Source organism: Cervus elaphus, chromosome 1, assembly GCF_910594005.1.
Source record: "Cervus elaphus chromosome 1, mCerEla1.1, whole genome shotgun sequence".
Taxonomy (NCBI): domain Eukaryota; kingdom Metazoa; phylum Chordata; class Mammalia; order Artiodactyla; family Cervidae; genus Cervus; species Cervus elaphus.
The window spans coordinates 93,660,595-93,729,617 of record NC_057815.1 but is presented as its reverse complement, the minus strand read 5'-3'; the positions used below and the strand labels follow the sequence as shown (position 1 = coordinate 93,729,617).

At 37.8% G+C, this 69,023-nt stretch overlaps 4 protein-coding genes and 2 pseudogenes across 4 annotated transcripts; all 6 read left to right on the top strand.

Moving 5' to 3' along the window:
- Nucleotides 1–2,593: 2,593 nt before the first annotated feature.
- On the top strand, nucleotides 2,594–3,524 carry LOC122700393 (annotated as a pseudogene).
- A 4,753-nt stretch (nucleotides 3,525–8,277) lies between these two features.
- Nucleotides 8,278–9,034, top strand: LOC122700498 (annotated as a pseudogene).
- Nucleotides 9,035–26,305: 17,271 nt separating this feature from the next.
- On the top strand, nucleotides 26,306–27,235 carry LOC122700356 (olfactory receptor 4A47-like). Its single transcript, XM_043913195.1, has one exon. The coding sequence runs from the start codon at nucleotides 26,306–26,308 to the stop codon at nucleotides 27,233–27,235; it is 930 nt and encodes a 309-aa protein (XP_043769130.1).
- An 8,262-nt stretch (nucleotides 27,236–35,497) lies between these two features.
- On the top strand, nucleotides 35,498–36,424 carry LOC122700399 (olfactory receptor 4A47-like). The gene has a single exon (XM_043913278.1). The coding sequence runs from the start codon at nucleotides 35,498–35,500 to the stop codon at nucleotides 36,422–36,424; it is 927 nt and encodes a 308-aa protein (XP_043769213.1).
- A 16,896-nt stretch (nucleotides 36,425–53,320) lies between these two features.
- Nucleotides 53,321–54,250, top strand: LOC122700341 (olfactory receptor 4A47-like). The gene has a single exon (XM_043913157.1). The coding sequence runs from the start codon at nucleotides 53,321–53,323 to the stop codon at nucleotides 54,248–54,250; it is 930 nt and encodes a 309-aa protein (XP_043769092.1).
- Nucleotides 54,251–65,678: 11,428 nt separating this feature from the next.
- Nucleotides 65,679–66,608, top strand: LOC122700363 (olfactory receptor 4A47-like). The gene has a single exon (XM_043913206.1). The coding sequence runs from the start codon at nucleotides 65,679–65,681 to the stop codon at nucleotides 66,606–66,608; it is 930 nt and encodes a 309-aa protein (XP_043769141.1).
- The last annotated feature ends 2,415 nt before the right edge of the window (nucleotides 66,609–69,023 follow it).

Sequence of the window (69,023 nt, the reverse complement as noted above, 5' to 3'; positions counted from 1 at the left end):
ACTGCAACTTCTTTCTTAAAATTGTCTCCTTCTTTTTTGTATGATTCTATTATAACAAAATAAGATCCACACAGGGGAAAGTTTTACATGATTTCCCCCTGATTTTATTAATTCTTGTATCCTCACTTATAGCATGCTTGCTGGTCAAATGCGGGTATCATCAACTTTTTGAAAAATTAATTGGGTTATTTACTATATATAAAATTTTAATACATTTAATTGTGTTTTTGGATATTTTATATACATATATAAAAGCAAATTTAAGATAATTAAATCTTGTCATGGCTGGTAGGGAAACACATAACAAATAATTTCACTAAAGCTAAATGACTGAGTTGATATTTCATTCTTGATTTGTAGTCATTTCATGATTCTGGAGCTCTTTGTCCACGTTGCACCTTTCTGACATTAATTTTGTGATTTGGCCTATTAATAACTTTACATATAGACTTCCTTTAAAACTTTGGGGAAAATCACAGTGAATTAATTAAGCAAGAATTAGTCCTGGACACATGCCAATTCCAAGACTCAATGATAATTGCAGCTGGAAGGGATGAAATATCTTGTGATCTTCACCCCTAACGGGAAGAAGATGCTACCCACTTAGTGACTGACAGAAATTTTTCAGAAGGTCCTTTCTTAGACTTAAGGCATGGCTTAAAAAAGGTTAGGAAATTTTTTCAAAATCTCAGTCAACTATTCTGTCCATGCTAACATGACAGTGAAAAGGGATAAAAAGTCAAATTCATTTTTTTTTTTTTGACATTAGCAGGAATAAGTTACTTGTGAAAAATTTCCCTGCGAAATGACTAATTGATATCTTCTATGTATATATAGAATTTCCTGGTCATTTCCCAGCGTAACAAACTTCTCTTTTCTCTGTGCACCATGGAATTCCATTAAAGTAATATGTACTGCACATAAAAATAACCTTCTGAATAATCAGAAGACTCCATGAAGTTAATGAACAGACAGTCAAACAAAATAAACTATATCCTCAACTAATAAGGCAGCTTTTTGCCCTCTGTTGCCAAACTGGATGAAAAATAATTTCGGTGTTTATGAGTAATTTAAGGTCATCCTTCAGATTCTGAACAAGCCTCCACAAGGTAAAACTAACAGTAAATAGTGGGAACCAGTCTCCCAATTGTGAGACATTATTATGTAGAAATTAAATTACTTTGAAATCAAACTTAGACTCAACTCTAGGTATATCACTTAAAAATGTGACTTGGGAAACTGAATTAGTTGTTCTGAACCTTAGCTTCTTCAGTTATGAAATGAGGATTGTGGTTCTTGTTACAGTAAATATTAAATGTGTTACATTAAGATATGAGTATATGTTTGAAATATATTTAGGAGCTTTGAGCAAAAGAGAGATGCTGTCAGAATAAGATTAAAAAGGACAATTTGGGCAGCTTCAGGAGAGCCAATTTTTTGGAGGCCAGAATAATTTTTTCTCCAATTATTTGGAGAGACTTGGTAGAAAGCTATTTCTAAGAAATTAAGAAGTTGGTATGACCATATTTGTAATATATTTTGAAAGTAGAGTTGATAGGATTTATTAAGATTTTATGAAATTGATAAATGAGAACAGTACTGAAAGTTTTTTGTCTGAAAAATAACGTGGAAAATGATAGCATTTAATGAGATAAATACAGAACACCTCTTTAAATTTTATATGTTTAGTGTTATGTTTAGTGTGGACAATTTGAAACCATTATGTATAGTGTGGCCAATTTAAAAGTTTAATAAGTACTAAATTGTCAATCAATCGAATGTCCAAAATTAGAAATGTTGCATATAGGCAGCTTGGTGGTAAAGTATCCGCCTGCCAGTGGAGGAGAGGCAGAAGATAAGGGTTAGATCCCTGGATTGGGAAGATCCTTCTGAGGTGGAAATGTCAACCACTCCGGTATTCTTGCCTGGGAAATTCCATGCATGGCACATATCTAAGTTTGAGAATTAGAAGAGAGTTAGGGACTGGGGACACAGTTTAGATTGTTGCCGTGTTTATTGGTCAGGAAAAGGGAAGTATCCACCTAAAGACCTAAGAAGTGTCAGTGCAGTTTGAGACACTTCAGGACAGGGAACTTTTATTTATTGTTTGATCTACTCATATTGATCATGTAAATTACCTTAAGCGGGTCTCAAGTCTTGCACTTTTTTGACCTTATAAATGGTGCACCTCTTCATGAACTTCTCTTCCCATCTTTTTTATTCTTGCATTTTTAAAAACTCAGCTTCAGCATTGCTTCTACTGGGAAGCCTTCCTCTGATTCTAGTTTGAGAAAATCCTACTGTGACTCTTAGCCCTGTATTGATACTCATTTAATGGCATCTATTATGTGGGTCTGGAATTGCCTGATTCCTCATTATGTGTCTAGCACTAGAGTGAAGGGAACTATACCTTATTCAACTTGGTAATAAAAATGTCCATGACGTATTGGACACAAATAGATGCTCCATGCATATCTTCTAATGAATGGATAAATAAAAAACAAACATTGAAGTTTTTTCTGTCTTTAAGTGTTTTTCCCTTCATTTTGGAGGTAAACTACTCAGATGTGAAGTCAGCTTCTGTACAGACGAAATGGAAGCAAGGAGCAATGTGACTTACTTTGTCCTCCTGGGCCTCATACAGAATCCAAAGTAGCAGAAAATCCTTTCTGTTATGTTCTTGCTCTTCTATATTTTGACTGTGGTGGGAAACCTGCTCATTGTTGTGACTATAACCGTTAGTAAGACCCTGAACTCACCGATGTACTTTTTTCTTGCTAGCTTATCATTTATGGATATCACTTATTCCTCTTCTGTTACTCCCAGGTTGATTTCAGAGTTGTTCTTTGGGGAAAAAATCATAACCTTTGAATCTTGCAAGACACAGCTGTTTACAGAGCACTTTTTTTGCTGGATCCGGGGTCTTCCTTCTGCTGGTTATGGCCTATGACCGCTATGTGGTCATCTGTAAGTCCTTGCATTATTTGGTGATCATGAGGCAAAGGGTGTGTGTTTTACTGCTGGTGATGTCCTGGGTTGGAGGTTTTCTACACTCAGTAATTCAACTTGGCACTGTTTATGGGCTCCCATTCTGTGGCCCCAATGTCATTGATCACTATATGTGTGACATGTTCCCATTATTAAAACTCGTCTGCACTGACACCTATGTCATTGGCGTCTTAGTTGTGGTCAATGGAGGACTGATCTGCAGTCTTGGGTTTCTGCTCTTACTCGTCTCCTATGGAGTCATCCTGCACTCTCTGAAGAACCTGAGTCAGGAAGGGAGGCGGAAAGCCCTCCAGACCTGTGGTTCCCACATCACCGTGGTTGTCTGCTTTTTTGTTCCCTGTATTTTCATAAACACAAGACCTGCTAAGACCTTCCCCATTGACAAATTATTGAGTGTGTTCTATACAGTCATAACCCCCATGCTGAACCCATTAATCTACAGTCTAAGAAATTCTGAGTTGACTAATGCTATGAAGAAGCTCTGGAGAAGAAACGTCATATCTCATATTAAATAAGTACATCATCCACCATGAAGGGAGTCATTCGACATCAGGGTCCATTTCCTTAGAATGCAGAAGTCATTTTAAAATTTGATTCTTATTTCTCTTTTTTGCAAAACCTTTACTATAATTATAATTAAAGATAGTTATACAACTGTGCTGTTAAAACAGTTTTCCTCTCTACTAGAGTATAAAGCCTATAAATTCCTATTTATCACTGTAGCTAGCAAGATTTAATGGCTATGCAGCAAGATAATAATATATAATAATTTGCAAGGTTACGATTATATAGTTACACTGATTTTTGATCATTTATGCTTTTATCTTTTTTACTCTTGTTCAGACATAGAGTAATTTTTATTTAGATTCTTGTCATTTAAGTAAGCTCATTTATTTATAGAACTTAAAATTTTTATTTTATATAGATTGTCTTCTTTGCTATGTTTCCATCACATTATGCCCCCAAATTTTAACTTAAATATTTTGCTGTTTACAAGAAAATTTGAAGTAAAATAGGGATTAATTAACAGCCTATATGAGAACCAAACAATATAGGATTGAAAGAAAGTGAAATTTGCTTAGTCGTGACCGACTCATTGCAACACCATGGACTGTATAGTCCATGGAATTCTCCAGGCCAAAATATTGGAGTGGGTAGCTTTTCCCTTCTCCAGGGGATCTTCCCAACAAGGAAATGAACCCACGTCTCCTGCATTGCAGGCAGATTCTTTACCAGCTGAGACACAAGTGTAGCCAAAGAATACTGGAGTGGGTATCCTATCCCTTCTACAGCGGATCTTCCCACCCCAGGAGTTGAACCGAGGTCTCCTGCATTGCAGGTGGATTCTTTAACAACTGACCTATTAGGGAAGCCCAAACAATATAGGATTAAGTCTCAAATAAATTTCCAAATTTCCTATTTTTTTCTCAGCATTTTCTGGTCTTCATAAATGTAACCCCTAATTTTGTTTCTTAATTTTCATTTGACAATAATCTTTGCAAATGCAAATGTGTTTAACAAAAGGATATTTGTTACTATCTCTATATATAATCCTTGCTTTTACTATGCAATGTCTTGAAAAAATGTTTTCGTAGGAGTCCATATATATCTCATAACCTTTCTTATGCTGCACAATACTCCTCATAATTTTATACTAAAATTAATATGTCCATTTCTCTTCATGTGGCTGCTAAATTTTTCTATGACAAATAATTTTCCAATGAACATATGATTTTGAGTATGTACAAATATAGTTCATAGGCATAGAAGTGTAGCTATGATATTTGAATCAGTGGTAAAGTAGTATATGAATTTAAAATGTTGAAATTGATAGTTATTGCCAAACTACCATTCTTGAGATTGTCCTAACAGCTACTGTCCTGTACACTGTCTATGAGAAGTCTTTTGTCCACATTCTCAAGACCAGTCACTGATAAATATTTATGATAACTGATTAAAGTTAATTTTACATTTTAACCATTACCCTTTTGATATAATTGAGTTTGGACATTTTTCCATATGTTTTGTTTGATTTGTATTTTTTCATTTTTTTTTTTTGATGCTGAAGCTGAAGTTCCAATACTTTGGCCACTTGCTAAGAAGAACCCACTCACTAGAGTGTTATTAATTTTTGCCTTTTGATATTGAAATTCCAACTAACAATGTTAATTTATGTACTTAAAAAGTAACTGTAGTATATAGTGGAACTATGAACTTCCCTGACGGCTCAGCAGGTAAAGAACCCTGCCTGCAATGCAGGAGACACAGGGGATGTGGATTCCATTCCTGGGTTTGGAAGATCCCTTGGAGGAGGGCATGGCAACCCACTACAGTGCTCTTGCCTGGAAAATCCCATGGACAGATGAGCTTCATGGGACACAGTCCATGAGGTCACAAAGAACTGGACATGACCGAGTGAGCACCCAGCACGCACACAATGGAACTATGTGTAACTTTGTTCTGCATTTTCCAAGTCTCCTATAAATGTGTTATCTTACTTTCCTAATTTAAAAAATAAAATAGAAGGAAGAAAAAAAAGTCTTTTTACCATTGAATATGTAACTACTATTTTCTGGTTATATGTTTTTACCTTTTTAAACTACTTGCAGTATTTTGATGAAAGTGAAAGAAGAGAGTGAAAAAGCCAATGCTATCTCAAAATGCATGTTGTGGGTGAGGGGCCTGTTGCAACTCTCTCAGTTTTCAGGCATTTCCTTTCTCTACTTAGGAACTTGCTAAAGGTCTGTATAGTCAAGGCTATGGTTTTTCCAGTGGTCATGTATGGATGTGAGAGTTGGACTGTGAAGAAAGCTGAGCGCCAAAGAATTGATGCTTTTGAACTGTGGTGTTGGAGAAGACTCTTGAGAGTCCGTTGGACTGCAAGGAGATCCAACCAGTCCATCCTAAAGGAGATCAGTCCTGGGTGTTCATTGGAAGGACTGATGCTGAAGCTGAAACTCCAGTACTTTGGCCACCTCATGTGAAAAGTTGACTCATTGGAAAAGACCCTGATGCTGGGAGGGACTGGGGGCAGGAGGAGAAGGGGACGACAGAGGATGAGATGGCTGGATGGCATCACCTACTCGATGGATATGAGTTTGAGTAAACCCCAGGAGTTGGTGATGGACAGGGAGGCCTGGCGTGCTGCGGTTCATGGGGTCGCAAAGAGTCGGACACGACTGAGAGACTGAACTGAACTTAACTGAATAGGCATATAACTTTTTGCTACAAACCAGCAAGGGGGCACTCTATCTGTCCCCTTCTGATGTCTATGTCAGAAGATTTCACTGTCTCTTTTATACTTTAATAAAACCTTGCTACACAAAAAGCTCCAAATGATCAAGCCTTGTCTCTGGCCCTGGATCAAATTCCTCTCCTCTGGAGGCCACAGATCCCAGCGTTGTTCCCGGCTCGTAACAGCAACATTTCAAAACCATCATATCATGAGTGACATGATGGTTTCACAGTACAGGAAGGGATGTGGCTCACTCTTTCAGATATGGGAGCTACAGGATTGTCCTTGCAATCACCCAGATTCTCTTCATGATGTTGCTGCCTGTCTGCGGCTCCCATGTCACAGACCATCCATGTGTGAATTAAACCCTTTACTGAAACCTGTCTGCACGGACTCTCATACCCTTGGTCTCTTTTGCTGCTAACAGTGGGTTCATTTATCTGTTAAATATTTTTCCCCTGATGGTCTCCCATGTGGTCAGCTTGTGCTGCATAGAGACTTATAGGTTGGAGGGAAGATTGAAAGGCCTCTCCACCTATGTCTTTCACATCACTGTGGTCATCGTAATCTTTGTGCCCTGCTTATTTGCCCTGAAGGCGTGGCTTATTTTATATCACGATAACTCCTTTGTTAAACTTATTAAACTTACTCACTCAGAAATCTAGAGGTGAAAAAATGCTATGAGGAATTTTTGGAGTGAAAATATGAGCTTGGGAAATAATCATAACAATATGAAATGGCTTTGTATTTTAAATGGTGAATAGAAAATAAATACAATTTTATTGTTCAGGGCCAACTGAACATTGTTTATCAAAAGTATGTTGATTTTGACATATAAGTACTCAGGGGTAAGGTCCAGGCAGGATATCACTAACCATTATGAAAATTGTATTTAAATTTATATATTGCCCTGTTCAGAATTCATTATGGTTCTGAGATTCTCTGGGTTTCCAGTGGTTGGGACTACAGACTGTTATTGCCTAGGGCTTAGATTCAGTCCCTGGTAAAAGTAGGATCCCACAATTCACATGGCATGACCAGAAGCAAACAAACAATACCAAGAAAAACATACAAATAAAAGCTAGTTAACAAATAATCAAAAAAAGAGAAGTTGTTAGGATGGTTATAGAGATTTTACTTTTTGAAATGCAAACATGTTTATTTTATTATGACTCAATACAATTTCTCTTTAGGTCGTCACTCTTCCACATAGCACAGATTATTCCCTGTCACTCTGAGAGTAAACTCTTCCCAATCGGGGGTCCATCAGTCACTTCGGTGCCTTTCTTTGCAGGGTAGAGTTTAAGTCCAGTCTCTGGTGTACAATCTGTGTTGTGTATATTTCTACTGCTTTGTAGAGAGGGACGTTCACTTATAAAATCCACTCTTCCCCATGCATAACCAGGCATTCTGAATGTATCTGGAGGAGCATAAAATCCTTCAAATATGTTTTCTAACTTACAACCAAAACCTGATTTTGAAACTTCAAAATAAAAAATTTGGATTTCATTTCTTTCTTTCTCACCCAGGCTTTTTTTGGGCCTCCTTTCTTTTTCTGATGCATCCTGAGTACTTAGAACAATGCCTAGTCCATGGTAGTCCATGGTAGGTACTTAATATTTGTTGAATTGATTATAAAAAAATTTGAGATTGACAAATATTTGCTACTATATTTAAAGTAGATAGTCAACAAGACATACTATATAACACAGGGAACTCTACTCACTATTTTGTAAAAACTTAAATGAAAAAAATTGAGAAAAAAATTGACATCTGTCTAACTAGCTATATACACATATGTCTGAATCACTTTGCAGTACACCTGCACCTAACACATTTTAATCAACTATACTGAAATATAAACTGAAAATTTAAAACTAGGCAGGAAGGGGGCGAGGCCGGGCGCGGGAGCCGGCGGCGGCCCTGGGAGCTCCGGATCGGCGCCGGGACAAAGGCGCGGCCGCCGGCGCCGCGAGCAGCCCGAGCCGGGGCGCACAGCCGGGGCGCAACCCGCGCCCCCCGCCGCGACTGACATGATCTTTCCACAAAGCAGGCATTGGGCTCGTCGCACCTCCCCCAGCAACTCAAATTCACCACTTCGGACTCCTGCGATCGCATCAAAGATGAGCTTGAACTGCTGCAGGCTCAGTACCACAGTCTGAAACTCCAATGTGACAAGCTGGCCAACGAGACGTCAGAAACGCAGCGTCGTTACGGGATGCTCTAGGAGATGTCCTATGGCTTGAACGTCGAGATGCGCAAGCAGGCTGAAATGTAGCAAGGGGCTACATGGGATGCGTGCCCAGGTCCTGGCCTACCTGTCCCAAGAGCACCAGCTGCAGGCCTTGGGAGCCATCAGAGGGCTAAGCAGGGCACTGCTCCCGAGCTGAACTCCGTCATCCGACAGCAGCTCCAAGCCCACCAGCTGCCTCAGCGGCAGGCTCTGGCCCTGCCCCGACCCCCCTGCCTGTGGGGCTGCAGCCCCCTTCTCTGCCGGCGGTCAGCGCGGGCACCGCCTCCTCTCTCTGTCGGATCTGGGCTCCCAGGCCCACCTCTCCAAGGAAGACAAAAACGGGCATGACGGTGACACCCACCAGGAGGACGACGGCGAGAAGTCGGACTAGTGGGCGGCTGGGATAGGGAGGGTGGGGGGTGGGACCAAGGGGAGACAGACCCTGAGAGCGAGGAAGGTTCAGCACGCGAGACACAGGAATAGCTTGGGACTGGCCAGACTCCGGCAGTATTTACGGTAGCTGCCTGCCGGGGCTGCCGCCCTGCTTCTGGGCCCTACCCTCGCTTGGCTCCTACCCCCAGTTCCTGGCCTCCCTCCTCCTCTCCTGTAGCCTGAATGGGTCAGTACCCACGCATACCACAGATAAGGCAAGCTGAGGCCTGGAGATGCAGGCGGGAGGCCAGGTCCTCAGGGAGCAAAACCTCAAGAGGTCCAACACCCCCTGCATCTCCCTGATTCACACACATGTAACTGACAGTCTACCCGCCAGGGGGGCCCCCACCTTGGGGGACGCCCAGCCTCCCATCCCGGCACTGCATGCGAACACAGTGCTACCTGCCCCTCCCCGCCCTGGGCACCCTGCGTCTCCCCCTCCCACCCACTCACCCTCCATGAGCTCCTGACGCCTGCACCCACAAAAGAAAGGGGCCGCCGACAGCGATCTTAGCCCCAGGGGAACAGAGTGGGGCCAGCAACTCAGAATCCCCTCTCTCCCCTTCCCGAATAAAGATGAGGGTACTCAAGTTGTCTTGGTTTTTATTTCTCCTCCCCCTTTTCCAGTATACTAGCTTGTCTTTTAAGAAAAGGGATATTAAAAAAAGGAAAAAGAGAAAAATGAAAAAAGAAAAAAAAAAGTAACACCCACACCTGTGTCTGTATATAGCCTTTTAGACTGTCAGCTTTTGTTGTGTTCAGGCGTTTGATCTCTAAAGAAGTGAAAATGCTGGATCAAGGGTGGGCTTAGCTGTGCCTTTCAAATGAAGATGTGAGAAGGTTAAAAAAAAAATGTAAAACTAGAGGTTCTAATTTAGTAGTTTGTCATTGGATTGACATGAATCTGAAAGTGTTAGTTGCTTAGCTGTGTCCTACTGTGACTTTGTAGACTGTAGCCCACCAGGCTGCTCTGTCCAAGGAATTTTCCAGGCAAGAATACTGGAGTGGGTTGCCATTTCCCTCTCTATTGGATTGACATATTTGTCTCTTAAACAATTACCCATGTGTATCTGAAGCCAATGATATTTGCATATATTTGGGGCTATTGGGTTATTTGCCTACTGTACTTTAGTCCAGATTCACATCATAAATCAATTAATGAGGTGACCTGAGTTCTTAAATTTGTTTTTTTAAATTATGGTCAAGTATGGTCAAGTATGGTCAATTATAATAAATTTATAATTTCCACAGGACTGGAAAAGGTCAGTTTTCATTCCAATCCCCAAGAAGGACAATGCCAAAGAATGTTCAAACTACCTCCCAATTGCGCTCATCTTATATGCTAGCAAAGTAATCCTCAAAGTTCTCCAAGCCAGGCTTCAACAATACGTGAACTGTGAAATTCCAGATGTTCAAGCTGGATTTAGAAAAGGCAGAGGAGCCAGAGATCTAATTGCCAACATCTGCTGGATCATTGAAAAAGCAAGAGAGTTCCAGAAAAACATCTACTTCTGCTTTATTTTATTTTTTTTAATTTTTATTTATTTATTTATTTTTGTCATACATTGATATGAATCAGCCATAGATTTACACGTAAAGACTTTGACTGTGTGGATCACAAAAAACTGTGGAAAATTCTTCAAGAGATGGGAATACCAAACCACCTTACTTGCCTCTGAAAAATCTGTATGCAGGTCAAGAAACAGTTAGAATCAGACATGGAACAAAGGACTGGCTCCAAATTGGGAAAGGAGGACATCAAGGCTATGTATTGTCACCCTGCTTATTTAACTTATATGCAGAGCACATCATGAGAAACCCTGGGCTGGATGAAGCATACGCTGGAATCAAGATTGCTAGGAGAAATATTAACAACCTCAGACATGCAGATGACACCACCCTTATGGCAGAAAGTGAAGAAGAACTGAAGAGCATCTTGATGAAAGTAAAAGAGTAGAGTGAAAATGCTGGCTTAAAACTCAACATTAATTAGCTGGGATCTGGTGGAGAGGGAGGTGGGAGGGGGGATCGGGATGGGGAATACATGTAAATCCATGGCTGATTCATGTCAATGTATGACAAAAACCACTACAATATTGTAAAGTAATTAGCCTCCAATTAATAAAAATAAATGGAAAAAAAAGAAAAGAAACCAACATTAATTAGCCTGCAATTAAAACAAATAAATTAATTAAAAAAATAAAAAATTAATGAAACAAACAAAAAAATGATGTTCACAGTTGTGCCACTTACAAGAGTTAAAACAGCAGAAAAAACCTACATGTCTAATAAACAGAACTGCTTAAAGGAAAAAAAAAAAACACCTCAACATTCAAAAAACTAACATCATGGGATCCAATGCCATCACTTCATGGCAAATAGATGGTGGAACACGAAAAACAGGGAGAGACTTAATTTTCTGGAGCTCCAAAATCACTGCAGATGGTGACTGCAGCCCTGAAATGAAAAGACGCTTGTTCTTTGGAAGAAAATTATGACCAAGCTAGACAGAATATTAAAATGCAGAGACATTACCTTGCCAACAAAGGTCCGTCTAGCCAAAGTTATAGTTTTTCCAGTAGTCATGTATGGATGTGAGAGTTGGACTATAAAGAAAGCAGAGTGTCAACAATTGATGCTTTTGAACTGTGCTGTTGGAGAAGACTCTTGAGAGTCCTTTGGACTGCAAGGAGATCAAACCAGTCCATCCTAAAGGAAATCAACCCTGAATATTCATTGGAAGGACTGATGCTGAAGCTAAAACTCCAATACTTTGACCCCCTGATGCAAAGAACTGACTCACTGGAAAAGACCCTGATGCTGGAAAAGATTGAAGGCGGGAGGAGAAGGGGGACGACAGAGCATGAGACGGTTGGATGACATTATCAACTCAATGGACATGAGTTTGAGCAAGCTCTGGGAGTTGGGAATGGACAGGAATTTGGTGACAGACAGGGAAGCCTGGTGTGGTGCATTTCATGAGGTCACAAAGAGTCGGACAGGACTGTGGGACTGAACTGAACTGAACTGAACTGTTACATAATAAAATGTACAATTTTCACCATCTTAAGGTGGTATTAATTTAATTCACATTGTTGTGTAAATGTTACTAATGTCTATCTTGAGAACTAGTCCAACTTCACAAACTGAAAGTCCATAATTATTAAAGAAAATTTCCCATTTTCACCTACAGAGACCCAGGCAACCTCCATTCTACTTTCTGTCTATGAATCTGTTTTATTTGCCTCAGTCAGTTGGAATCATACAAAGTCTGCTTTTGTGTGTGTGCGTGTGACTGCCTTTTTCAATTAGTGTCATATAAAACCCTTTTTCCATTAAATGTTCTTGACACCCTTGTTGAAATTTATTAAATACATATTTAGAGATTTATTTCTAGGCTGTCTATTATATTTTATTAATCTGTTATTCATCTTTATTCCAATATGGGTGCTTGGATTACTATAGCTTTGTAGTTTGTTTTAGAATGTGGAAGTATGAGCTCTCTAATTTCTTTTTCAATATTGTTTTGGTAATTTGTAGTCCTTGAGATTCCATATGAATTTTAGCATGGATTTTTCCATTTTTGCTAAAAATATTTTTGGTGTTTTGATAGGGATTGCACTATATTTTAGATCACTTGAGGTAGTATTAATTTCTTAATACTGTTCAATAGTCCAGCTCATAAATGTCTTCCCATATATGTGTGTGTTCTATCATATCTCTGAGTCATGCTTATAGTTTTCAATTTACAAGACTATTGTCTCCTTGGTTAAGCTTATTCTTAACTATTTTATTCTTTTTGATGTTGTGGTGGAGTTATTTCCTTAATTTCTCCTTGAGTTGTTTATGATCATACAAACTTTCACATTATTTCATAAAAATACTTTCAATAAGCTGCAAATAGGAGTGTACCTGAACATGATACTGTTCAAATACGAGAGATCCACAGATAATACACTCACATTTAGGAGTTTACAGCTTCCCATTAAAATCTGGAGCAGGACGAGCAGGCACGCATTTTTAAATTTAGTACTACTGTATAATTTTCTATGAAAATCTTAGATTTTTCCAAGTACAACTCTTGTGAGGCACTTTTATTTTTGTTTTGCTTTTGTTTTAAGCCTTGGTGGTGATATTTATTGGGATTGAATTGAATACATAGATAATGTTGAGGAGTAAATTGTTATCTTTTCAATTATTTTCCTATCCAATGTGGTTCTAGATTAATGTTAATTCTAGGCATTTACATTTTTGTTGCTTTTGAGGAAGCAATCTCTTTTTGTCATATTTTCTTTTTTTTTAAGTTTAGTTTTCTTTTTTCTTTTTTTTTTTTTTTTTTGACGTGGATCATTTTTAAAGTCTTCATTGAATTTGTTACAACATTTTTACAGTATTGCATCTGTTGTATGTTCTGATTTTTCGGCCGTGAGGCATGTGGGAACCTAGGTCCCCAACCAGGGATTGAACTTGCATCCCATGCATTTGAAGTCGAAGCTGCAACTACTAGGCTTCCCTGGTGGCTCAGAGGTTAAAGCATCTGCCTGCAATTCAGGAGACCGGGGTTCGATCCCTGAGTCAGGAAGATCCCCTGGAGAAGAAAATGACAACACACTCCAGTATTCTTGCCTGGAGAATCCCACGGAGGGAGGAGCCTGGTAGGCTATGGTCCATAGGGTCACAAAGAATTGGACACGACTGAGCACTTCCACTTTCACGTTCCCCACCTGGGAAGACCTTACACTAAATAGGGTCTATTTTACTTTTTGCATGTGTATGGATTGGCTGGGAGCTTCCCAGGTGACTCAGTAGTAAAGAATATGCCTGCCAATGCAGGAGATATAAGAGGAATGGGTTTGATTCCTGGGTTGGGAAGATCCCCTGGAGAAGGGAATGGCAACTCACTCCAGCATTGTTGCCTGGAATATCCCACGGGCAGATGAACATGGTGGGTTGCAGTCCAGGTGGTCATGAAGAGTCAAATATGACTGAACACACACACACACGGACTGGATATGGATTTTTTGTTTATCATGTGGCTGAGGTACTCCTGAACTCTTTTAATAATTTAACAGTTTTTTTTAATTGGAGGATAATTTTTTTACAATGTAGTGTTGGTTTCTGCCATACATCAGCATGAATCAGCCCAGGCATATGTACGCACCCTCTCTCGTGAACCTCCTTCCCACCACCCGCCCCATCCCACCCCTCTAGGCTGTCACAGAGCACAAGGTCGAGCTCCCTGTATTAATTTTCCATTAGCAATCTATTTTATATATGGTAATGTGTATGCTTCAATGTTACTCTCTCAATTCGTCCCACCCTCTTCATCCTCCACCGTATCTACCTCTATTGCAGTCTTGCAAATAGGTTCGACAGTACCATTTTTCTAGGTTCCATATATATGTACTATTATACCATATTTATTTTTCTCTTTCTGACTTACTTCATGTTGTATAACAGGCTCTAGGTTAATCCAGCTGAAGTGAGATAATTTTATTTGTGAATTTTTATTTAGTTTTGCTTTCTGTAACAGTGCTTCTAATGGCAGCTTCTTCCTACCCTTTCAATCACAGCTTAAACATCACCTTTTCAGGTCAGTTCAGTTCAGTTATTCAGTCATGTCTGACTCTTTGTGACCCCATGGACTGCAGCACACCAGGCTTCCCTGACCATCACCACTACCTAGAGCTTACTCAAACTCATGTCCATTGAGTTGGTAAGGCCATCCAACCATCTCATCCTCTTTTGTCCCCTTCTCCTCCCACCTTCAATCTTTCCCAGAATCAGGGTCTTTTGAAGTGAGTCAGTTCTTCCCATAAGGTGGCCAAAGTATTGGAGCTTCAGCCTCAGCATCAGTCCTTCCAATGAATATTCAGGACTAATTTCCTTTAGGGTTGACTGTTTTGATCTCCTTGCAGTCCAATAGACTCTCAAGAGTCTTTGCCAACACCACAGTTCAGAAGCATCAATTCTTTGGTGCTCAGCTTTCTTTATAGTCCAACTCTTACATCCATACATGACTACTGGAAAAACCATAGCTTTGACTAGATGGACCAGTTTGCTGGCAAAGTTATTTCTGTTTTTTAATGTGCTGTCTAGGTTGGTCATGGCTTTTCTTCTAAGGAGCAAACATCTTTTAATTTCATGGCTGCAGTCACCATCTTCAGTGATTTTGGAGCCCCCCAAAATACAGCCTTGTCTAACTAAATGAAACCATGAGCCTTGCTGTGTAGGGCTACCCAAGATGGACAGGTCATGGTGGAGAGTTCTGACAAAATGTGGTCTACTGGAGAAGGGAATGGCAAACCACTTCAGTATTCTTGCCTTGAGAACCCCATGAACAGTATGGAGTGTTAGGTTCACAAGTCAAGGTAAATTGGGTGTGGCCAAGTAGGAGATGAGGGCTTCCCTGATGGCTCAGAGGTTAAAGTGTCTGCCTGTGTCTGCCTGCAATGCGGGAGACCTAGGTTCGATCCCTGGGTGGGGAAGATCCGCTGGAGAAGGAAATGGCAACCCACTCCAGTATTCTTGCCTGGAGAATCCCATGGACAGAGGAGCCTGGTGGGCTACAGTCCACAGGGTGGCAAAGAGTCAGACACCACTGAGTGACTTCACTTTCACTTTCACTTATGTAGGAAATGACAAGAGTGAACATTGACATCTTAGGAATCAGTGAACTAAAGTGGATGGGAATGGGCACATTTAATTAAGATGACCATTATATCTGCTACTTTGGGCAAAAATTCCTTAGAAAAAATGGAGTAGCCCTTATAGTCAGCAAAAGAGTCTGAAATGCAGTATTTTGGTGCAATCTCAAAAAAAAAACAGAATGATCTCAGTTCATTTCCAAGGCAAACCATTCAACATTACAGTAATCCAAATCTATGCCCCAACCACTAATGCTGAAGAAGTTGAGGTCAAATGGATCTATGAAGACCTACAAGAACTTCTGGAATTAACACATACACACACACAAATATTTCTTTTTCATTATAGGGGATTGGAATGTAAAAGTAGGAAGTCAAGAGATACCTGGAGTAACAGGAAACTTTGGTCTTTGAGTACAAAATGAAGCAGGGCAAAGGCCAACAAAGTTTTGCCAAGAGAACAAACTGGTCATAGCAAACAACCTCTTCCAACAACACAAGAGACAACTCTAATATGGACATCACCAGATGGTCAATACCAAAATCAGATTGATTATATTCTTTGCAGCCAAAGATGGAAATGTTCTATACAGTCAGCAAAAAGAGCAGGAGCTGACTGTGGCTCAGATCATGAGCTCCTTATAGCAAAGTTCATACTTACACTGAACAAAGCAGAGAAAACCCCTAGACCATTCAGGTTTGACCTAATCAAATCACTTATGATTATACAGTGGAAGTGGCAAATATATTCAAGGGATTAAATCTGACAGTGTGTCTGAAGAACTATCAACAGAGGTTTGCAACACCACCCAGGAGGTAGTGACTGACACTACCCCCAAGAAAAAGAAATGCAACAATGCAAATTGGTTGTCTGAGGAGGCCTTACAAATAGCTGAGAGAAGAGACATGGAAGTAAAAGGAGAAAGGGAAAGACATATCCAGCTGAATGCTGCTGCTGCTGCTGCTAAGTCGCTTCAGTCGTTTCTGACTCTGTGCTACCCCATAGACGGCAGCCCACCAGGCTCACCATCTCTGGGATTCTCCAGGCAAGAACGCTGAGGTGGGTTGCCATTTCCTTCTCCAGTGCGTGAAAGTGAAAAGTGAAAGTGAATTTTTCACCGGTGCCCACTCTCACCACTACTGTTCAACATAGTGTTGGAAGTTTTGGCCACAGCAATCAGAGCAGAAAAAGAAGAAAAAGGAATCCAGATAGGAAAAAAAGAAGTGAAACTCTCACTGTTTGCAGATGACATGATCCTCTATATAGAAAACCCTAAAGACTCTACCAGAAAATTACTAGAACTAATCAATGAATATAGTAAAGTTGCAGGATATAAAATTAACACACAGAAATCCCTTGCATTCCTATATACTAACAATGAAAAAACAGAAAGAGAAATTAAGGAAACAATACCATTCACCATTGCAACAAAAAGAATAAAATACTTAGGAGTATATCTACCTAAAGAAACAAAAGACCTATACATAGAAAACTATAAAACACTGATGAAAGAAATCAAAGAGGACACAAACAGATGGAGAAACATACCGTGTTCATGGATTGGAAGAATCAATATTGTCAAAATGGCTATTTTACCCAAAGCAATCTATAGATTCAATGCAATCCCTATCAAGCTACCAACGGTATTTTTCACAGAACTAGACCAAAGAATTTCACAATTTGTATGGAAATACAAAAAACCTCGAATAGCCAAAGTAATCTTGAAAAAGAAGAATGGAACTGGAGGAATCAACCTGCCTGACTTCAGACTCTACTACAAAGCCACAGTCATCAAGACAGTGTGGTACTGGCACAAAGACAGAAATATAGACCAATGGAACAGAATAGAAAGCCCAGAGATAAATCCACGAACCTATGGACACCTTATCTTTGACAAAGGAGGCAAGGATATACAATGGAAAAAAGACAACCTCTTTAACAAGTGGTGCTGGGAAAACTGGTCAACCACTTGCAAAAGAATGAAACTAGAACACTTTCTAACACCATACACAAAAATAAACTCAAAATGGATTAAAGATCTAAATGTAAGACCAGAAACTATAAAACTCCTAGAGGAGAACATAGGCAAAACACTCTCCGACATAAATCATAGCAAGATCCTCTATGACCCACCTCCCAGAATATTGGAAATAAAAGCAAAACTAAACAAATGGGATCTAATGAAACTTAAAAGCTTTTGCACTACAAAAGAAACTATAAGTAAGGTGAAAAGACAGCCGTCAGATTGGGAGAAAATAATAGCAAATGAAGAAACAGACAAAGGATTAATCTCAAAAATATACAAGCAACTCCTGCAGCTCAATTCCAGAAAAATAAATGACCCAATCAAAAAGTGGGCCAAAGAACTAAACAGACATTTCTCCAAAGAAGACATACAGATGGCTAACAAACACATGAAAAGGTGCTGTAAGCCAGAAAGATAAAGAACATTACAACATACTAACACATATATATGGAATTTAGAAAGATGGTAACGATAACCCTATATGCAAAACGGAAAAAGAGACACAGAAATACAGAACAGACTTTTGAACTCTGTGGGAGAAGGTAAGGGTGGGATGTTTCAAAAGAATAGCATGTATACTATCTATGGTGAAACAGATCACCAGCCCAGGTGGGATGCATGAGACAAGTGCTCCGGCCTGGTGCACTGGGAAGACCCAGAGGAATCGGGTGGAGAGGGAGATGGGAGGGGGGATCGGGATGGGGAATAAGTGTAAATCTATGGCTGATTCATATCAATGTATGACAAAACCCACTGAAATGTTGTGAAGTAATTAGCCTCCAACTAATAAAAAAATTAAAAAAAAAAAAAAAGTGAAAGTGAAGTCGCTCAGTCGTGTCCGACTCTTCACGACCCCAGGTGTCAGGGAATGTTTAATTTTAAGGAATCCTATATGTTGTTTTCTGTTTCTCAAGGGCTCTCTGTTCCTTATCATTTCCTGGAAAACAGGAACGAGCAGAACTGCATGCAGTTCTCAGGACTGAGGTCACGAGACGGCATGCATACGTGGATTCTTTTCAGTAGCCTTTTACTTTTCTGCAAAAATGCTTAGTCGTGTTCCTATTTCTCAAGATATCGACTGTCTACTGGCCTTGTGATTGTTATTCCCCTGGTTACTGTTGTCATGGCCCTATGATGGTCATTCCCTTAGTTATTGTAGCTATGCATCTGGTTTCGGTGGTTTTGCTCAACTCTATTTTTTTGCCTGAAGTTTCCTTGTGTAACAATATATAAGCACACACTGCCATGAGTAAAGCACCCTTGTTCACCAGAGACTTGCGTCCCCCACGTCCTTCTTTTCGTCGCTTTCTTTTCGTTGTCTCCAGTCCCCAGGTCCGATCTGTCAAGAAGACCATAACACCCAGGGACTGTAGCCTACCAGGCTGTTCCATCCATGGGATTTCCCAGGCAAGAGTACTGGAGTGGGTTGCCATTTCCTTCTCCAACCCAACTGAATACAGAGTTTCAAAGAATAGCAAGGAGAAATAAGAAAGCCTTCTTAAGTGAACAATGCAAATAAATAGATGAAAACAGTAGAGTAGGAAAGACTAGATATTTCTCCTAAAAAATTGGAGATACCAAAGGAACATTGCATGCAAGGACAGGCACAATAAAGAACAGAAATGGTATGGACCTAACAGAAGCAGAAGATATTAAGAAGAGATGGCAAAAATATGCAGAAGAACTGTACAAGAAAAGGTTTTCATGACCCAGTTAACCATGATGGTCTGGTCACTCACCTGAAGCAGATATCCTGGAGCATGAACTCAAGTGGTCCTTAGGAAGCATTACTATGAACAAAGCTGAGGGAGGTGAAAAAATTTCAGCTGAGCTACTTCAAATCTTAAAAGATGATGGTGTTTAAATTGCTGTATTCAACAAGCCAACAAATTTGGAAAACTTAGCAATGGCCACAGGACTGGATAACGTCAGTTTTTGTTCCGTTTCCAAAGAAGGGCAATCCCAAAGAATGTTCAAACTATTGTAAAATTGTGCTCATTTCACATGTTAGCAAGGTAAGGCTCAAAATCCTTCACTAGGTTTCAACAGTATGGGGACCAAGAAATTTCAGAAATACAGTGTGGATTTAGAAAAGCCTGAGGAACTAGTGATCAAATTGCCAACATCCATTGGATCACAGGAAAGGCAAGAAATTCAGAAAAACATCTGCTTCATTGACTATGCTTGAGCCTTTCACTGCGTAGATCACAACAAGCTGTGGAAAATTCTTAAAGAGATGGGAATACCAGAGCATCTTACACAGCTTCTGAGAAAGCTGTATGCAGGTCAAGAAGCAGCAGTTATAATTCAGCATGGAACAGTGGACTGTTCCAAATTGCGAAAGGAGTATGCCAAGGCTGTATATTGTCACCCTGCAATTTAACTTCTTTGCAGACTGTTGTTGTGGTTTTCAGTCGCCAAGTCATGTCCGACTCTTTGTGACTCCATGGAATGCAGCACGACAAGCCTCCCCTGTCCCTCACATTCTCTTGGAGTTTGCCCAAGTTCATGTTCATTGCATCTGTGATGCCATCCAGCCATCTCATCCTCTGACAGCCCCTTCTACTTCTGCCCTCTGTCTTTCCATCATCAGGGACTTTTCCCATGAGTCGTCTGTTTGTGTCAGATGACAGAACTCCTGGAGCTTCAGCTTCAGCATTAGTCCTTCTAGTGAATATTCAGGGTTGATCTTCCTTAAGATAGACTCATTTGATCTTCTTGCTGTTCAGGGGACTTTCAGGAGTCTTCTCCAGCACCACAGTTTGAAGGCATCAGTTCTTTGGTATTCTGCCTTCTTTATGGTCCAGTGGTCCAGCTCTCATGATGGTACATGACCACTGGAAAGACCATAGCCTTGACTATCCAGACCTTTGTCAGCAGAGTAATGTCTCTGCTCTTCAACACACTAGCTAGGTTTGTCATCGCTTTCCTGACAAGAAGCAATCATCGTTTGATTTCATGGCAGCAGTCACCATCCACAATGATTTTGGAGCCCAAGAAGAGGAAATCTGTCACTGCTTCCACCTTCTACCCATCTACATGCCATGCAGGAATGGAGCCAGATGACATGATTTTGGGTTTTTAATATTTAGTTTGAAGCTGGCTCTTTCACTGTCTTACTTCATTATGCAGAGTTCAGTTCAGTTGCTCAGGCATGTCCAACTCTTTGCAACCCCATGGAATGCAGTACTCCAGGCCTTCCTGTCCATCACCAACTCCGGGAGCTTACTCAAACTCATGTCCATTGAGTTGGTGATGCTTCAAACATCTCATCCTCTTTCATCCCTTTCTCCTCCCTTCTTTAGTCTTTCCCAGCATCAGCATCTTTTCCAATGAGTCAGTTCTTCACAGCAGGTCGCTAAAGTATTGGAGTTTCAGCTTCAGCATCAGTCCTTCCAATGAATATTCAGGACTGATTTCCTTTATAATGGACTGGTTGGTCTCTTTGCAGTCCAAGGGACTCTCAAGAGTCTTCTCCAACACCACAGTTCAATAACATAAATTCTTTGGTGCTCAGTTTTCTTTATAGTCCAATTCTCACAACCATACATGACTACTGGAAAAACCATACCTTTGACTAGATGGACCTTTGTCGGCAAAGTAATGTCTCTGCTTTTTAATATGCTGTCTAGATTGCTCATTTCTAGGTCATTGCTGTCTAAGTTGGCTTTTCTTCCAAGAAGCAAGTGTCTTTTAATTTCATGGCTGCAGTCACCATCTGCAGTGATTTGGGAGACCAAGAAAACAAAATCTCTCACTGATTCCATTGTTCCCCCACCTATTTGCCATGAATTGATGGGGCTGGATCTCAAGATCTTAGTTTTTTGAATGTTGAGTTTTAAGCCAGCTTTTTCACTTTGCCCTTTCACTTTCGTCAAGAGGCTCTTCAGTTTCTCTTTGCTTTCTTCCATAAAGATGGAGTAATCTGCATGTCTGAGGTTTTATATATTTCTCCTGGCCATCTTGATTCCATCTTGTGCTTCATCCAGCCCGGCATTTTGCATGATGTACTCTGCATAGAAGTAAAATAAGCAGCATTACAATATACCGCCTTGATGTACTCCTCTCCCAAATTTGAACTAGTCTGTTGTTCCATGTCCAGTTCTAACTGTTGCTTCTTGACCTGCATATAGATTTCTCAGGAGGCAAGTAAGGTGGTCTGGTATTCCCATCTCTTGAAGGATTTTCCACAGTTTTTGTGATCCACACAGTCAAAATCTTTGGCATAGTCAATAAAGCAGAAGTATATGCTTTTCTGGAACTCTCTTGCTTTTTTGATGATACAACAGATGTAGGCAATTTGATCTCTGGTTCCTCTGCCTTTTCTAAATCCTGCTTGAACATCTGGATGTTCTCTGTTCATGTACTATTGAAGCCTGGCTTGGAGAATTTTGAGCATTACTTTGTTAGCGTGTGAGATGAGTCCAAGTGTGTGGTAGTTTGGACATTCTTTGGCATTGCATTTCTTTGGGATTGGAATGAAAACAGCTTTTCCAGTCCTGTGACCACTGCTGAGTATTCCAAATTTGCTGGCATATCGAGTGCAGCACTTTAACAGTGTCATCTTTTTGGTCTTAAAATAGCTCAACTGGCATTCCATCACCTCCACTAGCTTTGTTTGTAGTGATGATTCGTAAGGTCCACTTGACTTTGTACTCCAGGGTGTCTGGCTATAGCTGAGTGATCACACCAATATGGTTATCTGGGTCATGAAAATCTTTTTTGTATAGTTCTTCTGTGTATTCTTGCCATCTGTTCTTAATTCCAAAGAAAATAGCTAGTTCCAAAGAATAGCAAGGAGAGATAAGAAAGCCTTCTTAAGTGATCAATGCAAAGAAATAAAGGCAAATAATAGCATCAGAATGACTAGAGATCTCTTCAAAAAAATTAGAAATACCAAAGGAATATTTTTTCAAAAGATGGACACAATAAAGGACAGAAATATTACAGACCTAACAGAAGCAGAAGATATTAAGAAAATGTGGCAAGAATGCACATAAGATCTATACAAAAAAGATCTTAACAAACCAGATAATCATGATGGTGAATTTAAAATTAACTACTACATATTTTATTTTAAGGCATTTAACTGTATTTTCTGATGTAACTTTCATATATCTAACCAAAATTTAAGGTGATTAAATTACATCTTAAATAAAAGGATAGAAAATCATGCTATGGCAGGTGGGGAAATACATAACATATCTGTTCACTGGACAAAAATGACTGGGTTTATATGTTAATTGTCTTTAATTAATTGTCTTTAATTGATTGTCTTTAGTTTCATGATGATTCTTTTTTTCTCATGAAATTCTCATTCTTATGAAGAGTTTTTCCAATGTTGGACATTTCTGACATGAATTATGTGACTTGTCCTATTAAAATCTTTGCATATAGATGATCTTTAAAAACTCTGGGGAAAGTCCCAGTGAATTAATTAAATAGGAACCAATCTTGGACATCTTCCAGTTCTGAGACTCAATGAGAATTGCAGCTGGAAGGGATGAAATATCCCATGATCTTCACCCCTAAAGGTAAGAAGATGCTATCCACTTAGTAAGTGGCATCGAGTTTTCCTGAGGTCTTTTCTTAGACTTAAAGTATAATTAAAAAAAAAAAAAATCACACTAACATCTTTCAAAATCTTAGGTCAATTAATCTGGCCAGATAGCATGACAGAATGAGAAGGGCTAAACAGCCAAATGCTATTTTTCTTTTTCAAGCTAGTAGAAAGAAGTTCCTTGTGAAAAATTTTCCTGGGAAATGGCTACTTGATATCTTCTATGTATATATAGGATTTCTTGGTCATTTTGATAAATTTCTAATTTGATAAACTTTTGTTTTTCTGTATGCATCCTGGAATTCCTTTCAAATAATCTACACTGCACATAAAAATGACTTGAATAATCATGAGACTCCATGAAGAAAATGGACAGACAGCCAAATGAAATCAAATTTATCCTCAAATAATAAGGCAGCCTTTTGCCCTCTGTTGTCAAACTGGATGAAAAATAATTCTTAGTGTTTACGAGTAACTTAAAGACATTGTTCAGATTCTGAAGAAGCCTCTAAAGGTAAGACTAATGGTAAATCATGGGAACCAGATTCACAAGTGTGGAATGTTCTTTATTGTAAAAGATTATATTACTTTGAAATCAATCAAACTTAGATTCAAATCTTAAAAATATGTGATTTGAGGGAAATGAATGAGATATTCTGAGCATTAGTTTCTTCCATTATAAAATGGGAATTCCAGTTCTTGTTACTCTAAACATTAAGTGTGATACATTAAACTATGAGTCTGTGATGGGAATATACTGTCAATACTTTTCAGCAACAGGATGATATCATCAGAATAAAATTTAAAAGGACAATTTGGGCTGCTTCAGGAGAATCAGTTTTTGGAGGCCAAAATAAACACGGAGAGATTTGGCAGGAGGCTACTGCAGTAGACCAGGAAGAAATTAAGAAGTAGGATATGATCAAACTTGTGATATATTTTGAAAATACAATAAATAGGAATTATTAAATTTTTATGAGAGTATCAAAGAGTGAAGAGCATTGAAGTTTTTGTCTGAACAATAACATGGAAAATAATAGGATTTAATAGATCAATAAGGAGCACCTGTTGAAATTTTGTATAGAGAATGCTTATATTTATAGCAGAACTTTTAAAAGTTAGCTTTATAAATACTACATTGCCAGTAAACTATGCCAAAATTAGAGATGTTGCATATCAGCTCAGTTGCTCAGTCGTGTCCCACACTGCAATCCCATGGACTGCAATATGCCAGGCCTCCCTGTCCATCACCAACTCCTGGAGTTTATTCAAACTGATGTCCATTGAGTTGGTGATACTATCCAACCATCTCATCCTCTATTGTCCCCTTCTTCTCCTGCCTTCAATCTTTCCCAGCATCAGGGTCTTTTCTAATGAGTCACTTCTTCACATCAGGTGGCCAAAGTATTGGAGTTTCAGCTTCAGCATCAGTCCTTCCAGTGAATATTCAGGACTGATATCCTTTAGGATGGACTGGTTGGGTCTCCTTGCAGTCCAATGGACTCTCAAGAGTTTTCTCCAACACTACAGTTCAAAAGCATCTATTCTTCAGTGCTCAGCTTTCTCTATAGTCCAACTCTCACATCCGTACATGACCACTGGAAAAACCATACATTTGACTAGATGGATCGGTTTGTTGGCAAATTTATGTCTCTGCTTTTTAATATGCTGTCTAGGTTGGTCACAACTTTTCTTCCAAGGAGCAAATGCCTTTTAATTTCATGGCTGCAGTCTCCATCTGCAGTGATTTTGGAGTCCAAAAAAATAAAGTCAGCCACTGTTTCCACTGTTTCCCCATCTATTTGCCATGAAGTGATGGGGCCAGATGCCAGGATCTTAGTTTTCTGAATGTTGAGCTTTAAGCCAACTTTTCCACTCTCCTCTTTCACTTTCATCAAGAGGCTCTTTAGTTCCTCTTCACTTTCTGCCATAAGGGTGGTGTCATATGCATATCTGAGGTTATTGGTATTTCTCCCAGCAATCTTGATTCCAGCTTGTGCTTCATCCAGCCCAGCCTTTCTCATGATGCACTCTGCATATAAGTTAAATAACCAGGTTGACAAAATGCAGCCTTATTGCACACACATGTTTGAAAATTAGGGGAGAAACAGGGGCTAACCCAAAATTAGACCGTGGTAGCATTTGCTGGTCAGGAAAAGGGAAATATCCAACTCAAGACCTAAGAAGTGTCAGTGAGGTTTGAGACAGTTCAGGACAAGGATCTTCTGTTCACAGTTTGATCTATCTACACTGTAAATTACCTCAAGTGGGTCTCATTTATTATACTTTCTGACTCTATAAATGGTGCACTTTTTCATGGAATTCCCTCCCATCTATTTTTCAATTTTTGAAAAACTCAACCAAAGCATTTCTTCCTCCAGGAAGCCTTCTTTTATTACAGTTTGACATACTCCTAAAGTGAAGGAAAATGAAAGTCAAGTCATTCAGTCGTGTCTGACTCTTTGCAACCCCATGGACTGTAGCCTACCAGGCTCCTCTGTCCATGGGGTTTTCCAGGCAAGAGTACTGGGGTGGGTTGCTATTTCCTCTTCAGAGGATCTTCCCGACCCAGGGATCAAACCCGGGTCTCCCTCATTGTAGGCAGACACTTTTACCATCTGAGGGGCCTGTGATCCTAAGCACTGTGTGATATTCATTTAAAAAAAAAATAACATTGCTCAGTCATATCTGAGTTCGTGACTGCTTGGACTGTAATTTGCCAGGCTCCTCTCTCCATGGAATTTTCCAGGCAAGATAATGGAGTGGGTTGCCATTTCCTCCTCCAGTGGATGTTAACAATCTTGGGATCAAACCTAGGTCTCCTGCACTGCAGGCAGATTACCATCTGAGCACCAGGGAAGCCAAATATTAGTGGTATCTATAACTTGGGTCTGGAATTGCCCGATCCCTTGTTATGTACCATATCACTGAGGGAAAGAAACTACGCCTTACTCAACTTGTAATCAAAATGTCTGTGACATATTAGACACAAATAGATATTCTAGATACATTCTTCAAGTGAATGTGTAAATAAACAATTGTGCATTTAAGTGTTTTCTCCTTTAAGTGTTTTTTTTTTTTTTTCCCCAATTTAAGTGTTTTTCCCCTTGTCTTTTAGACCAACTGCTTCTAATACCTGAACTCAGCTTCTGTCCAGACTGGATGGAACCCAGGAACAATGTGACTTTCTTTGTCCTCCTGGGCCTCACTCAGAATCCAAAGGAACAGAAAGTCCTTTCTGTTATGTTCTTGTTCTTCTACATTTTGACCCTGATAGGCAACCTGGTCATTATTGTGACTATAACTGTCAGTAAGACCCTGAACTCACCGATGTTCTTTTTTCTTGCTAGCTTATCATTTATGGATGTCACTTCTTCTTCTTCTATTACCCCTAGAATGATTTCAGACTTGTTCTTAGGGGAAAAAATCATATCATTTGAATCTTGCATGACTCAGCTGTTTACAGAGCACTTTTTTGGTGGATCAGAGATTGTGCTTCTGCTGGTGATGGCCTATGACCGCTATGTGGCCATTTGTAAGCCCTTGCATTATTTGGTGATCATGAGGCAGAGGGTATGTGTTCTGTTGCTGGTGGTGTCCTGGGTTGGAGGTTTTCTGCACTCAATTATTCAACTTGGCACTATTTACGGGCTCCCGTTCTGTGGCCCCAATGTCATTGATCACTTTATCTGTGACATGTTCCCTTTATTGAAACTCGTCTGTACTGACACCTATATCATCGGCATCTTAGTGTTGCCCAATGGGGGACTGATCTGCACTGTTGTGTTTCTGCTCTTACTCGTCTCCTACGGAGTCATCCTGCACTCTCTGAAGAACCCGAGTCAGGAAGGGAGGCGGAAAGCCCTCCAGACCTGTGGTTCCCACATCACTGTGGTTGTCTGCTGCTTTCTTCCCTGCATTTTCATGTATGCAAGACCTGCTAAGACATTCCCCATTGACAAATCTGTGAGTGTGTTTTATACCGTCATAAGTCCCATGCTGAACCCACTAATCTACAGTCTAAGAAACTCTGAGTTAACTAGTGCTATGAAGAAGGTCTGGAGAAGGAACATCATATCTCATTTTAAGTAAGTGCACTGATTACTATGAAGGTAGTCATTTGAAATCAGGGGACATTTCCTTTGAATGCAGAAGCATTTTGTGCTCAGTCACTCAGTCATGTCAGCTGTTTGCAACTGCATGGACTGTAGCCTGCCAGGCTCCTCTGTCCATGGGGATTCTCCAGACAAGGATACTGGAGTGAATTGCCACGCTCTCCTCCATGTGATCTTCTCAACCCAGCGATCGAATCCAGGTCTCCCCCATTGCAGGAAGATTCTTTACAATATTAGCTACCAGGGAAGCCATTTTAAAATTTGATTCTGATTTCTTTTTCTTGAACAAATTTATGATAATTATAATTAAAGATTGCAATTATACATCTGTGCTATTAATAACAGTTTTTCTGCTTACTAGAATGTAAGGTCTATAATTACTTGTTTATAACTGTACCCAGAATGGCATAAAACCTATATAGCAAAAAAAAAAAAAAATGTATAATAAATTCATGAGAAAATTATTGCACTGATTTTTAACTAATTTATGTATGCTCAGTCGCTTCAGTCTTGTCCGAGTCTATGTGACCCTAGGGACTGTAGCTCACCAGGCTCCTCTGTCCATGGGATTCTCCAGGCAAGAATACTAGAGTGGGTTGCCATGCCCTCCTCCAGGGGATCTTCCTGACCCAGGGAATGAACTGGCATTTCTTATGTCTCCTGCATTGGCTGCTGAGTTCTTTACCACTAGAGCCGCCTGGAAAGCCCAACCAATTTATGGATTCATATTTTTCACTCTGCTTCATGAAAAAAAGAGCAAAAATGATACTGCAGTTCATGGAGAAGCACAGAGTTGGACTTAGAGGTTGAATAACAACAACTCTTTTTCAGGACAGGATTTTTATTTAGACTCATCATTTAAATGAACTTTTTTATTTATAAAATTTAAAATATTTATTTATATATATCATCTTTTTTTATTATACTTCTGTGGCATTATGCACAAAATCTTTAACTTAATACTCTCCTATTTACAAGAAGATTTGAAGTAAAACAGATATCAATAAACAGTGTAAATGGAAACCAAACCATATGGTATGCAGGGCACATGAATTTCCTATTTTTTTCTCAGCATTTTCCAGCCCTAGTTGTTGGCCCTAAATTTGTTTCTTTTCATCTGGTAATAATCTTTGCAAATGCAAGTGTAATTAACATACATATATTTGCTTCTTTCTATATATGTAACACTTGCTTTTACTATGCAACATCTTGAAGATGTTTCCATACAAGTCCATATATTTTGTACATGCATGATCAGTCGCTTGTAGTTTCTGATTCTTTGAGATCCCATATACTATAGCCTGCCAGTCCCCTCTGTCCGAGGAATTTCCCAGGCAAGAATACTGGAGTGGGTTGCCATTTCATACTCCAGGGGATCTTCCTGACCCAGGATCAAGCTCGTGTCTTCTGCATCTCCTGCACTGGCAGCCAGATTCCCACTGTGCCACCTGGGAAGCCCAGTCATATATATGTATAATTTCTCTTATAGTGCACAGTTCTCCTTATAAATTTATAATGAAATTAATATGTACATTTCTATTAATGTGATAGCTAAACTTTTCATAAGGCAAATAATATTCTAACTAATATATGTTTTATGTATATGCAAATATAATTTTATAGGGATAGCATTGTTCCTATGATATTTGAATGAATGGTCAGGTAATATATGCATTTAAATGTTGATATTGATAGTTATTGCCACATTACCATACTTGAGGTTAAGTAGCTACAGTCCTGTCCACTCTATGAGAATTCTTTTGTCACATCTCAATCACCAGTACCTGATAAATATATATGACATCTGATTAAAGTTACTCTTATTCTTTAACCACAACCCTTTTGATATAACTGAATTCGATAATCTTTCCACATGTTCAATTTGATTTGTATTTTCTGTGAGTTTATATGTATATAAATATAAACACATTTTTACATATATATTCATTCGGATTTTACCTATTTAATTAGATGGTTAGTCTTTTCCATGCTGATTTTTATGAGATGTTTATATAGTAAGAAACGATCGCTTTCACCACTGCGTGAGTAGTTTATGCTTTCTGGTTGTGAAAGTGTCTCAGCTATGTCTTACTTGTGTGACCCCAAGGACTGGAACCTGCCAGGCTCCTCTGTCCATGGAACTCTCCAGGCCAGAATACTGAGGTGGGTAGCCGTGCCCTTCTCCCGGGGATCTTCCCATCCCAGGGACTGAACCAAGGTCTCCTGCATTGCAGGTGGATTCTTCACCGTCTGAGCCACCAGCTGCTAAACAAATAGAATAAGAACACAGGACTATGGTACCACTCACTTTAGTGAAAAGCAAAAACCTAAACCACCAAAAATATTTGACAAGTAAATGAATACAATCTATTCATAAGATGGATTATCATGCAGCTATTAAAAATTGTGTTTTCAAAGAAAATTTGAAGACATGAGAAAAAGTGCATGATATAATGTTAGTTGAAAAGGGATGATGAAAAATGCACACACAATATGACATCAAATTAGGTTTAAAAATTAGATTTCTTGTTGTTTAGTTGCTAAGTTGTGTCTGACTCTTTTGCTACCTTATGGATTGTAGCCCACCAGGCTTCTCCGTCCATGGGATTTCCCAGGCAAGAATACTGGAGTGGGTTGCCATTTCCTTCTCCATTTCCTGGTTACATGTTTTTAACTTTATAAACTATGTAGAATGATTTTTACATGTAAATTTTTTATTTTTACATTTTGTATTCAATTTTTTTCATTTGTGTATCTTGCTTAGAAAGATACATTTTCCCATTCCACTTGTGCCAAATAGTCTTCAGTTCTTTTCCAGTGCTTTTTTTAAAAAGCCTTTTTATATCTTATATTAAAACTTTTGATTAACTTGAATTTATTTTGCTATAGGAGTTAAAGAGAGATTGAAATTTTAGTGGTTTCTCTATATTTTATGGTTTTTAAAAATAGTTGCATAGCTATCTTTTTGCCATTAACTTGAAATCCTTTTTGTTTCTTGAAATCCCAGTGTATTTGGATCCAATTCAACACACTCTTCTGCTTCACTAATCTCTTTTTTCATGTGCAGGTTGACACATAATTGCCATAATGTGTAACACATTTTGATCTGTGAAGAGACTAGCAGTCTCTCATTCTTATTGTTTCTCAGAACTATACCTAGGCTTGAGGGTTGCGATGCCCTCCTCCAGGGATCTTCTCAACCCAGTGATGCAACCCAGGTCTCTGGTGTCTTCTGCATTACAGGTGGGTTCTTGACCAGTGAACCACCAGAGAAGCCCCCAATACACACTCCTATATTTAAAATAGATTATAGCAAGGCCTACTGTATAGCACAGGGAACTCTGCTCCATATTTTGTAATAAACTAAATGGGAACAGAATTTGAAAAAGAGTAGATACATGTATATGTATAAGTCAGTCACTTTGCTGTAGACATTTTTTAGCAATGTAGACAATTGTAGCAATGTAGACATTGCTAATCACTATACTCTAACATGGGCTTTCTTGCTGGCTCTGTGGTAAAGAATCCACCTGCAAAGCAAGAGCTAGAGGAGATGCAGGCTGGATCCCTGAGTCAGGAAGACCTCTTGGAGGGTCTTGCCATCCCTCTCCAGTATTCTTGCCAGGAAAATCCCATGGACAGAGGAGCCTAGCAGGCTGCTGTCCGTGGTATCGCAAGAGTTGGACATGACTTAAAGACTAAGCCACTACATATTTAACATAGATTATAACAAGTCCTACTGTATGGCACAGGGAACTCTACTCAACATTATGTAATAAACTAAGTGGGAAAAGAAGTGGAAAAAAGGTAGGTACGTGTATATGTATAACTCAGTCACTTTGCTGTAGATCTGAAACTCGCACGTTGTAAATCACTGCGGTCTAATGTGGGTTTCCCGGTGGCTCTGTGGTAAATCCGCCTGTAATTCAGGGGCTACAGCAGATGCAGGCTTGGGCCGGGAAGATCCCATGGAGGAGGGCAAGGCGCTGCAGTCCAGTGTCCTTGTCAGGATCATCCCATGGACAGAGGAGTCTGGCGGGCTGCAGTCCACACGTTTACAAAGAGTCAGATGTGACTGAAACCACAGCACAGAAGCATACATGCTCCAAATTAAAATAAAAATTTAAAGATAGAGATTTTAATTTAGTAGTTTTGTCATTGGATTGACATATTTGCCTCTTAAATTCCCCAGATGTATCTGAAGCCAATGATATTTGCCTTTACTTTGGGCTATCAAGCTATACTCTATATTCATATCATAAATCAATTAATGAGGTCACCTTAGATCTTATATTTACTTTTAAAATTATGGCCAAGTATACATGACAAAATTCATAACTCTAATCATCTTAAAGTGGCATTAAGTTAGGCAAATGTGACCACTGTCTATATCCAGAACCTTCCCAACTTCTCAAGCTGAAATTCTAAAACCGTTAAACAAAAATCTCCCTTTTCCCTCACTGACCTGTGGGCAACCACCATGCTACTTTTTGCCCATGATTTGACTCTTTAAGTGTCTCAGTCAAGTGGAATCATACAGTATCTGTTTTTTGTGACTGTCTTTTTTCACTTAATGCCATATTATATCTTTTTTTTTTTCATAAAATGCTCTTGGCAGTCTTGTTGAAAATTATCTGGGACATATACAAGGTTTATTTCTAGAGTCTGTTTACTCCATTAGTCTGTTGTCCATCTTTGTCCCAATACTAGTGATGCGGTTACTGTAGCTTTGTAGTGTGTTTTAGAACCAGGAAGTGTGAGACCGCAACTTTCCTCCTTTTCAAAACTGTTTTGGCAATTTTGAAGTCCTTAATATTCCATACGAATTTTATCATGAATTTTTCTACTTCTGCAAAAAACATTTTTATAGTTTTGATAAGGAGTGTACTGAATCTGTACATCACTTGAAGCAATATTAATATCTTAACACTATTAAATATTCTAGTTCATAAATGTTTTCCCATATATGTGTGTGTTCTATAATATCTCTGAATAAAGTTTTGTGATGTTCAGTTTAAAATGCTTTTGTCTCATTGATTAAGTTTTCTCTTAACTATTTTCTTCTTTTTGGTGCTCTTGTAAGTGGAATTATTTTCTTAATTTCTGCTTGGTTTGTTCATGACCATATAAAAATTCAACAACATTTCACAAAAAACTCTCAGCAAGTTTGAAATAGAAGGAATGTGCCTGGACATAATAAAGTCCATATGTGACTGATCCACTGCTAACATCATCCTCAACACTAAAGCTTTGAAACTTCCACATTAAAATCTGAAAGAAGACAAGTGGGCACACTTTCACAAGTCCTTTTTTAAAAAATTAATTTATTTTTTATTGAAGGATAATTGCTTTACAGAATTTTGTTGTATTCTGTCAAACCTCAGCATGCATCAGCCATAAATATACACATACCCCCTCCCTCTTGAACCTCCCTCCCATCCCACCTCTCTAGGTTGACCTGTTTGAGTCTCCTGAGCCACACAGCAAATTCCCGTTGTCTATCTGTCTTTCATATGGTAATGGAAGTTTCCATGTTACTCAGATTTTTTTCTAAGTATAGCGCCTATTCTCTGAAGTGAGATAATTTTATTTTTAAATTTTCAGTTAGCTTTGCTTTCTGTAACAGTACTTCTAATGGTAGTCACTTCCTGTCTTTTTAATCTGAGTTTAAATATCACTTTTTAAGGAAGGCCTTCTCTGATTACATTATCCACAGTAGAACTTCCTCTTATTTTCTGTCATAGTAAACTATTTCTTATATTACAAGCCATTAATACAACTACAATTACTGAATGTCTCCTTCTTTATTGTCTGACTTTATTCTGAGAAAATAATACAGGAACGCAAGAAAAAATTTCTTTACATGATTTAACCCTGGTTTTATTAATTGTTGTGTCCTTACTTATAGCACAGCTGCTGGCCTAATAGAGGCATCCTACTTTAAAAAAAAAAATTGTTAAATGTTTAAACTATTAGCTCTTATATCTACAATTTTAATATATTTAATTGTGTCTTTTGATATAATTTTCATATTTCTAACCAATTTTTTTGGTGATTAAGCTGAGTATGAAATAAAAGGAAAGAAAATCTTGCTATTTCAGGTGGGGAAATATATAACAAATAAGTTCACTGGAGCAAAATGACTGGGTTGATATTTTATTCTTGATTGGCAGCAGTCTTATAGAGATTCTAAAGTACTATTTTTTTCTGACATGAACTATGTGATTTGGCCTATTAATATTTTTCCATACAGATGTTCTTTAAAAACTTTGTAGAAAATCCCACTGAATTAATTAAGCAAGAATCAGTCTTGGACACATCCCAACTCTAAGATTCAATAATAATTGCAACTGGAGGGGATGAAATACTCCATGATCTTCATTCTTAACAGGAAGAAAATGCTATCCACTTAGTAACTTGCACCAATTTTTCAGGCGGTCCTTTCTTAGACTTAAAAAATATCATAGAAATATTTTTCAAAATTTCAGTTTGAACTAGTCTGGCCATATCAACATGACAGAGTGAGATGGGCTAAACAATCAATGCTATTTTTCTTTTTAATGTTATTAGGAAAGAGGTTACTTATGAAAAAGGTCCCTGGGAAATGACTAGTTGCTGTCTTCCTATGTTTATATAGAATTTGTTGGCCATTTTGATAAATTCCCTAATGTGATTAAGGTTTGTTTTTTCTGTGTACACCAAGGAATTCCTTTCAAATAATCTAGCATATAAAAATGACCCTCTGAATATTGAGAAGAATCCATTTAGAAAATGGACAGTCAAATGACTATACAAATTTATATCCTCAGATAATAAGGCACCCTTTTGCTCTCTACTGTCATACTGGATGAAAGAATTCCAGGACTTACATTGTGTTGAAACTCATCAGATTGTGAACAAGCCTCTGCAAGGTAAGACTAATGGAAAATACTGGAAAACAGGTTAACAATTGACAGACATTCTTTATTATGAAAGAAATTAACTTTGAAATAAATCAAACTTAGATTCAATTCTAAGTATAGCACTTAAAAATGTGTGACTTTGGGAAAATGAAATAGATGTTCTGAGCCTTAGTATTTTTTAGTGATAAAACAGGGATTGTAGTATATGTTACTATAAATATTAAATGTGATACATTAAACTATGCATTATTGGAATATACTGTAAGACTTTTAAGCAGCTGAGTGGTGATATCATCAGAATAAGACTGAGAAGGACAATTTGGGCTGCTTCAGGAAAACCAGTTTTTGGAGGCCAGATAAACATGGAGAGACTTGGGAGGAGGCTATCACAGTGGACTATGAAGAAACTTTAAAAAAAAAAAAAAAGCATAGCATAAAAAAATAGATGAGAATATTCCAATTTGTGATATATTTTGGAAGTAGAGTCAATAGGATTTATTTAATTTTTATGAGAGTAAAAAATAACTGAAGAGCACTGAATTTTTTTGTTTGAACAATAGCATGAAAAATTATATCATTTAGCAAGGTAAAAGGCAACACTTCAAATTTTGTATAGGAAGTACTACATATTGTGGAAAATAAAAAACTTAGTTTTGTAAATACTAAATTGCCATTCAGTTGCTTGTCCACATTTAGAGATGCTGCATATACATATTTGAAAATTAGGGGAAACACAGGGTTTGGAGGCACACAATTAGACTGTTGCAGTGTTTACTGGTAAGGAAAAGGTCAATATCCACTTAAAGACCTAAGAAGTATCAGTGAGATCTGGGACAATTAAGGACAGAAACCTTCTATTCATGCTTCGATCTACTCACATTGATTATGTAAATTACCATGAACCTCACTTTTACAGTTTTGTGACTTCACTGAATTCCCTTCCAGTCCGTTCTTGTTTCACTTAAAAAAAAAAATTCAAAAAAAAAAAAAAATTCAGCTAAAGCATTAATTTCTCTGGAAAGTCTTTTCTGATTTAATTATTATTGATGCATAACTGTACTATGACTAACCGTTTGTGAATTTCCTTAAAACTTATTATACGGATCTGGAATTATCTTATCCCTATTCCTGTATTATATCATGAGGGCAAGTAACTCTACCTTATTCAACTTGGAGATACACTATCAATGACACATTGGACATGAAAAGACTCTCGACATACATTCTTTTAATTGAATATATAACAGCAGATGAAAATTTAATTCATTTAAAAGTTTTCCCCTTGTTTTGTAGGTACACTGTTTCTAACAAGTGAACATAGAATTTAGACAGACTAGATGGAAACAAGGAACAATGTAACTTACTTCATCCTCTTGGGCCTCACACAGAATCCAAAGGAGCAGAAAGTCCTTTTTGTTACATTCTTATTCTTCTATATCTTGACTGTGGTGGGAAACCTGCTCATAGTTGTGACTATAACTGTCAGTAAGAACCTGAACTCACCGATGTACTTTTTTCTTGCTAGCTTATCATTTATGGATGTAACTTACTCTTCTTGTATTACACCTAGATTGATTTCAGACTTGTTCTTTGGGGAAAAAATCGTATCCTTTAAATCTTGCATGACCCAGCTATTTACAGAGCACTTTTTTGGTGGATCAGAGATCGTACTTCTGCTGGTGAAGGCCTATGACCGCTACGTGGCCATCTGTAAGCCCTTGCATTATCTGGTGATCATGAGGCAGAGGGTATGTGTTCTGTTGCTGGTGGTGTCCTGGGTTGGAGGTTTTCTACACTCAGCAATTCAACTCAGCACTGTTTACGGGCTCCCGTTCTGTGGCCCCAATGTCATTGATCACTTTACCTGTGACATGTTCCCTCTACTGAAAGTCGTCTGTGCTGACACCCATGTCACTGGCATCTTAGTTGTGGTCAATGGAGGACTGATCTGCAGTCTTGGGTTTCTGCCCTTACTCGTCTCCTACGGAGTCATCCTGCACTCTCTGAAGAACCTGAGTCAGGAAGGGAGGCGGAAAGTCCTCCAGACCTGTGGTTCCCACATCACTGTGGTTGTCTGCTTCTTTGTTCCCTGTATTTTCATAAATGCAAGACTGGCTAAGACTTTTCCCATTGACAAATCTGTGAGTGTGTTTTATACCGTCATAAGTCCCATGCTGAACCCAATAATCTACAGTCTAAGAAATTCTGAGTTAACTAATGCTATGAAGAAGATCTGGAGAAGAAACATTTTTATCTCATATTAAATAAGTGCATCATTTACTATGAAGGGAGACATTTGACATCAGAGTCCATTTTCCTAGAATGCTGAAGTCATTTTAAAATTTGTTTCTGGATTCACTTTCTCCAATGAATATATATTAATTATTTTTAAATAATGTAATTATAGAACTGTGCTATTATTAACAGTTTCCCTCCCTACTATAATGGAAGGTCTATAACGCCTTGTTTATCACTGTACCTAGAAAGGCATAACGCCTATATAGTGAGAATTAATAATATATGGTGATGAAACTTATAGTGGGAAAATTATACACAAAATTTTTAATTTAATATGTTTTTTTTTGTAAGTAATATTGAACTAAGATATTAATAATCAAGATTTTCCAGGTGGTGCTTGTGGTAAAGAATCCATCTACCAATGGTGGAGACCAGTGTCAGGATGATCCCCTGGAGAAGTGCGTGGATACCCACTCTTGAATCACCATTGTCAGAGGAGTTTTGTGGGCTACAGTTCATGGGTTGCAAAGAGTCGGACATGACTGAAGTGACTTAGCATGCATTAGTAAACAGAATGAATGAAAACCAAACAATATGGGATAAAGTTTTTTTTTTTTTTTTTTTACAGTTTATAGTTTTTTTTTTTTCATTTATTTTTATTAGTTGGAGGCTAATTACTTTACAATATTGTAGTGGTTTTTGTCATACATGGGGATAAAGTTTCAAATAAATTTCCTATTTCTCTCAGCATTTTCCAGCCCTCATTCTCAGCTGTTGTTGGGTCACTAAGTTGTGTCCGACTCTTTGCTACCCCATGGACTGCAGCATGCCAGACTCCCCTGTCCTTCACTCTCTCCTGGAGTTTGCACAGGTTCATGTCCATTGAGTCAGTGATGGTAGAGGTTGGCCTTAAATGTGTTTCTTTTCATCTGGTAATAATCTTGGTACATGCAAGTGTATTTAACATACAGATATTTGTTTCTATATATATATTTAACACTCGCTTTTACTATGCAAAATCTTGAAAATGTTTTCATTCCAGTCCATATATTGTGTGCATTTTACAGGCAAGATTACTGGCGTGGGCTGTCATTTCCTCCTCCAGGGGATTTTCCTGACCCAGGGACAAACACCCATCTCTTGCATCTCCTGAATTCACAGGTAGATTCCTGACCACTCTGCTACCTAGGAAGCCCAATCCTTATATATAACCTTAATTTTTCTTATGGTGGGCAATACTCCTTATAAATTTTTACTAGAATTAATGTGTACAGTCCTCTCCAGTTGCTTGCTAAACCTTTCTATGACAAAAATTATTCAAAAATACATGGTTTTATAAATAGGTAAATATGAGTTCATTGGCATAGAATCATTGCTATATTTGAATCAATCATCAGGTAGTATATGCATTTAAAATGTTCATATTGATAGTTGTAGCCAAACTACCATTCTTGAGGTTCTTCTAATAGTTACAGTCCTATCCACTATCTGTGTGAATACTTTTATCTGCATCTCAATGAGCAGTACCTGATAAATATGTCATCTGGTTCAAGTTATACTTTAGCAACAACTGTTTTGATACAATTTAGTTTGGTCATATTTCCACATATTTAATTTGATTTTTTTGTGAAAAAAATATTTATTTTACCCATTTCATTCAATTCGTTCTCTTTTTCATACTGATTTTTATGAGATATTTATGAACTAAAGAAATGATCCTTTTTACCACTGCATATGTAGTTAATATTTTCTGGTTATATGTTTTTAACTTTTTGAACTATGTAGAATGATTCTTGCATGTAATTTTTTTTTTACATTTTATATTTAATTTTTTTGTTTTTTGTATCCTACTTGGAAATTTTTTCCCATTACACTTGGGCAAAATATTCCTCAATTCTTTTTCAGTATTTAATTTTTAAAGCCTCTTTATATCTTATATTAAAAAGCTTGATCCATCTTGAATTTATTTTTGGTATAAGAGTTGAAAAGGGACTGAAATTTTAGTGCTTTTACAATATTTTGAGGTTTTTAAAAATAGTCTCATAATTATCTTTTTGTCATTAATTTGAAACCTGACTATTATATCCCAGTGTATTTGGATCCAATTCAAGACAATCTTCTGTTTCAATGATCTCTTTATTCATGTGCAGGTTGACATAGAATTGCTATGATGTGTAACACATTTTGATCTGTGAGGAGACTGGTAGTTTTTTATTTCTGTTGTTTTTCAGAAATATGCCTAGATCTTCATAGTTCTATTTCAAAATTGTTAAAAAATAAACAATAATTTGAATATAAATCAGATAAATAATATAGTTTAGAATGAAAATTAAGTTAAATATATTTAAAAGAGGCTAGTCACAAAACAATTTTCAGGTGTTATTTTCAATGAGATTCCTTTTAAGAAGGCTACTTTAGGAAGAGCTTAAAAACCTATTACCCAGTCACCGGAGGTGTCTTCAGCCAACACGTCACCTGCCGTAGGCTTGGGCAGAGCTCGAGTTTCCTGTCTGTGTTTCTGACACCTCGTGGCTAGCTGTTGTTCTTCAGCTATGACACCTAAAATGCTAGCTGACATTTGCTGTAAGAAAAAAAAAAAATTCCTTTCAGCAAGTTCAGGTCTCAAATGTCTGCCGAGAATCTACTGGTGCTGAGATCATTCCGCCCATACTGGTTGCCAGTGAGCGCTCTGTGGCCATTTGCAAAACCTTGTGCTGTAAAACCACCATCAGCGACAGGGATGAGGCTTCTTCTTTCAAGTGGCATGAGCTAGATAGAGGGCTGTACTTGCTGCCGCCCAGGTTCTCTTCATGGTGTGGGTGCCTGTCCGTGGCTACAGTGTCATAGACCTTCATGTGTGACGCAAACCCTTTGTGGAAGCTTGTTTGCATGCACAGTCACAGCCTTGATCTCTGTTGCTGCCAGCAGTGGGTTCTTTTGCCTGTGAAATATTTTCCCTTAACGGTCTCCTGTGTGGTCATCTTGTGCTCCCAAAAGATGTACAGGTTGGAGGAGAGATGGCAGGTCCTCTCCATCCGTGTCTCTCACATCACTGTGGTCCTCTCAGTCTTTGTACCCTGCTTATTTGCAGCAAGCAGACCATGGCTGCATTTTATACTTTGAAAACCCCCTGCTAAATCTCTCAGGCTTGCACACTCAGAAATTTAGAGGCAAAAAAATGCTATGAGGAAGTTCTGGAAAAAACAAAGTGAGTATGGAAAATAAGCATAACAATATAAAATGGCTTTGTCTTTTAAAGGTAGAAGAGAAAATGTAATTTTATGGTTTGGGGCCATAAAATAATACTACTTATTAATAGTATGTTTATTTTGAAATTTAGGCACTCAGAGGCAAATTCCAGGTAGAGAATTATTTACCATTATAAAACTGTATTTATATTTAGGTATTGCCCAGTTGTTAGTTAAACTTTAATTTGCTGTCAGAATTAGGGTTTGACAGATCACCAGCCCAGGTTGGATGCATGAGACAAGTGCTCGGGGCTGGTGCACTGGGAAGACCCAGAGGGATGGTGTGGGGAGGGAGGTGGGGGGGAGATTGGAATGGGGAACACATGTAAATCCATGGCTGATTCATGTCAATGTATGGCAAAAACCACTACAATATTGTACAGTAATTAGCCTCTAACTAAAAAAAATAAATGGGAAAAAAAAAAAATTAGGAGGGTACATGTTGAAGATAAGCAATTAAGAAAAAAAAAGAATTAGGGTTTGAGAACTCCCTGGCAGTTCAGTGGTCGGGGCTATGTGGTTCCATTGCCAAGGGCCAGGGTTCAGTCCCTGGTAAAGGAACTGGGATTCCACAGTCCACATTGTTGTTTTTGAGTCACTCAGTCTTGTCTGACCCTTTGTGGTCCCATGCACGGCCACACAACCGGCTTCCCTGTCCTTCACCATCTCCCGGAGTTTGCTCAGATTCAAGTCCATCGAGTCGGTGATGCCCGCCAACCATCTCGTCCTCTGTCGTCCTTTTTCCTCCTGCCTTCAGTCTCTCCCAGCATCGGGGTCTTTTCCAAGGACCCCTTCCAATTTGGGTCGTTTCAGCTCTTCACATCAGCTGGCCAAAGTATTGAAGCTTTAGCTTCAGCAGCAGTCCTTCCAGTGAATACTGAGGCTTGATTTCCTTTAGGATTGACTAGTTTGGTTTCCTCACAGTCCAAGGGGCTCTAAAGAGTCTTTTTCAGCACCACAGTTGAAAGGCATCAATTTGTTGGTGCTCAGTCTTTTTTATTGTCCAGCTCTCACATCCGTACATGACTACTGGAAAAACCACTGCTTTGTCTGTATAGACTTTGTAGGCAAAGTAATGTCTCTTCTTTTTAATATGCTGTCTAGATTGGTCATTATTTTTCTTCCAAGGAGCAAACATATATTTTTTTATAAAATAAATTTATTTATTTATTTTAATTGGAGGCTAATTACTTTAGAATATATTGTGGTGGTTTTTGCCATACATTGACATAAGTCAGCCACAGGTGTACATGGGTCTCCCATCCCAAACGCCCCTCCCACATCCCTCCCCATCCCATCCCTCTGGGTTGTCCCAGTGCACCAGCTTTAGTGCCCTGTCTCATGCCTGGCACTTGGACTAGCGATTTATTTCACATATGGTAACATACATGCTTCAATGCTGTTCTCTCAAATCATCCCACCTCACCTTCTCCCACAGAGTCCAAAAGTCTGTTCTTTATATCTGTGTCTCTTTTGCTGTCTCACATTAGGGTTGTCATTACCATCTTTCTAAATTCCATCTATATGTGCTAAAATACTATATTGGTGTTTTTCTTCCTGACTTACTTCACTCTGTATAATGGGTTCCTTGCATCTCATTAGAACTGATTCAAATGTATTCCTTTTTTATGGCTGAACAATATTCCATTGTGTATATGTACCACAACCTCCTTATCCGTTTGTCTGCCAATGGACATCTAGGTTGCTTCCATGCCCTGGCTATTATAAACAGTGCTGTGATGAACATTGGGGTACACGTGTCTTTTTCAATTCTGGTTTCCTCAGTGTGTGTGCCCAGCAGTGGGATTGCTGGGTCATATGGCAGTTCTATTTCCAGTTTTTTAAGGAATCTCCACACTGTTCTCCATAGTGGCTGTACTAGTCTGCATTCCCACCAACAGTGTAACATGGTTCCCTTCTCTCCACACCCTCTCCAGCATTTATTGCTTGTAGACTTTTGACAGCAGCCATTCTGACCGGTGTGAGATGGTACCTCATTGTGGTTTTGATTTGCTTTTCTCTGATAATAAGTGACGTTGTGCATCTTTTCATGTGTTTGCTATCCTTTTGTATATCTTCTTTGGAGAAATGTCTGTTTAGTTCTTTGGTCCAATTTTGATTAGGTCATTTATTTTTCTAGTATTGAGTTGTGTGAGCTGTTTGTATACTTTTGAGATTAATTCTTTGTAGCTTTTTGTGCTATTATTTTCTCCTATTCTGAAGGCTGTCTTTTCACCTTGTTTATAGTTTCCTTCATTGTGCAAAAGCTTTTAAGTTTAATTAGGTCCTGTTTGTTTATTTTTGCCTTTATTTCCATTACTCTGAGAGGTGGGTCATAGAGGATCCTGCTGTGATTTATGTCAGAGACTGTTCTGCCTATGCTTTCCTCTAGGAGTTTTATAGTTTCTGGTCTTACATTTAGATCTTTAATCCATTTTGAGTTTATTTTTGTGTATGGTGTTAGAAAGTGTTCTAGTTTCATTCTTTTACAAGTGGTTGACCAGTTTTCCCAGCACCACTTGTTAAAGAGATTGTCTTTTCTCCATTGTATATTCTTGCCTCCTTTGTCAAAGATAAGGTGTCCATAGGTGTGTGGATTTATCTCTGGGCTTTCTATTTTGTTCCATTGATCTATATTTCTGTCTTTGTGCCAGTACCATACTGTTTTGATGACTGTAGCTTTGCAGTAGACACTAAAGTTGGGCAGGATGTTGGCAATTTGATCTCTGGTTCCTCAGTCTTTTCTAAATACAGATTTTACATCTGGAAGTTCTCAGTTCACATACTGTTGAAGCCTAGCTTGAAGCATTTTGAACATTACTTTACCACAATCCACATGGCACAACCAAACATGTTGGCAACACCAACAACAAAACAGACAAGCAAAGAGAAACTAGTTAACAAATATCTAAAGACAAACCAACAAGAGAACAGTTGTTAGTATATAGTTCTAGAGATTTTGTTTTTAATTTTTGAAATGCAAATGTATTCATTTATTATTACTCATTACAATTTTTTATTTATGTTGTGACACTGCCACATACATAGATATTCCCTGTAGCTCTGAGAGTAAGCTCTTCCCACTTAGGGTCCATCGGTAACTTTGGTGACTCTTTTGGAAGGTGGAGATGTAGTACAATTTGTGGTTTGTAAACTGTGTGGTATATATTGACACTGATTTGCAGAGAGGAAAGTTTCACATTATCAAGCCCCTCTTCCCCTTGCATAGCCAGGCAATCTGAGTAGTCCAGAAGAGAACAAAATTGTTCAAAGGTGTTTCAGTTCAGTTCAATTTCAGTTCAGTTGCTCAGTTGTGTCCGACTCTTTGCGACCCCATGAATCACAGCACGCCAGGCCTCCCTGTCCATCACCAACTCCCGGAGTCTACTCAAGCTCATGTCCATTGAGTCGGTGATGCCATCCAGCCATCTCATCCTCTGTTGTCCCCTTCTCCTCCTGCCCCCAATCCCTCCCAGCATCAAGGTCTTTTCAAATGAGTCAACTCTTCACGCGAGGTGGCCAAAATATTGGAGTTTCAGCTTCAGCATCCAATTAACACCCAGGACTGATATCCTTTAGGATGGACTTGTTGGATCTCCTTGCAGTCCAAGGGACTCTCAGGAGTCTTCTCCAATACCACAGTTCAGAAGCATCAATTCTTCGGTACTCAGCTTTCTTCACAGTCCAACTCTCACATCCATACATGACCACTGGAAAAAACATAGCCTTGACTAGACGGACCTTTGTTGGCAAAGTAATGTCTCTGCTTTTTAATATGCTATCTAGGTTGGTCATTACTTTCCTTCCAAAGAGTAAGCATCTTTTAATTTCATGGCTGCAATCACCATCTGCAGTGATTTTGGAGACCCCAAAAATAAAGGCTGACACTGCTTCCACTGTTTCCCCATCTATTTCCCATGAAGTGATCGGACCGGATGTCATGATCTTAGCTTTCTGAATGTTGAGCTTTACGGTGTTTAGTATCGTGCATTTAAAATCTAGTTTTGAACTCCAAAATAAAGAGTTTGGGTTTTAGTTCCTTCTTTCTCTTGCCCTCCTTTTTTTTTTTTTTTTTTTTTTCTTTTTTCTTCCTTTTTTTCCTTTTAGTTTGCTTTGTTTTCTTCATGTGTTCTGAGTACTTAGAGCAACTCCTGGCCCATAGTAGGTACTCAACATTTGTTAAACTGTTTACATAAATATTTAGACTGACAAATAGCACTAGTATATTTAAAATAATCAACAAGGCCAACGGTATTACACAGGGAACTCTGCTGAATATTTTGTAATAAGTTAATGGGAAAAGAATTTGGAAAAGAATAGACACATGCATACACTGTGTACGATTCAGGACAGCTGAACAGTTGAAACTAACATGTTGTTAATCACTATACTTCAATATAAAATAAAAATTTAAAAATAGAGATTTTAATTTACTGGTTCTGTCATTGTATTGACATATTTACCTCTTAAACAAACTATGCAGGTGTATCATATTCCATAAAAACCTGGAGTGTTAGGTCCATGAATCAAGGCAAATTGGGCATGGTCAAGCAGGAGGTGACAAGAGTGAACACTGACATCTTAGGAATCAGTGAACTAAATGGGATGAGAACGGGCAAATTTAATTAATACAACCATTACATCTACTAATTTCGACAAAAATTCCTTAGAAGAAATGGAGTAGCTCTCATAGTCATCAAAAGAGTCTGAAATGAACTATTTGAGTGCAATCTCAAAAAAGACAGAATGCTCTCAGTTCATTTCCAAGGCAAATCATTCAATATCACAGTAATCCAAACCTATGCCCCAACCACTAATGCTGAAGACGTTGAGGTTGAATGGCTCTATGAAGACCTACAAGAACTTCTGGAATTAACACACACACACACACAAAAATTTATTTTTCATTATAGGGGATTGGAATGCAAAAGTAGGAAGTCAAGAGATACCTGGAGTAACAGGTAAGTTCGATCTTTGAGTACAAAAGGCCAACAAAGGGCAAAGGGCAACAAAGGGCAAAGGCCAACAAAGTTTTGCCAAGAGAACAAACTGGTCATAGCAAACAACCTCTTCCAACAACACAAGAGACAACTCTAATATGGACATCACCAGATGGTCAATACCAAAATCAGATTGATTATATTCTTTGCAGCCAACAATGGAAACACTCTATACAGTCAGCAAAAAAAGAGCAGGAGCTGACTGTGGCTCAGATCATGAGCTCCTTACTGCAAAGTTCATACTTAAATTGAAGAAAGTAGGAAATAACCACTAGACCATTCAGGTTTGATCTAAGTCAAATTACTTATGATTATACAGTGGAGGTGGCAAATATATTCAAGGGATTAGATCTGATAGATAGAGTGTTTGAAGTGGACAGAGCTTTGTAACATTGTCCGTGAGGTGGTGACCAAAACTGTCCCCCCAAAAAGGAATGCAGCAAAGCAAAATGTTGTCTGAGGAGGCCTTACAAATAGCTGAGAGAAGAAGGGAAGTGAAAAGCAAAGGAGAAAGGGAAAGATATACCACCTGAATGCAGAGTTCTAGAGGACAGCAAAGAGAGATAGGAAAGCCTTCTTAAGTGAACAACGCAAAGAAATAGATGAAAACAATAGAGTAGGAGAGACTAAATATTTCTTCTAGAAAATTTGAGATACCAAAGGAGCATTGCATGCAAAGACAGGCACAATAAAGGACATAAACGGTATGGACCTAACAGAAGCAGAAGATTTAAAAACAGGTGGCAAAAATATACAAAAAAAAAAAAAAAATTCATGACCCAGATAACCATGATGGTCTTGTCACACACCTAGAAGCAGATATCTGGTGTATGAAGTCAAGTGGACCTTAGGAAGCACTACTATGAACAGAGCTGGGGGTGGTAATAAAATTCCAGTTGAGCTACTTCAAATCCTAAAAAATGATGGTATTAAAGTTCTGTATTCAATAAGCCAACAAATTTGGAAAACTCAGCAATGGCCACAGAACTGGAAAAGGTCAGTTTTCATTTCAATCCCAAAGAAGGACAATGCCAAAGATGTTCAAACTACTTTATGATTGCACTCATTTCACCTTCTAGCAAGGTAATGCTCAAAATCCTTCAAGCTAGGCTTCAACAGTATGTGAAACAAGAAATTTCAGAAATACAACATGGATTTAGAAAAGGATAAAGAACTAGTGATCAAATTGCCTCCATCCATCCCATCATAGAAAAGGCAAGAAATTCAGGCAAACATCTGCTTCATTGACTACACTATAGCCTTTGACAGTGTAGATCACAAAATACTATGGAAAATTATTAAAAAGATGGGAATACCAGGCCACCTTACCTGTCTTCTGAGAAACCTGTTTGCAGGTCAAGAAGCAGCAGTTAGAATTGAACACAAAACAGTGGACTGGCTCCAAACTGGGAAAGGAGTGTGTCAAGACTATATATTGTCACCCTGCCTTTTAACTTCTATGCAGAGTGGTGGTGTTGCTTTCAGTCACCCAGTCATGTCCGACTCTTTGTGACTCTGTGGGCTGCAGCATGCTAAGCCTCCCTGTCCCTCACATTCTCTTGCAGTTTGCCCAAGTTCATATTTATTGCATCTGTGATGCCATCCAGCCATCTTATCCTCTGATGTCCATTTCTTCTTCTGCCCTCTATCTTTCCCAGCATCAGGGACTTTTCCAATGAGTCATCTGTTTGCATCAGATGACCAAAATCCTGGAGTTTCGGCTTCAGCATTAGTCCTTCCAGTGAATATTCAGGGTTGATCTCCCTTAAGACTGACTGGTGATCTTCTTGTTGTCCAACAGACTTTCAGGAGTCTTCTCCAGCACCACAGTTTGAAGGCATCAATTCTTTGGCATCCTGCCTTCCTTACTGTCCAGCTTTCACAACCATATGTGACCACGGGGAAGACCATAGTCTTGACTATCCAGACCTTTGTTGGCAGAGTAATGTCTTTGTTTTTCAACACACTGGATAGGTTTATCATCACTTTCCTGCCAAGAAGCAATCATCTGCGGTCACCATGGCAGCAGTCACAATCTGCAGTGATTTTGAAGCCCAAGAGGAGGAAATCTGTCACTACTTTCCAACTTCTCCCCTTCTATTTGCCACGCAGTAATGGGGCCAGATACCATGATCTTAGTTTCTTTTAATATTTGGTCTTAAGCCGGCTCTTTCACTCTCCTCCTTCACTCCACAGAGTACATGATGCTAAATGCTGAGCTAGATGACTCACAGGCTGGAGTCAAGATTTCCAGTAGAAATAACAATCTCAGGTATGCAGATGACACCACCTTAAAGGTAGAAAGTAAAAAGGAATTAAAGAACCTCTTGATGGGGGTGAAAAATAAGAGTGAAAAAGCTGGCTTACAACTCAGCATTCAGAAAAAAATAAGATAATGGAATCAAATTCTATCACTTCCTGGCAATTAAAAGGGGGACAGGTGGAAACAGTGGCAGATTTAATTTTCTTGTGTGCATGTTAATTCACTTCAGTTGTGCCTGACCCTTTGTGACCCCATGGACTGTAGCCTGCCAGACTCCTCCATCCATGGGATTCTCCAGGCAAGATTGCCATCACCTCCTCCAGGGGATCTTCCAAACCCAGGGATTGAAACTGCATTTCTTATGTCTCCTGTGTTGGCAGGCGGGTTCTTTACCACTAATTTTCCTTAATTTTCTTGGTCTTCAAAATTGCTGTGGCCTGTGACTGCATCCATAAAATTAAAAGGTACTTACTCCTTGGAAGAAAGACAATTACAAACCTAGACAATTTATTTAAAGGCAGAGACATCACTTTGCTGACAAAGGTCTGTATAGTGAAAGCTATGGATTTTCCAGTAGTCATGGACTGTTGTGAGATTTGGACCATAAAGAAGGCTGAGGGTTGAAGAATTGATGCTTTTGAACTGTGGTGTTGGAGAAAACTCCTGAGAATCCCTCAGACTGCAAGGAGATCAAATTAGTCAATCCTAAAGGAAATCCTAAAGGAATATTCAGCTCTGAATATTTATTGGAAGGACTGATGTTGAAGCTGAAGCTCAATACTTTGGTCACTTCATGCAAAGAGCCAACTCATTGAAAAAAATCTTGATGAGAAAGATTGAGGGAAAGAGTAGAAGAGGGTAGTAGAGGATAAGATGATTGGATGGCATCACCAACTCAATGGACATGAGTTTGAGCAAACTCCAGGAGATACTGAAAGACAGGGAAGCCTGACATGCTGCTGTCCTTGGGGTCACAAAGAGTTGGACACGACTTAGAGGCTGAACAAGAACAATCCTAATCCCATGATATTTGCATATATTTTGGACTATCATGCTACACAGCTTATGTTCACATCATAAACCTATTAATGAAGTCACCTTAGTTCTTAAATTATTTTTTAAATTATGGTCAAATGTGCATAATAAAATGTACAATTTTAACCATATTAAAGCAGCATTAGGTTAATTCACGATGTTATGCAAGCATTACCATGTCTGTATCCAGAACTTTTCCAGCTTCTCAGACTGAATTTCTGCAACCATCAAACAAAACTGTCCATTTTCAGCCACTGAGCCCCAGGCAAACACGATTCTACTTTCTGTTTATGATTTGCCTTTCTAAGTGTTTCAGTCAAGTGGAATCAAACAATATTTAGATTTTTTGTGACTGCTTTTGTCACTTAATGTCATATAATATCCTAAAGACATATGCAAAGGTTTATTTCTAGACTTTGTGTTTTACTCCATTAGTCTGTTGTCCATATTTATTCTAACACTAGTGCTGTGATTACTATAGCTTTGTAGTATGTTTTGCAATCTGGAAGTATGAGACTTCCAACTTTCTTATTTTTCAAAATTGTTTTGACAATTTGGAGTCTTGAGATTCTTATGAATTTTATCATGAATTATTCTATTTCAGTGAAAAATAGGTTAGAATTTTGACAGGGTTTGTACTAAATCTGTAGATCACTGGAGGTAGCATTAACATCGTAATATTATTAAATATTCTAGCTTATAAATATCTTCCCATATATGTGTGCATTCTTCAATATCTCTGACTAATGTTTTGCTGTTTTTAGTTTATATGACTATTGTTCTATGGTTGTCTATTCTTAATTATTTTATTCTTTTTGGTGCTGTTGTAAATGGAATTATTTTCTTAACTTCTCCTTGGTTTGTTCATGATCATACAAAAATTCAACATTTTACGAAAAATCTCAGCAAGTTTGAAATAGAAGGAAAGTACCTCGACATAATGAAGTCCATGTATGACAGATCCACAGCTAACATCATCCTCACCATTGAAAGATTTAAACCTTCCCCTTAATATCAGAAAGAGGACAAGAGGGCTCATGCTGAGAAAGCTTTTCATACACAGTACTGCCATAAAAATTCCTGTGAAAAATTCAGGGCTTTCTATGTAAAGCTACTGTCACCTCTGAAGTGAGATAATTTTATTTATTAATTTGTATTTAGCTTTCCCTTCTGTAACACTCCCTCTATTGGCAGCCACTTCCTCTCCTTTAAATCACAGATTAAATATCATCTTCTAAAAGAGGACTCCATTTCGGTTCAGTCGCTCAGTCGTGTCCGACTCTTTGCAACCCCATGGACTACAAGCACGCCAGGCTTCCCTGTCCATCACCAACTCTCAGAGCCTACTCAAACTCAGGCCCATCTCATCGGTGATGCCATACAACCGTCTCACCCTCTGTCATCCCCTGCTCCTTCCACCTTCAATATTTCCCAGCATCAGGGTCTTTTTCAATGAGTCAGTTCTTCACATCAGGTAGGGAAAGTATTGGAGTTTCAGCTTCAGCATCAGTCAAATTCTCCCTCTTTTTTGTCACAGTACTCTAGTTCTTATATTGCAAGGCATAAATAAGAACACAAGTACTTTATTAAATGTCTCCTTCTTTATTTTTTGACTGCTCTATAAGAAAATAAGATTCTTGCAAAAAATATTTTTTTTACATGATTTTCCCCCAGGTTAGGCTAATTGCTGTATCCTTATTCATAGCAAAATTGCTGGCATAAAGAGGTGGCTTAACATTTAAAAAATTAATAACTGGATATATAATTAGCTATTAGCTATTTTATTTTAAGGTGTTTAATTGTGTTTTTTGATATAACTTTTGTACGTCTAACCAAAATTTAAGGTGATTAAATTGCATATTAAATAAATGGAAAGAAATGCATGCTCTGGCAGGTGGGGAAATACATGACAAGTTCACTGAAGAAAAATGACTGGGTTTATATATTATTCTTGATTGCCTTTTTTTTTTCTTTACTGTTTGAAATTCTTTTTTTTTTCTTCATTTATTTTTATTAGTTGGAAGCTAATTACTTTACAATATTGTAGTGTTTTTTGCCATACATTGACATGAATCAGCCATGGATTTACATGTGTTCCCCATCCCGATCCCCCCTCCCGTCTCCCTCCCCATCCCATCCCTCTGGGTCTTCCCAGTGCACCAGCCCTGAGCACTTGTCTCATGCATCCAACCTGGGCTGGTGATCTGTTTCACCCTTGATAGTATACTTGTTTCAATGCTATTCTCTCAGATCATCCCACCCTCGCCTTCTCCCACAGAGTCCAAAAGTCTGTTCTGTACATCTGTGTCTCTTTTTCTGTTTTGCATATTGGGTTGTCGTTACCATCTTTCTAAACTCCATATATGTGCATTAGTATACTGTATTGGTCTTTATCTTTCTGGCTTACTTCACTCTGTATAATGGGCTCCAGTTTCATCCATCTCATTAGAACTGATTCAAATGTATTCTTTTTAATGGCTGAGTAATATTCCACGGTGTATATGTACCATAGCTTCCTTATCCATTCGTCTGCTGATGGGCATCTAGGATGCTTCCATGTCCTGGCTATTATAAACAGTGCTGCGATGAACATTGGGGTACACGTGTCTCTTTCAGATCTAGTTTCCACGGTGTGTATGCCCAGAAGTGGGATTGCTGGGTCATATGGCAGTTCTATTTCCAGTTTTTTAAGGAATCTCCACACTGTTCTCCATAGTGGCTGTATTAGTTTGCATGCCCACCAACAGTGTAAGAGGGTTCCCTTTTCTCCACACCCTCTCCAGCATTTATTGCTTGTAGACTGTTGGATAGCAGCCATTCTGACTGGCATGAAATGGTACCTCATTGTGGTTTTGATTTGCGTTTCTCTGATAATGAGAAAAATTTGATTGCCTTTAGTCTCAAAGGATTCTAAATCACTTTTTAGAATGTTGGACTTTTTTTTCCCCCATGTTGGACCTTTCTGACATGAATTATGTGACTTGGTGTATTAACATCTTTACATATAGATGACCTTTAAAAACTTTGGGGAAAATCCAAGTGAGTTAATTAAATAAGAATCAGTCTTGGACACATTCCAGTTCCAAGACTCAATAATAATTGCAGCTGGAAGGGATAAAATATCCCGTGATCTCCACTCCTAAGAAGAAGAAGATGATAATCGCTTAGTAACTGGCATTGATTTTTCCGAAAGTTTGTAAGTGTGACTTAAAAAAAAAAAATTCATGGAAATATCTTTCAAAATCTTAGATTAACTAATCTGACCATGTTAACATGACAGAGTGAAAAGGGCTAAATAGCCAAATGCTAATTTTCTTTTTCAAGTTAGTAAAAAGAAGTTACTTGTGAAAAATCTCCCTGGGAAATGGCTACTTGATATCTTCTATGTATTTATAGGATTTCTTGGTCATTTTGATAAATTTCCTAACATGATAAACTTTTGTTTTTCTGTATGTACCTTATTTGAAATTCCTTTCAAATAATCTACAGTGCACATAAAAATGACTTGAATGATTATAAGACTCCATGAAGAAAATGTACAGTCAAATGAAATAAAATATATTCTCAAATAATAAGGCAACCTTTTGCCATCTATCATTATACTGGATGAAAAATAATTCCTAGTGTCTATGTGTAACTTAAAGTCATCATTCAGATTTTGAACAAGTCTCCAAAGGTAAGACTAGTGGCCAGTCGTGGGAACCAGACTCATAAGTGTGGGACTTTGTTGTATAAGAAGCTATATTACTTTGAAATCAATCAAACTTAGGTTCCATTCTAGATAAACCACTTAAAATTTGTTATTTGAGGAAAATGAAAGAGATATTCTGAGTACTAGTTTTGTCCATTATAAAATGGGAATTCCAGTTCTTGTTAACTCTAAATATTTAATGTGATACATTAAATCATGAGTGTGTGATTGCAATATATGGTTAAGACTTTTCAGCAGCAGGATGATGTCATCAGAATAAAATTTGAAAGGACAATTTGGGCTGCTTTGGGAGAATCAGTTTTTGGAGGCCAGAATAAACAGGGAGAGGTTTGGCAGGAGGCTACTGCAGTAGACCAGGAAGAAAGTAAGAAATAGGATATGACCAAACTTGTGATATATTTTGAAAGTAGAGGAAAGAGGAATTAAAGTTTTATGAGACTATCAGTGAGTGAAGAGCACTGAATTTTTTTGTCTGAATAAGAGCGTGGAAGATAATAGGGTTTAATAGATAATATGGAACACCTGTTTAAGTTTTGTATAGGAAATGTTTATAGTAGAACTTTTAAAAGTTGGTTTTATAAATACTACACTGTCATTAAACTGTATGTCAGAATTAGAAATGTTGCATATATGGGTTTGAAAATTAGAGGAGAAATAGGGACTGACACAAAATGAGATTTTCGTGGCATTTATTGGTCAGGAGAAGGGAAATATCCAACCAAAGACCTAAGAAGTGTCAGTGAGGTTTGAGACAATTCAGGGCTAGGATCTTCTGTTCACAGTTTGATCTCCCTACACTGAAAAATCCCATGGACAGAGGAGCCTGGCGGGCTACAGTCTATGGGGTTGCAAAGAGCAGGACACGACTGAGCGACTAGACAGAGAGGGGACAAGGATCTTCTATTCACTGTTTGACCTCCCTACACTGATTATGTAAATTACCGTAACTGGGTTTCATTTATTATGCTTTCTGACTCTATAAATGATGCACCTTTTTATGGAGTTCTCTTCCCATCTTTTTTATTCTTTCAATTTTTTTTTTAATCTCAGCCAAAGCATTTCTTCCTCCAGGAAGCCTTCTTTGATTATAGTTTGTTATACTCCTATACTGTGACCCTAAGCACCGTGTAAATATGCATTTTAAAGAAGTAGTCTCTCAGCCGTGTCCAACTATCTGACTGCTTGAACTATGGTTCACCAGGCTTCTCTCTCCATGGAATTTTCCAGGCAAGAATAAGAGAGTGGGTTGCCCTTTCCACCTCCAATGGATCTTAACAACCTAGAGATCAAACCTGGGTCTCCTGCATTGTGGGCAGATTCTTCACTATCTGAGCACCAGAGAGGCCAAATATTAGTGGCACTTATAACTTGGATTTGGAATTGCCTAATCCCTTGTTATGTACCATATCATTGAGGGAAAGAAACTGCCTCATTCAACTTGGTAATCAAGTGGCCACGACACAGTAGACACAAATAGATGTTCTATATACATTTTTCTTTTTTTTTTTCTTCTAATGAATGGGAAAATAAACAATTATACATTGAGTGTTTTCCCCTTCAAGTGTTTTTTTTCCCCCAGTTTAAGTGTGTTTTTGTTTTTGTTTTTCCCTTGTGTTTTAGATCAACTGCTTCTAATACCTGAGCTCAGCTTCTGTCCAGACTGGATGGAACCCAGGAACAATGTAACTTACTTTGTCCTCCTGGGCCTCACTCAGAATCCAAAGGAACAGAAAGTCCTTTCTGTTATGTTCTTGTTCTTCTATATTTTGACCCTGGTAGGCAACCTGCTCATTATCATGACTGTAACTGTCAGTAAGAACCTGAACTCACCGATGTACTTTTTTCTTGCTAGCTTATCATTTATGGATGTAACTTACTCTTCTTGTATTACCCCTAGAATGATTTCAGACTTGTTCTTAGGGGAAAAAATCATATCATTTGAATCTTGCATGACCCAACTGTTTACAGAGCACTTTTTTGGTGCATCAGAGATTGTGCTTCTGCTGGTGATGGCCTATGACCGCTATGTGGCCATCTGTAAGCCCTTGCATTATCTGGTGATCATGAGGCAGAGGGTTTGTGTTGTGCTGCTGGCGGTGTCCTGGGTTGGAGGTTTTCTGCACTCAGTGATTCAACTCAGCACTGTTTACGGGCTCCCATTCTGTGGCCCCAATGTCATTGATCACTTTATCTGTGACATGTTCCCTTTATTGAAACTCGTCTGTACTGACACCTGTATCATCGGCATCTTAGTGTTGGCCAATGGAGGACTGATCTGCACTCTTGTGTTTCTGCTCTTACTCGTGTCCTACGGAGTCATCCTGCACTCTCTGAAGAACCTGAGTCAGGAAGGGAGGCGGAAAGCCCTCCAGACCTGTGGTTCCCACATCACTGTGGTTGTCTGCTTTTTTGTTCCCTCTATATTTGTAAATGCAAGACCTGCTAAGACCTTCCCTATTGACAAATCATTGAGTGTGTTTTATACAGTCATCAGTCCCATGCTGAACCCTTTGATCTACAGTCTAAGAAATTCTGAGTTAAGTAATTCCATGAAGGAGGTCTGGAGAAGGAACATCATAGCTCATTTTAAATAAGTGCATTAGTTACTATGAAAGGAGTCATTTGACATCAGCGGCCATTTCCTTTGAATGCAAAAGTCATTTTGTGTTTAGCCCCTCAGCTGTGTCCAACTCTCTGCGACCGCATGAACTGTAGCCCGCTAGGCTTCTCTGTCCATGGGGATTCTCCAGAAAAGAACACTAGAGTGGGCTGCCATGTCCTCCTCCAGGGGATCTTCCCAACCCATGGATCAAACCCAGGTCTCCCACATTGCTGGCAGATTCTTTACTATCTGAGCCACCAGTGAAGCCATTTTGCAGTTTGATTCTTGTTTCTCTTTCTTCAACAAGTTTATGATAATCATAATTAAAGATTACAATTGTACAGCTCTGCTATTAATAACAGCTTTTCTCCCTACTAGAATGTAGAGTCTATAATTACTTGTTCATCTCTGTACCTAGAATAATATAATGCCTATATAGCAAAGAGACACCTGGGAAGCCCAACCAATTTATGGATATATATTTTTTACTCTTTTTCATGAAAGAAAAAGTAAAAATGATGCTGCAGTTCATGGGGTAGCAGAGAGTTGGACACAACTTAGAGACTGAAAGCAACAACAACTCTTTTTCAGGATAGATCCATTTTTATTTAGATTCTTATCATGTAAATGAACTTTTAATTTATACAATTTAAAGTATTTAATTCTATATATATTGCCTTCTTTACTATATTTCAGTTGCATTATACACAAAATTTTTAACTTAATGCTTTTCCTGTTTACAAGAAAATTTGAAGTAAAACAGGTATTAATAAACTGCAGTGATGGAAACCAAACAATATGGTATGAAGTGTAAAATGAATTTGCTATTTTTTCTCAGCATTTTCCAGCCCTAATTGTTGGCCCTAAATCTGTTTCTTTTCATCTGGTAATAATCTTTACAAATGCAAATGTAATTAACATACATGTATTTGTTTCTTTCTATATATGTAACACTTGCTTTCACTATTCAACATCTTGAATATATTTCCATACCAGTCCATATATTTCATGCATGCATGCTCAGTTGCTTGTAGTTTCTGACTGTTTGAGTTACCGTGGACTGTAGACTGCCAGGTCCCTCTGTCCATGGAATTTCCCAGGCAAGAATTCTGGAGTGGGTTGCCATTTCCTTCTCCAGGTGATCTTCCCAATCCAGGATCAAACTTGTGTCTTCTGCATCTCCTGCATTTACCAATGTGCCACCTGGGAAGCCCAAGTCCAAATATATATATATATATATATATCTTATCTTAACATATATATATATCTTAATTTTTCTTATGGTACAAAGTTCTCCTTATAAATTTATACAAAAATTAATATGCACATTTCTCTTCATGTGGTTGCTAAACCTTTTTATAACAAATAATATTCCAATAAATACAAGCTTTATATATGTGAAAGTATGAGTTCATAGGCATAGGATTGTTCCTATGATATTTGAACCAATGATCAGGTAATATATGAATTTAAAATGTTGATGTTGATAGCTCTTGCCAAACTACCATACTTGAGGTTGTTTAAATAGTTACAGTCTTGTCCAGTCTATGAGAATTCTTTTGTCCACATCTCAATGACCAGTACCTGATAAGTATTTATGACATCTGATTAAAGTAACTCATAGTTTAACCACAACCCTTTTGATATAATTGAATTTGATTATCTTTCCATATGTTTATTTTTATTTGTATTATTTTTGTGTGAATTTATGTGTATATAAATATACAGAATTATATACATATATTCATTCAAATTTTATCTGTTTCACTCAATGGTTAATCTTTTCCATACTAAATTTTATGAGATATTTATATACTAAAGAAATGATCACTTTTACCACTGCATGTGTAGTTAATATTTTCTGGTTATATGTTTTTAAGTTTTTAAACTATGTAGAATGCTTTTTGCATGTAATTGTTTTACATTTGGTATTCAATTTTTTAAATTTTTTTACCTTGCTTAGAAAGATTTTCCCCATTCCTCTTGTGTCAAATATTCTTAAATTTTTTTTCCAGAGTTTAATTTTCAAAGCATTTTCATATCTTATGTTAAAAATTTTGATTCATCTCTAATTTATTTTGGTTTAGGAGTTAAATGGGGATTGAAATTTTAGTGGTTTCTCTATATTTTATGGTTTTTAAAAAATAGTTGCATGATTATCTTTTGGCCATTAATTTGAAATCACGATTATTATATCCTGAAATCCCAATGTATTTGGATCCAGTTTGACACTCTTCTGTTTCACTAATCTATTCATGTGCAGGTTGACATGTAATTGCCATAATATGTAAGATATTTTGATCTGTGAGGAGACTCGCAGTCTCTCATTCCTGTTGTATCTCACAAATATGCCTAGACTTACATATTTCTATTTCAAAATTATTAAAAATTAATGATACATTTAATGTAAATAAAATAAATGATATAGTTTAAAAGTAAAATTAAAATTAAGTAAAAGAAATTTAAATGAGGTCGGGCTTCCTTGGTGGCTCAGAGGTTAAAGCATCTGCTTGCAATGGGTGAGTCCTGGGTTTGATCCCTGGGTTGGGAAGATCCCCTGGAGAAGGAAATGGAAATCCACTCCAGTATTCTTGCCTGGAGAATCCCATGGATGGAGGAGCCTCGTGGGCTACAGTCCATGGGGTCGCAAAGATTTGGACATAACTGAGTGGCTTTAAAAGAAAAAGTCACAAAACTGTTCAGGCAGTACTTTCAATTAAGATTCACCTTAATAAGGTGAAATTAGGAAGAGTTTAAAAAACTGTTATTTAGGTCATAATACGCATCTTCAGTCAGCAAGTCACCTATTGTAAGCTTGGGTAGAGTTTAGCGTTCCTGTTTGTGTTTCTTGTAGATCACTTTCTTATCCCTTGTAGATCGCTGTTGTTTTTCAGCTATGACACCTGAAATGCTGGCTGACACTTGCTGTAAAAACAAAAAACAAAACAAAACAAAAAAACGGCAACAAAAAATCCTTCCCTTTCAGTCAGTTCAGCTCTCAAATCTTTGCTGAACACCTTTTGTCTCTACTGAGATCATTCTGCCCATCGTGATTACCATGAGCACTATGTGGCCATCTGCAAAATCCTCTGCTACAAAACCAGCATAAGTGACAGAGATGTGGCTTCCTCTTTCAAGTAACACGAGCTGGAGGGTTTGTCCTTGGAACCACCCAGATTCTCTTCATAGTGCAGCTGCCAGTCTGTGGTTCCAATGTACTGGGCAGTTAATGTGTGACGAACTCTTTATTGAAACTTGTCTGCATGGACGCTCACACGCTTGGTCTCTGTTGCTACCAGCAGTGGGTTCATTTGCCTGTTAAATATTTTCCCTTGAAGGTCTCCTGTGTGGTCATCTTGTGCTCCCTAGAAACTTATCTGTTGGAGGGGAGAGGCAAAGTCCTCTCCACCTGCGTCTCTCACATCACTCTGGTCATCTTAATCTTTGTGTTTGCTTATTTGTGTATCTGTTCCCAAATCCTGGCTACATTTTAGATCATGATAACATCTTTGCTAAATTTCTTAAGCTTGCACACTCAGTAATTTAGAGGTGAAAATGTTATGAGAAATTTCTAGAATGAAAAAGTGAGTGTATAACAATAAACAATGAGTTTTTCTTTAAAATGGAAAAGAGAGAATACAAGTTTATAATTGCAGACAACTGAACACTACTTATCAAAATTATGTTGATTTTGAAATATAGGCACTCAGAGAAAAGATCCAGGCAGAGCATTTTTCACCATTATAAAGACTATTCAGATTTATGTATTGCTCAACTGTCAGTTGAACTTTAATTTTTGTCAGAATTAGTTTTCGGAAATTTCCTGCAGTCCAGTGGTTGTGACTACCTGGTTTCATTGACAAGGGTCAGGATTTCAGCCCCTGGTAAAGGGGCTAGGATCACACAAGCTGCATGGCACAGCCAAAAACAACAAACAAACAAAACAGCAAAACAAATAAAATCTAGTTAACAATAAAAAAAAGAGAAAAGCCATTAAGATACAGTTCTAGAGATTTTGTTCTTTTCTTTTTTTCATTTATTTTTATTAGTTGGAGGCTAATTAGTTTACAATATTGTAGTGGTTTTTGTCATACATTGACATGAATCAGCCATGGAGTTACATGTATTTTGTTCTTTTGAAATACAAACATATTTATTTATTTCAAGTCATTACAATTTCTATTTAAGTCATCACTCTTCCATGTAGCATAAATTTCCCCCTGTTACTCAGAGGGTAAACTCTTTCCAATCAGTGTTTCATTGGTCACTTTGGCATCTCTGTTTGCAGCAGGGAATTGAAATACAATCTGTAGTGTGTATTCCCACTGCTTTGTAGGGAGGGAAGTTTCAAGTCATAAAATTCCCTCTTTCCCCTGCAAAAGTAGGCAATCTGCACTAGTCTGGAGGAGCACAAAAATCCTTCAAATGCGTTTGCTCACTTGCATCTAAAATCTGATTTTGAAACTCCAAAATAAAGAGTTTGGAGTTTGTTTCCTTCTTTCTTCTTGCCTTCTTTTTTTTTGTCTGCTTTGTTTTTTGATGCATCCTGAGTACTTAGAACAATGACTAGTCCATGGTGAAAATGAAAGTGTTGGCTCATGTAGGTCCTCAGTATTTGTTGACTTGATTACAAAAAATTTAAAAATTGACAAATACACACTCCAGCTCATGCTCAGTCACTTCTGTCATGTCAGACTCTAAGAGCCTATGGACTGTAGCCCACCAAGCTCCTCTGTTCATAGGATTTTCCAGGCAAGAATACTGGAGTGAGTTGCATGCCCTCCTCCAGGGGATCTTCTCAATCCAGTGATGGAACCCGCGTCTCCTATGTCTTCTGCATCGCAGGTGATTTCTTTACCACTGAGCCACAAGAGAAACCCCAAATATATCTGGTAGCTCAGTCTGTAAAGAATCTGCCTACAGCGCAGGGGATCCAAGTTCCATCCCTGAGTCGGAAGTTCTCCTGGAGAAGGAAATGGCAAATCACTTCAGTATTCTTACCTGGAAAACCCCATGGACAGAGGAGCCTAGCGGGCTGCAGTCCCTGATATCCCAAGAGTCAGACACGACTGAGCAACTAAATCACCACATATTTAACATAGATTATGACAAGTCCTACTGTATAGCACAGGGAACTCTACTCAATATTTTGTAATAAACTAAATGGGAAAAGAAAGTGAGAGAGAGTAGACACATGCATGTGTGTAGCCCAGTCACCGCTGTAGGCCTGAAACCAGCACTTTGTTAACACCGGACTCTAACATGGGCTTCCACGGTGGCTCTGTGGGAGAGAATCCGCCCGCCATGCAAGAGCTGCAGGAGATGCGGGCTGGATCCCTGGATTGGACAGATCCCATGGAGGAGGGCACGGCGTCCCAATCCAGTATCCTTGTCAGGAGCATCCCACGGACAGAGGAGTCGAGTGGGCTGCAGTCCACAGGTTTACAAACAGTGGGACATAACTGAAGCCACCGAGCACGCAAGCATGCATGCTCCAAATTAAAATAAAAATTTTAAAGTAACAATTTTACTTCAGTAGTTTTGCCACTGTATTGACATATGTACCTCTTAAATTGCCCAGATGTATCTGAAGCCAATGATATTTGCCTTTACTTTGGGCTATCATGCTATATACTCAATGTTCATATCATAAATCAACTAATGAGGTCATCTTAGTTCTTAAATTTACTTGTTAAATTATGGCTGAATATCCATAATAAATTCATAACTTTCATCATTTTAAAGTGGCATTAAGTTAATTCTCATGCAATTATTACCACTGTCTATATCCAGAACTTTTCCAACTTCTCAAACTGAAATTCTAAAACCATTAAAGAAAATTCTCCATTGTCCCTCACTGACCTGTGGGCAGCCACTATTCGGCTTTTGGTCGATGATTTGATTAAGTGTCTTGGTCATGTGGAATCATATAATATTTGTTTTCTTGTGACTGCCTTTTTTTTCACTTAATGTCATATTATATTCTTTTTCCATAAAATACTCTAGGTGATTAAAAATTATCTGGGACAAATACAAAAGCTTATTTCTAGACTCTTTTTACTCCATTAGTCTTTTGTCCATCTTTACCCCAATACTAGTGCTGTGGTTACTATAGCTTTGTAGTATGTTTTAGAATCAGGAATTATGAGACCTCCAACTTTCTTCGTTTTCAAAACTGTTTTGGCAATTTTGAAGTCCTTGATATTCCATATGAATTTTACCATGAATTTTTTACTTCTGCAAAAAACATTTTTGAGTTTTGATAGCGAATGTCCTGAATCTTTAGATCACTTGAAGTAATATTAACATTTAAATACTATTAAATATTCTAGTTCTTAAATGTTTTCCCATATATGTGTGTGTTCTAGAAATACTTTAACATTTTGTGATTTTCAGTTTACAAGACTTTTGCCTCATTGGTTAAGTTTGCTGTTAATATTTTGTTCTTTTTGGTGATTTTTAACTGAAATTAATTTCTTAATTTCTCCTTGGTTTGATTACAACCATATAGAAACTATACATCTTTTCATAAACAACTCTTAGCAAGTTGGAAATAAAAGGGATGTCAGTTTAGTCCAGTTCAATTGCTCAGTCATGTCCTACTCTTTGTGATCCCATGAATCTCAGCACGCCAGGCCTCCCTGTCCATCACCAACTCCCAGAGCTTACTCAAACTCATGTCCATCGAGTCAGTGATGCCATTCAACCATCTCATCCTCTATCATCCCCTTCTCCTCCTGTCCTCAATCCCTCCCAGCATCAGGGTCTTCTCCAATGAGTCAGTAATTTGCATCAGGTGGCCAAAGAATTGGAGTTTCAGCTTCAACATCAGTCCTTCCAATGAACACCCAGGACTGATCTCCTTTAGGATGGACTGATTGGATCTCCTTGCAGTCCAAGGGACTCTCAAGAGTCTTCTCCAACACCACAGTTCAAAAGCCTCAATTCTTCAACACTCAGTTTTCTTTTTAGTGCAACTCTCACATCCAAACATGACCACTGGAAAAACCATAGCTTTGACTAGATGGAATTTGTTGGTCACATAATGTTTCTGCTTTTTAATATGCTGTGTAGTTTGGTCATAGCTTTTCTTCCAAGGAGTAAGCGTCTTTTAATTTCATGGCCGTAATCGCCATCTGCAGTGATTTTAGAGCCTAAAAAACTAAAGCCTGCCACTATTTCCACTGTTTATCCATCTATTTGCCATGGAATGATGGGACCAGATGCTTAGTTTTCTGAATGTTGAGATTTAAGTCAATTTTTTCACTCTCTTCTTTCACTTTCATCAAGAGGCTCCTTAGTTCTTCTTCTCTTTCTGCCATAAGAGTGGCATCATCTGTGTATCTGAGGTTATTGATATTTCCCCCAGCAATCTTGATTCCAGCTTGTGCTTCCTCCAGCCCAGCATTTCTCATGATGTACTCTGTATATAAGGTAAATAAGCAGGGTGACAATATACAGCCTTGACATACTCCTTTTCCTATTTGGAACCAGTCTGGTGTTCCATGTCCAGTTCTAACTGTTGCTTCCTGACCTGCATATAGGTTTCTCAAGAGGCAGGTCAGGTGGTCTGGTATTCCTATCTCTTGAAGAATTTTCCACAGTTTTTTGTGATCCACATAGTCAAAGGCTTTGGCATAGTCAATAAAACATAGATAGATGTTTTTCTGGAACTCTCTTGCTTTTCTGATCATCCAGCAGATGTTGGCAATTTGATCTCTGGTAGGTCTACCCTTTCTAAAACCAGCTTGAACATCTGGAAGTTTATGGTTCACGTATTGCTGAAGCCTGGCTTGGAGAATTTTGAGCACTACTTTACTAGCGTGTGAGACGAGTGCAAGTGTGCGGTAGTTTGAGCATTCTTTGGCATTGCCTTTCTTTGGAATTGGAATGAAAACTGAGCTTTTCCAGCTCTGCGACCACTCCTGAGTATTCCAAATTTGCTGGCATATTAAGTGCAGGACTTTCACAGCATCATCTTTTAGGTTTGAAATAGATCAACTGGAATTCCATCACCTCCACTAGCTTTGTTTGTAGTGATGCTTCCTAAGGCCCATTTGACTTCACATTCTGGGAAATCTGGCTCTAGGTGAGTGATCATACCATCGTGATTATCTGGGTCATGAAGATCTTTTCTGTACAGTTCTTCTGTGTATTCTTGCCACCTCTTCTTAATATCTTTTGCTTCTGTTAGGTCCATGCCATTTCTGTCCTTTATTGTGTCCATCTTTGCATGAAATGTTCCCTTAGTATCTCTAATTTTCTTGAAGAGATCTCTAGTCTTTCCCTCTATTTCTTTGCACTGATCACTGAGGAAGGCTTTCTTATCTCTCCTTGCTATTCTTTGGAACTCTGCATTCAAGTAGGATTATCTTTCCTTTTCTCCTTTGCCTTTTGCTTTGCTTCTTTTCACAGCTATTCTTAAGGCCTCCTCAGACAGCCATTTTGATTTTTTGCATTTCTTTTTCTTGTGGATGCTTTTATCACTCTCTCCTGTACAATGTCATGAGAAGGAATGTACCTTGACATGATAAAGTCCGCATGTGACAAATCCATTGCTCACATCTTCCTCAACATTAAAGCTTTAAAGCTTCCACATTAAAATCTGGAAGAAGACAAACGGTCACAGTCTCACAAGTCCTTTGTAATACAGTGCTTACATAAAAATTCCTGTGGAAATTTTAGATTTTCCCAGGTATAGCTCCTGTTTTCCTAAGTGAGATAATTTTGTTATTAATTTTAATTTAGTTTTGCTTTCTTAACAGTGCTTCTAATGATAGTCATTTCCTTTCCTTTTAATGCTTTCAGTTTAAGCATCACTTTTTAAGAAAGACCTTCTCTGATTACATTACCCACAGTAGAATTCTTCCTCTTATTTTCTATCCAGTACTCTATTTCTTATACTACACACCATGAATACAACTACAATTAACGTCTCCTTCTTTATTGTCTGACTTTATTATGAGAAAGTAATAAAGGAATGCAGGAAAAAGAAATTTTTACCTGATTTTAGCCCAGTTTTATTAATTGCTGTGTCCTTACTTATAGTACAGTTGCTGGGATTTACAGAGGTGCCCTACTTTTTTAAAAAAAAATTGCTAATTGTTGAAATTATTAGCTTTAATATATTTAATTGTGTCTTTTGATATGATTTTCATATTTGTACCAAATTTTATGGTGACTAAATTGAGTATTAAATAAAAGTAAAGAAGATCTTGCTATTGCAGGTGGGGAGATACACAACAAGTAAGTTCACTGAAGCAAAATGACTGGGTTGATATTTTATTCTTGATTGTCAGCAGTCTGATAGAGATATAAAATACTATTTTTTTCCCCATGTTGCACTTTTCTGACCTGAATTATGTGATTTGGCCTATTAATATCTTTACATATAGATGTTCTTTAAAAGCTTTGTGGAAAATCCCACTGAATTAATTAAGCAAGAATCAGTCTTGGACACATTCCAAATCTAAGATCAATAATAATTGCATCTGGAAGGGATGGGGTGTTCCATGATCATCATTCTTAAGTCGAAGAAAATGTTACCCACTTAGTAACTGGCATCAACTCTCCAGGAGGTCCTTTCTTAGACTTAAAAAATACAATCTGGCCATGTCAATGTGACAGAGTGAGAAGGGCTAAACGATCAAATGCTATTTTTCTTTTTAATGTTATTAGGAAAGAGGTTGCTTATGAAAAATTTCCCTGGGAAATGACTAGTTGCTATCTTCCTATGTTTATATAGGATTTGTTGGCCATTCTGATAAATTTCCTAATGTGATAAACCTTTGTTTTTCTGTGTACACTGTGGAATTCTTTTCAAACAATCTACACTTCATATAAAAATGACCTTCTGAATAATGAGAAGAATCCATTTAGAAAATGAACAGTCAAATGACATAATTTTGTCCTCAAGTAATAAGGTATCCTTTGCCCTATACTGTCATATTGGATGAAAGAATTCCAGGGCTTACATTGAGTTAAAACTCATTCTTCAGATTGTGGACAAGCCTCCACAAGGTAAGACTAATGGAAAATACTGGGAGACAGCTTAACAATTGAGTGACTTTATTTATTATGGCAGAAATTAACTTACTTTGAAATAAATGAAACTTAGATTCAATTGCGGGTATAGTGCTTAGAAATGTGTGACTTTGGGAACAAGAAATAGATGTTCTCAGCCTTGGTTTTTTCAGTTATGAAACAGGGATTATAGTCTATGTTACTATAAATATTAAATGTGATACATTAAACTATGACTGCATGATTGGGATATACTGCAATACTTTTGAGCAGCAGAGTGATATCTTCAGAATAAGACTGAAAAGGACAATTTGGGCTGCTTCAGGAGAACCAATTTTGGAGGCCAGAATAAACATGGAGAGACTTGGTAGGAGGTTATCACAGTGGACCAGAAAAAAAAAAAAAAAAGTATAGCAGAAAAAAAATAGAAGGGATTGCAATTTGTGATATATTTTGAAAGTAGCATCAATAGGATTTGTTTAATTTTTATGAGAGTGAAAAATAAGTGAAGAGCACTGAAATTTTTTATCTGAACAATAACATGGAAAATTATACCATTTAGCAAGATAAATAGGTAATAATTCTTTAAATTTTGTATGGGAAATGCCTATGTTTATTGTGGAAAATAAAAAAGTTTGTTTTATAAATATTAGTTCAGTTCAGTTCAGACTCTTTGTGACCCCAAGAACCGCAGCATGCCAGGCCTCCCTGTCCATCACCAACTCCTGGAGTTTACAAATATTAAATTGCATTCAACTGGATGTCCACAATTAGAGATATATAATTTGAAAATTAGGGGAAACATAGGGTCCGGAGGCACAAAATTATACTGTTGCAGTGTTTATTGGTCAGGAAAAGGGAAATATTCACTTAAAGACCTAAGAAGTATCAGTGAGGTCTGGGACAATTCAGGACAGAAACCTTCTTTTCATGATTTGATCTACTCACATTGATTATGTAAATTACCTTAAGTGAGTCTCACTTTTACACTTTGTGACTTCACTGAAGTCCATTCCTATCCTTTCTTGCTAATTCACTTAAAAAAAAAATCAGCTGAAGCATTAATTCTTCTGGAAATTCTTCTCTGATTCTATTTTGATTGATACATTCCTGTACTGTGACTCTTAACTTCTGTGAATATCCTTATAACTTAATACATGGGTCTGGAATTATCTGATCCCTAGTCGTGTGATATATCATGACGGAAAGCAACTCTACGTCATTCAACTTGGCAATTAAAATGTCAATAACACATTGGATATGAAAAGATTCTCCACACACATTCTTTTAATTGAAATTGTAACGAAGGATGAAAATTATAATTCATTTAAAAATTTCCCCCTTGTTTTGTAGGCACACTGTTTCTGACATGTGAACACAGCACCGATACAGACTAGATGGAACCAAGGAGCAATGTAACTTACTTCATCCTCTTGGGCCTCACACAGAATCCAAAGGAGCAGAAAGTCCTTTTTGTTATGTTCTTGTTCTTCTACATCTTGACTGTAGTGGGCAACCTGCTTATTGTTGCGACTGTAGCTGTCAGTAAGACCCTGAACTCACCAATGTACTTTTTTCTTGCTAGTTTATCATTTATAGATCTAGTTTATTCCTCTTCTGCTTCCCCCAGATTGATTTCAGACTTGTTCTTTGGGGAGAATACCATATCCTTTGAATCCTGTATGACCCAGCTGTTTACAGAGCACTTTTTTGGTGGATCTGAGATATCCCTTCTGCTGGTGATGGCCTATGACCGCTATGTGGCCATCTGTAAGCCCTTGCATTATCTGGTGATCATGAGGAAAAAGGTGTGTGTTGCGCTGCTGGTGCTGTCCTGGGTTGGAGGGTTTCTGCACTCAATTATTCAAGTTAGCACTGTTTATGGGCTCCCATTCTGTGGTCCCAATGTCATTGATCACTTTATGTGTGACATGTTCCCTTTATTGAAACTCGTCTGTACTGACATCTTTGTCATTGGCATCTTAGAGGTGGCCAATGGAGGACTGATGTGCACTCTTTTGTTTCTGCTCTTACTCGCCTCCTACGGAGTCATCCTGCACTCTCTGAAGAACCTGAGTCAGGAAGGGAGGCGGAAAGCCCTCCAGACCTGTGGTTCCCACATCACTGTGGTTGTCTGCTTCTTTGTTCCCTGCATTTTTATGTATGCAAGACCTGCTAAGACCTTCCCTATTGACAAATCATTGAGTGTGTTTTATACAGTCATAAGCCCCATGTTGAACCCATTGATTTATAGTCTAAGAAGTTCTGAGATCATGAATGCTATAAAGAAGCTCTGGACAAAAAAAGTGAGATCAAGTAGCAAATAAGTGCATTGTGCATTACAGAGAAAGTAGTTTAACACTAGGAATTTACTTCAAATATCAAAGTCTATTGTTTTGATGAAAACTTTTCTTTTCTCTGAAGAATTTATCATGTGTTTTATTAAAGAATAGAATATTTGTTTATGTTATTAATAGTAGTTACCTTCCTTGAATGTAAACATCAATGTCTAGTTTATCACTGCAACTGGAAAGTTGAAATGGATTTAAAATAGAGTCAATAAGTCATATGTAATGTGTTGGTCAGAATTACGAAAATAATTAACTAATATGCATTACTTTTATTACTTTCTCATTTTTTGTAACCAGATCCTTACCTTTTATCCTCACTTTTTATTATACTAATGAAAATATTTTATACTATATATTCTATCCTCTTCATTCACTTTTATTTGCTACATATGAAAATTTAGTGTAACAGTTTCCTTTATATAGGAAATTGAAAGTATGATGGATAATAGTAAATGTTAAAAAATAGAATCCCTACAGAAATAGAATCATGTAAAATGTACCCCCTGTCCAACCAATATCAGAGTTTCCCAGTTTTTCCAGATGTAGTCACTATACTGTTTCTAAGATTACTCAAATAATAATTTTTGCAAAAGAAGCATATTTTCGCATGTGTTTGCCTGTATATCTCTGTGTATAAATTTGCATTTTGCAGCTCAGTTTTCTGAAGATCTTTCCATACAGTCTTCACAGATCTAACTCATTCTAGTTTTCTCATACTGCTCAACTTCTTTAAAAGTCTCTAAAATTTAGGTATCCAGTTTTCTTCAAGTTTGTTCTCTTTTTCTACAATAAATAATTCTGCAAAGAAGTCTTTAAAATTTTCTCAGCATGAGTTTCTAGAAGTGGAATTGTTGAGTTAAGTGGTATGTGTATTTAAAATATTGATATTCATAGTTACTGCAAAAATGTCATTATGAGTTTGAACAAACTTATTACTCTCCTCACTTTGGAAAATACATTTGACAACATGCTGAACCACTAGGGCTTGATAAACATCTCTGGTATATGAAAATATGATTAAACAAATTGTTTCATTTGTATACTTTAATTGATATTCAATAAACATAATTGAATTGGAGTATCATCCTTGTTTAAATGATTTGTAGTCCTTTTTCATGAATTGCCTATTAATGAATTTTTGTGTGTATTTGACTGCTGACACTGTTCCATACTGATATTAATGATTGAGTTACACACTAATTATCCCTATTACCCTGTGTTTGGATTACTGTTTTTCCTGCTTGTGACTTATTTTTTAATTTTTTAAATAATGTGAAGAATATTTTGGGGCATGGACAAATATTTATACATTTGCATAATTAATTCTATCAATATTTTTTGCCTTTATATCTTGAATTTGTCTAACTCAATGTTGTCAAAATATTCTTCACATTTTTAACACTCAATTTTTTGTCTTTACATTTTATGCTTACATTTTCCTTTGATATAAAGAGATAAGTAGGGATTATATTTTAATTATTTTTCTAGATTGTCATTATTTTAGATGCATAGTTATTTTTCCCCATGGCTTTGATATCCTAACTTTGTAAATATGGCATATGTTTGCATCAAATTCATTCCTCCACTAGCTTCTATTGATGTCTTTATTCATGTGCCATTTAACACACAATGTAACTGTGTACATTTGATTTAGAATATACTTTACTATCTTAAAAGCCTAGGATTCCTTCACTGCTAATTTTTTATCAGAACTATGTCTATTTTTGCATATTTGCTTTTTTTTGCATATTTGCATTTTAAAATTAAATTTCCGTAAGCTAGTCTGGTAAAAACTACATTGAGTTAGTATTTTGAGTAATATTTGATTGAGAAAGCATTTGTATCTTCAGAGAATTGAGAATTCCTATCCACAAACTAAATGGTATCAGATCCATAGATTGTAATGAAGATTTATGCCACCTATTTGTGGTCATATTGCATACATCTTATTCAAGAATATGTGATTTCAAAAATCTCTTGGTTTGAAAAATATTTGCATCTGGTAATTGAATGAGGGAACATGATTTTCCTGAGTTGAGTTCTGGTTGTTCAGTTCAGGCCTCTATTCACCAGACCTACATTATTATTATTATTATTATTATTATTATTATTATCATTATCATTGTCACCTTAGTCTGCATGGGTTGCCATAACAAAATACTACAGACTGTGGAGCTTAGACAACAGACATTTATTTTCCCGTAGTTCTGCAGGCTGATGTCCAAGATCAAGGTATTGCTAGGTTGGTTTCTGGTGAACCCTCTCTTCCTCCCTTGCATGGGGCACCTTCTCACTCTGTCCTTGCATGGCCTTTCTTCTGTGCACTTGCGCAAGAGAAAGCTCTTTGCCCCTTCCACTTCTTATAAGGATGCCGGTTCTATCAGATTAGGA

Excerpts from the sequence above, each read along its gene's own strand:
- LOC122700356 (XM_043913195.1), top strand. The coding sequence starts at position 26,306 with ATGGAACCCAGGAACAATGTGACTTTCTTTGTCCTCCTGGGCCTCACT.
- LOC122700399 (XM_043913278.1), top strand. The coding sequence starts at position 35,498 with ATGGAAACAAGGAACAATGTAACTTACTTCATCCTCTTGGGCCTCACA.
- LOC122700341 (XM_043913157.1), top strand. The coding sequence starts at position 53,321 with ATGGAACCCAGGAACAATGTAACTTACTTTGTCCTCCTGGGCCTCACT.
- LOC122700363 (XM_043913206.1), top strand. The coding sequence starts at position 65,679 with ATGGAACCAAGGAGCAATGTAACTTACTTCATCCTCTTGGGCCTCACA.